Source organism: Vigna unguiculata, chromosome 3, assembly GCF_004118075.2.
Source record: "Vigna unguiculata cultivar IT97K-499-35 chromosome 3, ASM411807v1, whole genome shotgun sequence".
Classification (NCBI taxonomy): domain Eukaryota; kingdom Viridiplantae; phylum Streptophyta; class Magnoliopsida; order Fabales; family Fabaceae; genus Vigna; species Vigna unguiculata.
The window spans coordinates 59,384,891-59,456,979 of NC_040281.1; the positions used below are offsets into that span (position 1 = coordinate 59,384,891).

General features: G+C 29.6%; 6 protein-coding genes and 1 non-coding gene across 8 annotated transcripts; 4 read left to right on the plus strand and 3 right to left on the minus strand.

Annotated features, from left to right (window-relative positions):
- The first annotated feature begins 5,393 nt into the window (after positions 1–5,393).
- Positions 5,394–10,776, plus strand: LOC114179026 (RNA-binding KH domain-containing protein PEPPER-like). The gene is made up of 6 exons (XM_028065215.1): positions 5,394–5,877; positions 6,509–6,758; positions 7,269–7,417; positions 7,560–7,820; positions 9,354–9,545; positions 10,405–10,776. The coding sequence occupies exons 1-6, from the start codon at positions 5,590–5,592 to the stop codon at positions 10,582–10,584; spliced, it is 1,320 nt and encodes a 439-aa protein (XP_027921016.1). The 5' UTR covers positions 5,394–5,589; the 3' UTR covers positions 10,585–10,776.
- Positions 10,777–11,634: 858 nt separating this feature from the next.
- LOC114177312 (macrophage migration inhibitory factor homolog) lies at positions 11,635–13,136 on the plus strand. The gene is made up of 3 exons (XM_028062599.1): positions 11,635–11,805; positions 12,099–12,299; positions 12,958–13,136. Exons 1-3 carry the CDS (start codon positions 11,695–11,697, stop codon positions 12,991–12,993), a joined length of 348 nt encoding a protein of 115 aa, XP_027918400.1. The 5' UTR covers positions 11,635–11,694; the 3' UTR covers positions 12,994–13,136.
- A 1,175-nt stretch (positions 13,137–14,311) lies between these two features.
- Positions 14,312–18,823, minus strand: LOC114178459 (proline-rich protein PRCC). Its single transcript, XM_028064379.1, has 2 exons — positions 17,738–18,823; positions 14,312–14,671 (listed from the first exon to the last, which is right to left on the minus strand). Exons 1-2 carry the CDS (start codon positions 18,701–18,703, stop codon positions 14,513–14,515), a joined length of 1,125 nt encoding a protein of 374 aa, XP_027920180.1. The 5' UTR covers positions 18,704–18,823; the 3' UTR covers positions 14,312–14,512.
- Positions 18,824–24,374: 5,551 nt separating this feature from the next.
- LOC114179087 (transcription factor bHLH35-like) lies at positions 24,375–30,547 on the minus strand. The gene is made up of 5 exons (XM_028065302.1): positions 30,264–30,547; positions 29,934–30,099; positions 29,556–29,783; positions 29,301–29,471; positions 24,375–24,938 (listed from the first exon to the last, which is right to left on the minus strand). Exons 1-5 carry the CDS (start codon positions 30,329–30,331, stop codon positions 24,849–24,851), a joined length of 723 nt encoding a protein of 240 aa, XP_027921103.1. The 5' UTR covers positions 30,332–30,547; the 3' UTR covers positions 24,375–24,848.
- Positions 30,548–45,824: 15,277 nt separating this feature from the next.
- LOC114177306 (mannosyl-oligosaccharide 1,2-alpha-mannosidase MNS1-like) lies at positions 45,825–50,950 on the plus strand. 2 transcript variants are annotated; one of them, XM_028062588.1, is made up of 14 exons: positions 45,825–46,047; positions 46,352–46,399; positions 46,509–46,703; positions 47,090–47,202; positions 47,402–47,467; positions 47,606–47,777; positions 48,200–48,289; positions 48,471–48,595; positions 48,875–48,940; positions 49,255–49,363; positions 49,444–49,542; positions 49,891–49,971; positions 50,045–50,215; positions 50,351–50,950. In XM_028062588.1, exons 1-14 carry the CDS (start codon positions 45,883–45,885, stop codon positions 50,588–50,590), a joined length of 1,740 nt encoding a protein of 579 aa, XP_027918389.1. In that variant the 5' UTR covers positions 45,825–45,882; the 3' UTR covers positions 50,591–50,950. The 2 variants fall into 2 exon arrangements, with proteins under 2 accessions (XP_027918389.1, XP_027918390.1); XM_028062589.1 differs by lacking the exon at positions 47,090–47,202 and having other exon boundaries at positions 46,509–46,675.
- A 2,034-nt stretch (positions 50,951–52,984) lies between these two features.
- TRNAA-UGC lies at positions 52,985–53,057 on the minus strand. Its single transcript has one exon. It is a non-coding gene; the product is annotated as a tRNA-Ala (tRNA).
- Positions 53,058–60,540: 7,483 nt separating this feature from the next.
- LOC114178450 (protein SMAX1-LIKE 4-like) lies at positions 60,541–64,731 on the plus strand. The gene is made up of 3 exons (XM_028064367.1): positions 60,541–62,132; positions 62,735–62,942; positions 63,122–64,731. Exons 1-3 carry the CDS (start codon positions 60,835–60,837, stop codon positions 64,616–64,618), a joined length of 3,003 nt encoding a protein of 1,000 aa, XP_027920168.1. The 5' UTR covers positions 60,541–60,834; the 3' UTR covers positions 64,619–64,731.
- The last annotated feature ends 7,358 nt before the right edge of the window (positions 64,732–72,089 follow it).

Below are 72,089 nucleotides of genomic sequence, written 5' to 3' on the forward strand. Positions count from 1 at the left end.
TTAGACTGGAAAATAAACATAATTAGAGTTTCATTAAAAAAAAAACCAGAGAGTGAATAATTCCAAAGAACGTTATTTTGAATCAGTAGTCATGTGACGGAGTGAGAGTTGATATTTGGCAGCATGTTATCGTAGGAAGGGAGTGACTTGGAGATCGGAGAGCCATTGAAATTGGATAAGCTATGAAGTGTAAGATAATATAAGGTACAGATTTCATCAAAAACATGTGATTCTACATATGTTTTAGCAACACCAATTAATTCCATGTTATCAAAATATTATCTTCAACTTACATAATCCTTTCAACGAGTGGATTGTAGGTAGCCACAGCTTAGCATAATCTGATTTTGCGGACTTTGAACTTTTAAGCTAATGGAAACTACCATTGCCCATTTAATAACAATGATAATTGATGTAACAGTGACTCCACCGAGTAATACATATTGAAATGACACTATCTTCATACTGTGTACAAATAATTGATACCATAGATTCAAGGGAACACGTAACTGCTAAATAATCCTTAAAAATACAAACACACCAAACTTTATTAATTGTTTTTTTGTTCATCCTTGGTTGAAATGAAAAACCAAGTTGCTGACACATGAAATAACAACATTTTTTGATTTTGAGGAGTGATGTTATTTTTGACAGAAAGTACTGATATATTAATTACTGGATGGTTATGTATGCATGGTTTGGAAATTGCAAGGTCCTTGGAAGAAAGGTGTTGTTTTGAAAGTTTAGAGAATTAGGGTTTAGAAGGTTTAAGGGGGCCATGTATGGTGTCACTGTCTTGTACAGAGAGCTAGTTGATCAACAAAACAAAGAAGATGCTAAGAAAAAAGACGCATGTTGGGGACCATATATTCCATTCTTCACAACCATGGACACAACCTTCATTGCTCTTTTAATTCATACATCTAAATGCTTCTAGAGTTGTTGTTTCCTATATACTCTTGGAGAGGGACAAATAGCAACTTTGTTTAAAACATTCAAAACCCAGTAATATTTTTAATATCACTAAGTAAGGTTTAAGTTAGAACTTGTTTTGATTCACGTTATTACAAATATATACTTCTAATCTTCGTTATTGTAAGCAATTATATTTTAGTGTCTATTTTCACATTTTGTAGACATCTTAATATCATTGATAAAAATAAGAGTTTCGTACAAGCTCGAAAGAGTTTATATTTATTAGAAATATTGAATTATAATATATAAATAGATATAAAATTTATTTTATTACATTCATTTGTTAATGTTGAGTTGGAATTATAGTTTACTTTTTTTTAATATAGTATTGTGTAAGTTATTCCAATAATTTATCGTGTTGTTTGAGATATTAAGCTTTCAGACATGTATTTTTGTCATTTTATTAAAGAAAATATTCTTTTACGAACGAAAAACTATAAAATTTTCATTCACTCCAAACTATTTTTTTTCATTCATTCAACACAGGTTCAAATGAAGAAATGAAAGTTTAACTATTTTTTTTTCTTTCTATATCATTTATTTTTTTTTACAAAGTTTGGTAATATTATTAGCATTATTTGAAACCTGATTATTTAAAATAACAACTATTGATATACAATAGTTTGTGTTTCTTTTTGTAGAACACGAGTGTTATACAATAGATAATTCTATTAGAAAGATAAAATTAACATAAAAAAAGTAAAAGAAATTGTTTAAATATTTGACGCAATATACACTTAGACCTTAAAAATCAGGATCTTTAACTAATTTAGAATAATTTGCAAACATTATATAAGATTAAAAGTCTATAATTTCATTGTCTTAAGATTTTGAAATAAAAGTATTATTAAATGTGTTATATGTGTAAAACCAATATATGACTGTAATCATTCAATGATTATAACCCATATGATAAATATATAAACCCAACAGTGGTACCAGACCTGATGGTTCGGAGTGACTCAACGCATAACCATAATAAAAAAAAATCACCATATATGGGTGAAAGGAGTCACCCAAGTGAATCAGGAACCATCCCATATAAGATTAAGGCTCATAACCCCATTACCTATGACTAGGGATGTCAAAAATATCCATACCCATGGATATCTGCGGATAAAACCCGCAATGGGTAGAAAACGGATGTTAAAAATGGATACCCGTTACCCGCGAGTACGAGTATTTTTGATACCCGCATATTAATAGGGTGGGTACGGTATCATAGTATCCGTACCCGTGGATACCCGTACCCGCTAAACTTTAATTCACAAAAATACCCTTATATATATATGTATATATATATATATATGTATATATATATATATATATATATATATATATACATATATATATATATATATATATATATATTAGTAAAAAACATTCTAATCTGATATTTTCTAAGCTACACATCTTATCTTCTTTTGTCTTCTTTCTTTCAGTTTCAAGTATTAGTACGTTGTCTTCTTCTAAGTACACCTCTTGACATTCTTCTCTTTTCCTTCTTTGAAATTGGGCATATACATCAAACCCTATATAGATAGTGACGTCTATGGTAAGCTTGTTGTCAAATGATGGAATTAAAATAAGAATACTTGGCACATGACAGTTGGGGTTTATTATTTGATTATTTTTCAGGAATCAATCGAAGAAAGTGAGATTGTTGATAAAAACACTAATTAAAGAATTTCCATTGTGTTGAATGTCATTTTATATTTTTTTTTATAATTATTTGAACTTATATGGACTTGAGTTTGTTTGAACTTTATTTAAAATTTATGATAATGATTTATTTTATTTTATTTAAATTTATGATTAAATATTTATTTTTTAAATATCCGCAGGTACCCGTGGATACTTGCGGATATGAAAAAAATAGACGGGTATCCGCATAATGGATATCCGACGGATATGGGTACAGGTATGGGACAAATATTTATCCAACAGGTAGGGTACAGGTACGAGACAAATATTTATCCAGCAGGTAGGGTACGGGGGAGCTACTACCCGTATCCTACCCACACCGTTGACATCTATACTTATAACCCATATGACAAACATATAAGCCCAACACTTAGTGACCCATGATAATTTGTTTAATTTAAATTTATTATATCAAATGTCATGAAAATAAAAATTTCATTGACACCCTTAACCAGAAAATAAGGGAGAATATTTTTTTACGCTTAACACCTAATTTGGTCCTCTAATTTTATTTGAATTTTTAAAAAGACTTCTATTTTTTAATTTATTTAATATAGTCCTCTAATTTCTTAAAAATGTTCAATTTAGTCATTTTCGTTAAATTAAGGTTAACGTCGTGTTCATACAGTACCACGTGTCATGTTATTGTCACATGACGATGTTTGTTTTCAATTTAGTTCCCTTATTTATAATCGTGATCCAACTTGTTTTTTTTTAATGAAGCAATTTAATCATTCTCCAATTTGAGACCAAATTAGTAATTAAACTTAATTACAACTTATATAAATGTGTTAAAATATTTTTTAAACATTTATATATCAAATTTTCCACCTAAATATTCATTTTCTTTTTTACATTTTACATAAAAAATCCCAATTTAAACTTATAATTTTTTTTAAAAATATTAAAAATGTAAATGTAAAATGATACTTGTAATTTTTAAATGTTCAACGTGACAAATATTTTTAATCTTATAAGTGTCACTTTATATTTACATTTTTAATATTTAAAAAATATTATAAGTTTAAATAGGGATTATTTTTATGTAAAAATGTTAAAATAAAATAATTTGAATATTTAGATGGAGTGATTTGATATATAATTTTTTTTAAAAAAATTTAACATATATAAATATATATATAAGTTGTAATTAAGTTTAATTACTAAGTTGTTCTCAAAATTGAGAAGAAGGACCAAAATGTTTCATTTTAAGAAAAAGAGGACCAAGTTGGATAAAATTATAAATAAGGGGACACAATTGAAAACAAACACTATACAGAGAGACCGTGTTAATGTCAATTTAACATAAATGACTAAATTGAACATTTTTAAAAATTTGGAAGACTTAATTGAACAAGTGAAAAAATTAGAGATCTTTTTAAAAATCCGAATAAAATTAGAGGACTAAATTAAGTATTAGGCCTTTTATTTAATACGAAACTTTAATCGTATATAATAACTTTTATTTTTTCTATTTACATTACATCCCATCATTGTTGTTCGAGAATTTAAATTTTGGAAAATTATTCATTACACACTTCAGAAATAATTTTCTTAAAATTCCGTTTGTTACAAAAAAAAAAAATTCTAATCCATGGTTATTCTTTTTTAACTTCAATCTTTCACTTCTCATATCACGTCGATCTTTTACCTCCCATAATAATACATTGAGTGAGGATTTTATATTTAATAATATAGGATAAAATGGGATATTAAAACTTCTGAGGGTGTAGAAAGAAAAAAGGAGGTGCATAAAGTAGAAGCTATTCCAGTAGTCCTTTTTCTCCAATTGGGCCTTGAGATTGATTTTGGATTGGGCTAAAACTATCTACGCATTCTTGAATTTAGGAGATAATTAAATCTATTGGAAATATAACTCAAAGAATAAAGGGGTTTCTTCCCTGCATCTCCAAACATTTCTTATGTATTTAAATAAAAAAATTAAACCATATGTTGACATCCGGAGGAGATAAAATTAGGGGTGAAGTTAGAGATATAATAAAATGTAGTGACTTTTAATTCAGGAATAAAGTAGAAATTTAAAAAAAATTTAGAGGTGCAAAAGAAGTCTTTGAAGGTGCAGAAAAAAAGCATGCAACAACAAAAGTTCAACCCACATTACCCATGACTCTTCACAATTAAACGATTAATTTGATTATGGATTTTTTTAATCGCAAACACTTTTTTTTTTCTGTTTAGTTTGTTTTTTTCACACAATTTTCTCAACTGATTTTAATTTTATCGGATTGATTTAGTTTATTTTATTTTAAAGACATAAATGGTTTATGTTAAGCACATTTTGCTTGTAGCTCTATGCAAGTGTTTGGATCAGGGAAATTAAAAGACTAATTGATCTCTATAAGAATTTAAAATACTTCATTGTAAAATGGATGATTTGGATTCAAAATTTAAATAGTAACTGAAATTTTCATTTTCACGATGTATTTTTAATAATGACAATTGAATGGATGTATTATGTCATAGGCATCATGCTTATGTAATAATATCATAACATTTACATGAAGTCATCACTATCAGAGTTAACCACAAAAGTACAAAATCTAAAATGAAACAAAAACTAAAGTAGTAAAAAAAAAAAACATCATAGGCTAAAAATTCGATTAAGCACACAGCACACGTTGTTATATTTTGATCCTGTGTTTACTCTTGGGCTGGCTCAGGCCTATGTCCTATGTCGATAGCAACTTTACAAAGAAAGAAATCACGTGAGGAATGACAGGAGCACGTGAGGAATGGCGGTTTATAGAGGGAATAGCGAAGAATTAACTTGAGGTGGTAGGTAGTTAGCAAGTAGTAGTGTTCACAAATTGAGAGCTTCCGTAAACACAAGAATAAACCTGAACACATCGAACCAACCCCATAAACCCTAACTTCCATCTTTCTTCTTCAATGGCCACTCTCGACCCAATCCAAAACGGCACAACCAATCCCTTGCTATCTGAAAATCCTGACCCCGCCGAACCTCCCTCCACCGCCGCCGACGATCCCACTCCTGAGGTTGCGGCTGAGAAGCGGTGGCCGGGATGGCCCGGCCTCTGCGTGTTCCGCCTCATCGTGCCGGTCCTCAAAGTCGGAAGCATCATTGGCCGCAAGGGGGAGCTCATCAAGAAGACCTGCGAGGAAACGAAAGCTCGCATACGAGTCCTCGACGGCGCGGTTGGCACTCCCGATCGAATCGTGAGTGTTTCCTATTTCATTTCTAGGGATTCTTCATTTATATTATTTGCTAGGTTTTCTTGGGTTCCGTCATTTCTCATTTATATTTGAGTACTGCTTGTACAGTACTAGTATGGATTTTTATTTTCACTGCCTGGAAGTTACTACAAGTTGGATTCTCTGTGCTGGTGTGTTTCTTTCAGCTCGTTGCGTTATTTCCCTTAGTTTCCAATTTACATTTTTATTCTAGTTTCATTAATTTTGTGATGTTTTTTCAATCCAGGTATAATTACTAGGAGTGTTTTATAGTATTTGTGGGGTGGTTTCTCTGTTGAATTTGTAATTGCTAACGGGAGACATATGATAGTATTAGTATCAATGGTTGTAACTTCACCTGTAGTGTTAGAGTTTGAATCTCTTACAACCCACGGTTAGTAATCCCCCGGAAAATATGTCTGGGTTTCGGGTATGTCCGTATGTACTATTGTCATGTTGCTTAGGTTCCAATGTTTTTTTATTTGAAGTATAAATGAAGCAACCGTGTCTGTTCAGTTCGGGATAAATTTTCAAATGCAAATTATAACAATGTTGAGTTTTTTATTTGTGTATCTAGTTCTGTATTGTCGTTATATGGTTTGAATTTTGTCTTTAGGTACTCATATCAGGGAAGGAAGAGCCAGAGACACCACTTTCTCCTGCAATGGATGCTGTCATAAGGATTTTTAAACGTATCTCCGGGTTGTCTGAAATTGATGGCGAGAATAAAGCCGCAGGGCTTGCGTTTTGTTCTGTTCGTTTATTGGTGGCCTCAACACAGGCTATCAATTTGATTGGAAAGCAGGGTTCATTAATTAAATCTATACAAGAAAATACCAGTGCATCTGTTAGAGTACTATCTGGAGGTGTGCCTGCTGTCCCTGTTATCCGATAATGTATTTTCTCCCCGACTTGATAGCATCCTTTTAGTTCTCCCCAACTTGATAGCATCCTTTTATTTGTCTTATCCTTCCTTATATTGACTGATGTAGTAGAAAGTGTGCTGAATCATATATTTAATTACTGACATGACATTTGGTTTACCTAGCTTCTATGGATGATTCTTGAAATGAGGTGGTTTTATCTTTTAGTGTTTTACCATTTAGATAGTGGCTAGAATCTAAATGAACTAAATATGTATTCATAACCTTTATTCAAACTTCACTCTGGTCTGAGGCCACTGAAATTCAAGAATCCGTTTGTCCTTGCTTAATTTAAAGGCTGTCTCACTTTAGTGGAGCCTTTTCCAGTTGCCATTGTTGTCAATTTTAACATTTGTGCTCCTAACGAGAAAGATCTTTTTATTGGTTTTCTTTCAATGTATTTTTTTGTTCAACGCTGGAAGTGATTTTGAAACCAAATAATTTTCCTGATAGATGAGGTTCCCTTTTATGCTGCTGCGGATGAGAGGATTGTTGAGTTGCAGGGAGAAGCCATGAAGGTCCTTAAGGCTCTGGAAGCAGTAGTTGGGCACCTGAGGAAGTTTTTGGTTGACCCCAGTGTTCTTCCCTTATTTGAGAAAAGTGTAAGTTTTATATTTTCAATTTTTTAAATTATTCTGAAACTATCAATACCAGTGTATATCATTTGCTTTTACTGCTATTTTATTTAGTTCCCATGATGAATGTCTTGTATTTAAACTAAGATGTGTGTTTATTTTGTTCAAGTACAATGCAACAATCTCCCAAGAGCGGCAAGTAGATTCAACTTGGGTTGACAAACAATCACTGCATAGTGCTTCACAGCCTAGCATTGCAAATGACATTCCGCTTTCATCAAAAAGGGATTCTCTGTTTGCTGACCGTGAAAGCCATTTGGATTCGTTGCTCCCTCCCTCCACAATGTCAGTATATGGTCAAGATTCTTCCCTTTCTAGTCTTCGTTCTTCAGCACTCGGTCGTACCAGTGCTCCTCCTATTGTTACCACGGTTAGTAATTTCAAGCATCCACAAATATCAATGTTCTATTTGATAGGGAAGTTTCCTTTGAAACCTGTCAATACCATTGTTGTTGTTTTTCTTTTTTCCATCTGTCTAAAATAAATAAGGCTAAATGACTTAGTCCCTGTATTTATTTGATTTATTTCAGTCTCATTTACTAGAAGGTTCAATTGAGTTCCATAATTTAAAAAATTGCCATTCCATAGACCGTCTGTTGAATTAATGGTGGTTTTTTAATCTTGTAATTTATGACAGTTTTTCTTACAATTAATGGTGGTTTTTTAAATGCAAAACATTATTATTATATTAAAAATAAAACATCAAATACATCAAATATAGCTTAAAAGTAAAACTTAAAAAACAGATTTTTTTTGTTTGAAACCCTTCTATTCTATCTGCAACTTTCAATTCATGGTTTGCAAATCGCAACACAATGATGATGGGAGGTTATTAAAGTGATACAATAGAATTAAAGGAGATACAATTTGAATTCATTCATGAGAGAGTTGTTAGAAATTTCTTTTACAAAAAGATACTTATATACATGGCTTATTCTAACTAACTATCTAGCACTCCAAGGTTCAATATGACAAACTTATAACAGAACTTCAGCTGTCAATTGACATCTATGTAACCATCCTAACAAACAACAGAAAGGCAGTTGACAGCTGTGTAATCATCTTTATAAACAGAGAGGCAGCTGTCAGTTGACATCCGTGTGACCCTAAGCTTATATAGAGTAATATACTCAAACAGGGGGCAGGCAAAATGACCACATATCTTTTCCCCTACCCCGCATTTACAACCAAACCCCGAAACCCACTCAATGCTCTCTTCCCCTTCATTCTTGTTCTGTGCTGATTTCTATCAAACTGTGAGATGATGAGTTTCATGTGTGGGGTCGTTGAGATGGAAGAGGAAGAAGTATCAGTGAAATAATATTGTTTTTCGTAATTATATTTGTTTTTTCAAATGGTTAAATAATAGCAAATATAATGACAGTTTTAACCACCCATATTCATATGAATACTACTAATAATCACAAAACTAACATTGTTGATCCCAATCAAACGAAAGGGCCACAAATTGCTGCCTTTTGTTGATTTAAGAGACTTAATAACCTTTTTATTAAATAGAGACTAAATTGAATCAAATAAACAGAGGAACCATATAGGTAATTTAGCCAAAAAATAAGGTACATTTTGATTACTAGTTTTATATATCAGAGCTTTTATACATTTTGATTCGTGTTATCCAAATTTTAAATCAAGGTACATTAATTTCTAATTTGTTATACGTTACTTTTGTACCTATTATTTTCATGATGATCTGGCTAAGGGACAAGCTTTTAAAGTGACTCCTACTGTATGATTTTTGTCACCTTACTGTGAACCAATGGCCTTTCTTTTCCACTTCTACATATTTGCTTATATACATCATTCATCTTTGTATTTTTTATTTTATTTTAGTGTTCGACGGTGATGGTAACTGCCATCTTCATTTACTGTTTCCACTTATTAGGTAATACAAACAATGCAAATACCACTGTCCTATGCAGAAGACATTATTGGTATACAAGGAACTAATATTGATTACATTCGCCGCACCAGTGGAGCTATATTGACCGTGCAGGAGAGCCGGGTGCCTGATGAAATCATTGTGGAAATAAAAGGCACCTCATCTCAGGTTCAGACAGCACAACAGTTGATTCAGGTATTATGGAAGTCGTGCTTTTGTGGTCCTTTTACTGTTGTATGACATATATGCAATGGGTTTATGTGTTTTTGATAGGGTACAATTTCTTTAAGTGTAGATGTATATAGAGGATTGCTCTTAACATATTCATTGTATAGTCGCTTTTTGTCGGCATTAAATCTTCACTAGTTAGAATGCTTGGTTGATATCCGTTCCTCATGTTGTCTGAAACATTTATTCTACTTACAATTAGATCACTTGATTGATAATCGAAGAACAGTAAAAAGAAACTATGAGAAATGAGACAAAATGATTAATCTATTTTTATTAAGAGGGGAAGTAGGACATGAAAAAAATGAAGATGGTTTGCTTAGTTTGGTATTCTTGTTCATTAAATGTTGGTAGGGGTGGAAGGAGGAAAAATAAGTGTCAGTTTTCTATTTTATAAATACATCTACAAACTAATATAGGACATTAAGTGGGTAGAATCTGAACCTATCAAATAGTCGCAAGTCAAAACATATGACCATTGCATGATTTTCTTTAAGGTACATATGATTGCGATTGGATGTGTATCAGTTAGGCTTTCCCTTACTAGACATGAACAAATCAATCCGTTTTTAGGTGATGGGATTGTACATAAGATGTGACAACTTCAACTTTATTCTTGATTTTTTATAAATTCATATCTATGTATTACTTTAGGACTGTTTTAGTAATTGTGGAATAAAGAGTTGGCATGATTACAACCATAATTCATTTCTGGTCTTCTGCTGCATGTTTCATTCATTCAATTTTCAGACTGATTTGTGATTTTTTTGGAATGGGTGTAGACTAGTTTGTGTGGTTATACTAATAGAAATGTGCTGTGTTACAGGAAGTTATAAGTAATCACAAAGAACCTGTGGGTAGTAATTACAGCAGGTTAGATACAGGTCTGAGGTCTTCTTACCCTCAGCTGGGCAGTTCCTCTTATTCGTCATCTTCCTTGTCGTCTCAACCCTACAGCGGTTATGGATCTTCTGGTCTTGGAGGCTATAGTACTTTCAGACTTTGACCCAAACTCTTGTAATCGGGCCTGATTAATGTGGCCGAGAGTTGAGCAGTGCTATAGAAAATGTAATGAAATATTAACCATTTTCAGGAGGAAGATGTTTAGTTTTGTAGTGTAAATGTGCATTGAATTAAAGTATAATTATGGGATCTATATTTTATTTTATCCTTTGAATGCTAACTATTCTTACCTCCACCTATCATTGGTTTAGTTGTAGACGTGTTTAACCGGCTATGGATTCTACTATAGCTGTTACTGTCCAACCGGATCCTCTCCTGAATTTTCCACTCTATCATTGGACAAATCTAATGGTTCCGATCAAGTTCCCAGTGGAACCTTGTTTTTGAAATTATAAAGTATTTTTTACAGTCACTATAAACACTTGAAAATAAAAAATATTTAGTTAAAAATTCAATATTTTCGATTTTATATATTAAAACTTTAAGTTTCATACAGTATCAAAAAGTTTTTACTAATGCGCTTGTTTATTAAATATTCTCAGTTTAATGAAATAAAACACTATAGATGTAAGAAATTTCAAATTTTTAAATTTGTTTTAGTAATAAAATGCCTCAACATTTTTTTTATTTGTGTACCCAACTTAAAATTATATTAGGTGAGATCAATGTTATATTATAGACACTATTGAGTATTAATTGGAATCATGACTCATTCTTAAGCATTTAATGCTGGTTATTATATTTGAAAGTTGAAATAATAATATTCAATTCTAAAGGAACCAAACATATATTTTTATAATAAGTAAAATTATAAAACACAACACCACATATTACTAGGATATAGAAAACAAAAGTATATTAGGAAAAAAAAAAAAAGAACGAGAGATTTTTTAATTAAACATATATTAATGAATAACTATATATTTAACCTAGTTCAAATTAGTTGATGATTGATTTACATATCTATTAAACTGATATATATATATATATATATATATATATATATATATATATATATATATATATATATATATATATATATATATATATATATATATATATATATATATATATATATATATAATAGAGTCGAGTGAAGAAATGATGTTCAGATAAGTTATCCCAAAGCCAGTCACTGGTGCTCGTTGCAGCAATGCCCACTTTAAATCTCTTCACAAATGTGCCTGTTGACACCGTAGTTGCTTCTGACATTCTCAGAGATGCCACAAAAGCTGTTGCAAAGATCATCGGAAAACCGGAATCCGTTAAGTCCACTTCTATCCTCTATTCTCCCCTTTTACTCACTCTCTTTTCAACAATGTTCACCACTTGTTTGATAAAATTACTGTATAAAAATATCAAAAGTTTACCTAACTCATGCCATGAAGTTTGTTAAGATACTATTTACCTTGAAGACTGTTGTCTGATATGACTCTTTCCTGTTTAGTTTTTTCGGTAATTTGATGTTCCACAGTTGAATAATTGTTTTGCTACTTTATGCTTAGTGTCATTTGACATGGCTTTGTATCTTTTTTTGTATGTGGGATTGTATTTCAGTATGTGATGATTTTGTTGAATGGGGGAGTGCCCATTGAATTTGCTGGAACTGAAGAGCCAGCTGCTTATGGAGAATTGATCTCAATTGGGGGCCTTGGTCCTAGTGTAAATGGAAAATTGAGTTCTACCATTGCAGAAATTCTTCAAACTAAGCTTTATATTGACAGTTCACGATTTTATATCAAGTTTTATGATGTTCAGGTAAATTGCTGCTTTGTTCGATGTTGACATATGTGATTCTGAGAATACTGCTAACTGATAATGGTTACCACTGTTTGGTATTGTCTGGTCTTTTGAAATATTTGTATGTGGGGTGAAGTGATAAGTGATTTTGTCATCTATCTACTCTAATTCTTTGCCATATTGAACCTCTTTTGGTTCTTTAAACATAGGGGGTTGTTTTGTATCCATGCAATTCTATTATGATTCTTAGGATTTTGTTTGAGGAAGCAAAACATGGGATTGAATTAATGCTGTTTTTCAGGGAACGCGTTGCTAATAACACAAGTTGTTTAAGTACAAATTGATATCGGATGTTGTTTAGTCATATTTTGTCTGTAGTAAGAGTAAATATGTTTTTTATCAGTCATAGAAAATGTGTGCTACGACAAAAAAAAATATCTTTGCTAACTTTATCATGTCCTAATATGTTCTTCTATTTCTTTTATTGTCTTGTCTCGTAAAGAAGTTATTTCTATTTTATTTTTTTGTTGTTTTGAATTTGCTGAAGTACTTTTATGAACATTATCAAGGTGGGCGAGTCAAGCAATAGCTTCCCGTGGATACTATGAATGTCTACATAATCTCAACTTTTATGTTCATTACTTTCTCTCCTCATTATATTCCTTTTCTGATGCAGCGCTCATTCTTTGGGTTCAATGGCTCAACCTTTTGATGTAACTTTCTTTCTAGGCATAGATTTGTGGAGTTTCACGGGGAAAAAATCATCTTCATTTGGATTATTGTAATTCTGTATGCATGTTTGTATTCATGAATACAGTAGTTTATTGAATGGGAAAAAGCGTCTTCCTTTCTTCCCTTGTTGATGCTTTAAAGTTTCATGCCTTTAATTTATTTATCTTTATGTTGGGTCTGAATCTTAATGAGCTTCATAAACCATATACGGGTGATTCCGATTTTTAACGAAACGGATTCCATTGCCAATGTTGTGAGTGTAGCTTTGCGGCATTAAACATTCTTTGTTGGAAATGTTGACAACTTTAAGCATGTCAAGAAGAAAATTGCAGTGAATACACTTTTGGCCTTTTCTATTATACAAGTAAAATAGTATGTTGTTGTCTCACTAATAGAGTGGACTGGGATAATTTCACTGGATAGGCATAGAATTTCGCTAAATAAAAATTAAAAATACATTACCAGTATCTCTAAAATAAATTGCTAGTTAAACATAAATCATCATCATGCACTTTTTCTTCTATTTTATAGTTCTTTAATATTACGTGCAAACTTTTTCTTATCCCAATTAAGATTTATTATCTTTCTCAAGCAAAGATAGATTACAAATGTTGTTTTCCCTCCTTATTTCCCAAAAAAGGAAAAAATCGTCTTGCAAAGTAATTAAACATTTCACAGTCAATTCTAGAATGTTCAATGATAATTTGGTGGCATTTTAGAAACATTATAACTACGAATATTATTGTATGAATAAAAATCAAGTAAATCTTGACGATAAAATTTATCGACATTAATAAAATATACATATTTTTCAAAGATTATAACAAAATTTTCAAGTCTTGCATAACCAAAACCACGTTCTTGTAAAAGACTATTACAAACCTAAAATAAAACTCTTAAGATAATTGAAGATGTAATCACTTCTCTAGAAACCTAAAACAAAATTAGGGCAGTGCTTAATGAATTAGCGAACACAAATATGTATGATCAAATAAAGTCATCTGAAGTCATTATAACAAAGGCAGCTTTTGGTTTTAAGGTAGCATGTTGTCTAGTAGGACATTTGTATCAAGAAAGAAACAAAATCATCTAAAAAAATCTTAATTGAAAATCCTTTTTAGTGAGTACAAGTTTCAGAATATATTCCATGAAAGTTAATTAGAAAAAATCATATTCTATAGAGAAGTTGAAAAAAACTAGATCATATAGTATTTATGTTACTCTTATCAGGACATTTGATCTTACAGTCAACTTGTGACTAATTAAACGTATACGGTTTGTTTTATGCTAACCAAGGATAAAGAACAAATGACAGATAACACTTTTAAAAATGGTCTCTACAGGAAGTTAAAGAAAGAAATGTGATTTTTCCTTTGACATAAGAAAGTGTGCCGTATAAAATCTACTGTTTATAAGGGATAGAAATACACAATTTGCATCGAAAAACGGAGCAAATGTACACATGGACTGCTTAGTGTTGTGAGTACCATCGTCCCAAATCACCATCCATATTTTGCTTGCGTTTCAGCTTTGGTAAGCATGCCTTTTGCACGCCGCTCAGCTAGCTTCATTTCATTTTGTTTCATTTCGAAGTACAATGAACCAATTTGATGCTTCCTCTTGTGCAACTTTGAAGGCTTCCCTTTTGTCGAAGCAGGCTACAAGAATAAATTTGGTAAGCACAAAGTAACTGATGGAAACATGGGTAAATTATACGAGTTGCATAATGTAGACCAACAGCCCAGTGACCAAGATTTCCTAATTCTTGAACTATTTGAATCTGTACTGACACATGGGTAAAATCCTAAATTCTATCTACGCAAAAATAAACATTATTCTTTTTATTTGTTACCATTACTGGCAGCTCAGTATTTCTATGTCCTAGCAGTAGTAAAAATGGTGCAAATGGAATGAAAAAAAAAAAAAAAACCTCTTGGTTTGCTTTCACAAATCTTGCATAAAGAAAAATATACGATAACAAGTAGAGCACTTCATAACATTTAAAATATAATAATAATAATAATAATAATAATAATAATAAAAATAACACAGAAAATGTCTAGTTTTTTTTCATTTTTTATCAATAATAAGAGAGGTAGAAAAACCCACGTTGCTAAGCAGTACATCAAGATGCAAAGAGTTATAACTATAATGTGATGAATGGTTATACTAACACAGGATCTAAATGAAGTATGGCTCAACTTAAAATGTAATCAATACTTTTAATTTTACAGGATAATTTCTAGTTTAGTTAGTTACAGCAGAAGATGAAGCTCCAATAATTCAGAATAGAAACAATGCAATCTGTCATAATTCCTTTAACTAAATATAAGACAAAGACACAAAAGCACAGCCCTATGTGAAAGATATCGTTATAAAGCAAGCATTCAAAATTAAAAAACTCATTCTGATGTAAAAAAATTATAATGTACAGATGTGTGCACAAACAGTCAAAATTCACATCATTTCACCAAACAACAATCGTACAGTTCTATATTTGCATGACCCTTTTATATGGAATATGGTCAGCTTTCCTCCAGCTTCCCTTTGTTTCCATAAAAGGAAGATAAGATATATTTCATACACATATAAGTAATATGGCTCAGTGACCTGCGAGAAAAGCAGCTAATATATAACATAATATGATCTAGGTCAAGCTTATGTAGAGTTTGTACACACCAACATACCCTTATTAGTAGTTTTAGTTCTAATTGAACTACAAACTAAATTCATCTTATACATTTAAATTACAATGCCAACCCAGTCTACATGTATGACCCTGCAATTTCCTAGTAAGATGTGCACCATCGTCAATAGGGATAGAAAATTATGGTGGACGGTCAAAAGTCCACCAAATACAAGTGCTGTCATGGCTGTGGGGCCACTATAGTTGGCCTCGCTTTACAAATTGCTGATGGCTGAGGGGTCAAAAAACACCACATTATTGCCTTATGTTGGTGCTATAACAGTTATTTGACATTAGATGGCAATAATATTAAAGTCCCGTTTTAACTTCACAAATAGAGTGGCATCTAACAATACATCACTATTAAGTACCGGGAATTTTAATGATTTGACATTATGCAACAATGATCAGAATTACCATCTAACTAATCTCTTTACTTTATAGAATACAAGCCACGGAACATATTGCCCATTTATAGTTCAAGATTCAGTTTCTTGATATATGCATACTAACTAAAACAAATGAGGATAATGTCTCGTTGACTCACTTCAACAAGGACAAACATTATACAATCTCACTCGATCAAGGGCTTGACAACATTCTAATTATGTAGACGGAATAAATCTTATTTAAGTTACCCTACTTCCTCCAAGTTATTGTTAATAGGATGAATGGTTAACTTTAAAACCACCTAACACAAAAGATGCTTGACAATATAAAAACATATAGATCCTCAGGTAAGCAACTGCAATGAGAAGTGATTTCAAAAATAAGAACCGCACACCATTATCACTTGGGAACTGCATATGAACAGCATTCACACATGCAGTATTCTCAAGGTGAGTGAATATTCTTGTAATGTGAATTAATATTAAAGACTCAGCCATATTCATGACTGATGAGATATCATCATTAATGTATGCACTTGCTTTGCATTTATTGTTGTCCAGATTGACAATAAAACTTGAGCAGGGACATTTAAAAGTAGTGTTCACAATTTAACCAATATAACAAAGTTATTTATGCACGTCATATCTGTTCCCATAAAGTTCTTGGGAGAATAATGACCACGAGGGTTCAATTAAAAAAACTGCCATGGCTATCTATAAAAATCTTCCAATAACCTATATTCACTGAGGACCTGCACTAGAAGGAATTAACTGGTCATCAATCTTTCTCAATAATTAATCTCCCAAGGTTAATGAGTTAATCTATGAAAACCCCCTTCTACCCAATATTTGTTTGGGAACTAGAGCGAGGAATTAACAGGTCGTTAATCATAGGATGTGTTAGAAGATACAGAGAGGGCCTCTTGCATGCAATTACTAGAGAACTGTCATTCCATGTCCCCTAAGCTATCGGAATAGGTAAACAGCCATATTCTAAGAACTGTACCCAATAACCTTATCACTAATTTTCAACATAACAAAATCCAAGAGTACACTCATCTGTCAATTTAACTGGGGACTTTGAAAAAAACTTCCTCGACAGAGATTGACAATCGAATATATCCAATTTCCCAATGCTTTAGAATAATATCTCTCTTGAGATATTATAAACAACTTCTTAGATGTCAGAGTATTTTGTTTCTTCCAGCCAAATGCAATATAACTATTGTTTCACATACCAAAATTTCTGAGGTCTATTATTCTTTGCTGTTTATTTTGAACCCTATTAGTCATGAATTTTCTCTGCTGCTCACGAAATGTGGGACACTGGATTTTAAAGCCTTCTACTACCCCGATAACAGCCTCAAGAACCCATATAAGCATCGGTACTTTACACTACACGTGATCTAGCAGGCTATTGAATCTCCTACTATCTAGATATATTTTCACGTCAAGCAGGCTAAATTACCTCACAAACCACTCGAAACATTTTCTTGCAACAACTTTCAACCCCCCAGCCAGCAGTCACAGATGCACTATATACTAAAAAGGCACTAAATAACTAGCCAAAAAAAAATGAATACCTAGTCTTACAGCCAACTAAAACAACTGCTCAACATGTAAAAACACAAGTTCAGAAATGAGAATACCTGATAAGTTGGTCCGAAAGCAATCCCAGTTAGCTTCACCTGATCCTCTCTCGGCCGATTCTTAATCAACTCATCTTGCTTCACCTCTATAATTTCCGTGGGAACCTCGTGCCTCCCTCTCCTCCCAGGAATCTTCACCACACTGTCACCAACCCCAGAAGCTTCCGTCACCGGTGCTGCTGAAGCTTCGCCCCAATTATTCCCATACTGCCCATAATCCCCATAGGCCTCACCATAATTCCCATACTGTTCAGTTCCATAAGCAGCAGCCCCAGCCTCAGGCTCGGGACCCGAACCATAATTGCTGTAATAACCAGCATACTGGTCAGTGGCATATTGGTAATTCTCATAATTTTCGTAATCCCCTACACTTTGATCCACGCTAACACTACTCGAACCGCCAGAATTCGACGCCGTTTCCAGTGCCGGTGATTCAGTTTCGATGATGGATCTCCGACCTGAACCGGAACTCGCTTGAACACCGAGAGTGGCAGAGTTCCTTGGCGCCGGAATACTGGCGAGGAAGGATTTCGCCGAGGAGGTTTGCGTGGAGGACGCTGACTTTTTCTTTCTTCTCTCCCGTTCTTCATCTTCGTCGTCGTCGTCGTCGTCGAGGAGTTGGGTAGGGTTTGGGAGAGGGATAATCGGGGGCCTGAATTGCACGACGCGTTTGGGTTGTGGTTCTGGGATTTGGGGTTTAGGTTTAGGGTTGGCGGTTTCGCTGGAAGTGGCGAGGGAAGGTTTTTTGGGCGGAGGAAGAGATTGAAAGGGAGACGAAGACGACGATTTGGGTTGAGGAAGAGATTGAAAAAGAGAAGACGACGATTTTGGTTGCGGAAGAGACTGAAAGAGCGACGATTTAGGTTGAGGAAGAGAGGAAAACGACGTCGTCGTTTTGGGTGGGGTTGGTTGTTGCTGTTCTTCTTCTTCATCTGAAGAAGCGTAGTTTGCTAGTAGGGAATCCATTACAACAACGACAAGGAAAACAAGATTATTACAATTGCTAATTGAGAGCACAACAACACCACCTTATTACCTATTTTCCTCAAACCCTAACCAAACCAAACCTCTATATTCAGTGCAATATTACATAAATCTCTTCAGCTTTGCTTCAATTTTTTAAATTTAATTTTCAGAATATAAATTTTAAATATTCACCCAAAACAACTATTAGTTGAGAGAGAACGTTTATTAGTTGTTATGTCATTGTGCTTGTGACAATGTTTATTTAGAGTGGTTTCTCAATCAATTTTTCAACTTCAAAAAATCATTTATTTGAGAAATTTTATGTGGTAGGACAATTATTATTTTTAATTTAAATCAAGAAAAATATTTCATATAAAAATTGTTCTTTCAGAGTAAAAATATAAAGTCCAAAAAAATTAATTAAATTAAGAAAACTTCATATAACATTTTTAAGAGTTTTTTTTAATGTTTTAATTATTAAAATATAACTGAGAATGCATTTTTTTTTTAAATGAGGTGACAATAGAGAGATATAAAAAATACTGTGGAGAATGGTAGAAATTAATTTAACAAACTTTTATACTGTGTTCATTAAATGACTTGTGTCTTATATTCATTACTTTTTGTTCAAAACATTCGTCAAAATATAGAAACAGTTAATATGTAAAATTCAATTAAAAAATTAATTCTTATCTTCTTCTCTTCAAGTTAAGAAAAAAACAAAGTAATATATTACGTTTATACGAATATTGGAGATTTATGCTCGTCAATAGTGTTTGTCATTCTTTCAGCAATAAGTAATCTGTACTAATACCATGGTTAAATATACTAAATTCATGTTTAAAGTAATTATTTTTTAAAGTTCTTTTGATAAATTAATGAAAAATAATTTGTTTAAAAGTAGAGTGAATCGAATATCAGTAATTTGTTTAGTACAAGAAGAACAGCAGAAGAGAAATAGTGTTTGGGCCATAGAATGAAACATGGATAAAAAAACAATAACATGTTTTGTTGCTTCTTTATGCACCTCTCTGTTTTTCTTCTTGCATTCCCTATTGCTTTCAAAATATTCAATCCAAAAAATATAAACGTATATATATTTCAGAATCAATGTTTCGAAAAATACTTTTGAATTCAGAAAAATCTTTGGAAACGCTGATTCCGAAAATTCCAAAAAATATTTTCCGAAAACAAATTTCCAGAATGCTCGTTTTGAAATTTATTTTAATGATCCGAAGAAAATTCCTAAAGTTTTTTTTTATTTTAATAACCCAAGCAACTTCTTCGTCATTATTCTTCGTATTTCTCTTCTTTTTCGATCCTTCACTTCCGATCACTTTTAATGAGGGGTAAAAAGGTCATATTAAGTTTTGTGGAGTTGCAGGAGGAAAACCATGAGGCGCAGGAAGTAGCAGCCTAAGAAAAAATGGGAAAAGCCTATACCATTGAATTGATTGTGAGTAAAAATATATAAATAAATGTGGGTCTTGGGTTCTCAGAACTCTTAAAATTGTGTTTCTTTATTTTCATTGTCAAACTAAACAATCAAAGTGACAAAATTTAGTTTAACAGTTTATCAAATGGGTACTCAAATTAATTATTTTCCGCTCTTCAAGTTTCTTGCTTTATTTTTATAGAAAAAGAAAACTAAGCAAAGACTCTAGAACATTTACCAATGCTATTAAATAATTGAAAAACTTGGAAAGAAATGTTGTAATGAAAAGCATTAATTACAACACATTATAACTTAAATGTTAAATTAAAACATCTTTGAGAGCAACGATTACAATTTAAATTTAAACGATTTTTGAGAGAGAAAAAAACTCTTTACTGCCATTTAAATAATTGTAATTCAATTTGATTTGTTTTGAGGTAATTATTAAGTTTAAATTAATTTAATCAGATACTACATGGATTAAATTGTTTTTTCTTTTGTCTTCTTCTTGCCTTTAACATATATTAATTTTTCTCTTAACACACCGATAAACTATAAATTATTGTAGATATATGAATTACGGTCGAGGAGAGGATAAAAGGACTTGACATCAAAAAAGTTTTACAAAATAAGACACTTGTTAGAATTAGACAAAATGTAAATAAAATGTAACATAATCGTTTTATCACATAAAAAAAATAACGTTTTCGTTAAAAGATATCATTCCTTCTCATTTGAAAAGCAATTTTATTCAAATCAAAATATCAAAAAGTGGGAATTTGAGAGTTCTAAGAGCATTTTATTGTAGTTTTTCATATTCATCAAGATTTAATGGAGATTGAGGTGTTCTAAAGGATTTTTGTGTTGTTCACCTTTGTGTAAACGGTTGTGGTGATTGTGTGAAATATCACTTATTCTTTATAATTCTTAAAGAAGTTCTTCAATTGTGTGGTTAAGTCTAGAGTGTAGGTTATTAAGGTGTATTTGTAATCTAACTATTGATATTTGTAGTGAAAATTCTAGCTAAGGTTGCTAGAAACTAGACGTAGATTTGTTAGAATCGAATCCCAAAAACACTCTGTTAATTGATTAAAAAGATTGTAAAAATTGTTTTCAAAAGTGAAAAAGAGTTCAAAATTTTAAAAACCAATTCATCTCCTCCCTCCTTTCTTGGTTTGTAAATATTGTAATGCGTCTTTTAAAACAAATGTAACCAATAAAATATTCCATCAAAACATAATAATAGGTATACTTTTTGAATCTTAACTTTTCTAGTTGTGACTATTAAGATTCTTTATTTAAATTATGAGCATTATTTATCATATATCATAATGGTTAGGTTCATGCACTTATCTGAATGCTTAATAAATAACCTTATACTTATACAAAGTTCTATTCATGCACCTATGTTATATTATGGAGTATTTGTCTTCTCATTTAATATTAAAGGTATATAATGCTTTTTACAATTTAAATTTATGCAGGCCATGCAAATTGATTTATCCTACCCTATTGTTGACCAACGCGGGCTGCAAGTTATGCGACTTGAATCAATCCGTACACCATCTTGTTGTCATCCCTAATTTTAGAGAAATTAAAGCTTCTAACAAAATAAGGGAACAATTGATTTATTTTTTAAAATTTTAAACTCCTTAGCCCAAATTTCTTCTTCTTCATCATTGCATCTTTCTTTCTATATTTTGTGTTTGTCTTTAGATATTATAGCAAACATTTGTTTAAGTCCACATTTCAATTTTGAAAGTTTGATCGGGATTTAATTGGGATGTGAACTTATGAAATTTTTAAATAATATTACAATATAGAATATTAAGAGTCATATAATATAAGTGTTGAATTTTTTAAAAAATTGTGAAAAATATGAGAAATATAAAATATATGACATATATAAGAAATATGTTAGAAGAGAAGGAAACTTCTTATTATTTCATATTCTATCTGTCTATATATTTATTTATCTATCTATCTATCTATCTATCTATCTATCTATATATATATATATATATATATATATATATATATATATATATATATATATGATATAATATAAAGTCAAATAGTTTTTCTGAAAATAAAGTTATAAAATTATTGATTCGAGAATGTTTTCTTTTCAGATGCGGATTTAACAGAATGCAGACTTTAAATAAGTGGAGACTTAAACGAATATTTACTGTATTCACAGTTTTACCTAAAAACTTTGATTATGATTGAAAAATGTTATCGTTATGTTGACCTTCATGAGATAAAATATTGTGCAGAATGAATTATGCTTTTGAAACTTAAAACAATTAGGATTTGCGATCAACTTTACGATTAATATTAAAATTCAAATTCAAATTATTTGATTAAGTATCACAATACAAAATATAGTAGTATATAGTAAAATTTAATCTATTTTGTTAGTATATGTGTTTGTTTTAAAAATTTATTAATTTCTTCTATAATAATATTTTTGTGAATATTTTTAGACAATCAAAATCATATATTTTCTATACATTTCATAAATTTCTTAAGAAAAACAACGGTCAAACTTGTCATTAACAAAGTACACTTGCTGAGGACATAGCAATGTAATATTATGTAACTTTTGTTTATTAAATAAATTAAGGAGAGGGAATGCCACCCCAATACATGTTGAATGCGGCGATCCTCCATCCAATAAATGTATTGAGACTAAACCTTATTACTTAATCTACAAAGTGGATTATTAATAAAATAATTATCATTAGTAGCAGTCAGTGTATAAGTTCAGTAAATAATAATTTATTTACCTATTTATAAAAACATTTCAATTAATTCACCTTTTTAAAAATTCAATTGAATTTGTTGAAAACAATAAATCAGTGTTGTTTTTCAAAATTAATCTCATTATATTTAAATTAACTTAGCCAAGTGAGATATTTTTATTCTCAAATAAACGAGATAAATTTATACACTTTATTTTCAATATATATTTTTTGAATAATATTTTAGAAAATATTATTGAAATTGCGTTGGAAGCCACTTTTAGTGGAAAATATGAAAATTGAATTCCATTGAAGCCAATGTACGTAAAGCCTTACAACGTCAGACAGTGGCGGAGCCACGTAGGAGCAGCGGGGCCACGGTCCCCCAACTTTTTTTTAAGTTTTATGTATTTAAAACTTTTAAAATTATTTATTTTTAAATATTTTAAATTATGTGTATCATTTTTAATTAGACAGTAATATACCGAAAATTAACAAAAAATAAATTAGGTATTTTTTTATTTTTTTATAAAGTACATCATTTAATTTGAATAAAAAATATAATATAAAATTAAATATAATAAAAAATTGTTAATATAATTTTTTTATATTGTTTTTTGTGTTTTTTAATATATTGTTTTTTGTGTTTTTTTGTGTTTTTTTGTTATTGAAAAAAAAAGTTAAATAGAAACTCATCATTTTTGTCCTCATATTTTTCATATATTCTCTTATTTTCAAAGGAAAAAAAATTTCTCTTGTCTCACTTGGTAGTGCAATACTTATTTAATATTTAGCCCTATTTTTTTATCTCATTACCCTTTTGTATATTCATTTTTTATGAAAAGAGAAGAGCAAATAATGTATTATGTTATTTTTAAAGAGGATGTTTCAAGTGTAACTTGATTATCATAGCTATTTTTAGTAATTATGTCTCTCAATTTTTTATTAAATTATAATAAATTATTTTTTTAGTCTTAAACTTGTTTTATAAACATGTATATTGATAAAAAAAAAATAAAGAATAAATTTATTTTTTAAAATTGATAAAAAAGAAGTGAAGATGAGAACAAAAGCTTGTGATGACTTTTGAATTGATATGTGCATATTAGTAAAATGAAAAATCAATATTTTGTAGATAATATGGTTATTTACATTGGAAAAAAATAGCTAAAAAATGTAGTTATGATTCAATTATTTGATAAGTTCAAGAATATGAAAAAACGAATGATAATATTATTTAAATATATATATTTTCTATTATAATTATAGCTATATTAAATTATGTATTACTTTTTTCTGAATTAGTGACAAAAATCTTAAATATATAAAATTGAGTATATTATTTTGGCTCCCCCGGAAATTTTGGCCAAGATCCGCCACTGACGTCAGAAGCTATCAGCAAACAGAAAAAAAAAACTCATAACTAAAAAAAAAGACACCCCACACAACATTTTAAGCTTTGATCGATTACGTTCCGTTAAAATATTTTTTAGTTTCAATTTTTGTCAACATTTATCAAACAGATTCCAATTTTGTTTTTGTACTTAAATAGGTTCTATTTTTATCAAAATGATTCAATTAGGTCCTAATTGAGTAATACTATTTAAATTGGTAACGTTGCACAATACAATTGGCATTTCTGTGTTAGGTGTTGCATTACTAAACCTACATGACACTATTTTAAGTTTAATCATATTTTTTTTAAAATAAATTATGATTAAACATTTAATTAAACTTAAAATAGTGTTAGTAGATTTCTTAATGCAACACGTAGTACAAAAATTTCAATTGTATAGTAAAACGTTATCAATTTGAATGGCATTATCCAATTAAGATATAATTGAATTTAATTGACAAAAATTAAAATTTATTTAAACACAAAAATAAAATTGGGACCTATTTAATAAAAGTCGACAAAAATAGAAAAAAAAAACGGTATTTTAACCATTCCGTTTCTTCATGAGAATCAGATACTCATTGGGCTTTGAGGACCATTCAGAGCTGAAATTGCTGTCTCAATTTTTATCTGCAAAACATCTTTCTCTTCTTCATCAGCCTGCAAAACATATGAAAATATTATTTTAATTGATATACTTCATAAGCTTTAATCAATATGGTGAAGATAAAGGTCTACGAACATTGTCATTTTTCAATTAATTGTAGGCTTTTTCATTGGATTCGACCAATTCCCTTCCTAATCACTCTGATTAGGACTTCAATTATTGAATTAAGTACACATTATTGATTTCCAAAGCCTGCGTTCAAAACCAATTTTCTTTTGCTTTGGTGGAAAGTTAAGTTGACGTGACCGCTGGTCGCAATGATCACCAACTTCTTTCTGTCGCTATAGCAATTTATTTAATTAAAAAACTAATTTCACGTATCATTCATTGATTACTCCTTCTTACTTTTACGATAAAGTTTAAAATAAAACTATTCGTAAATTTAATATATATTTTTCTTGGATTTAAATCTTCATTTCATTATCTTACATTAACCACATTAGAATAAAAAAATCAGAGTAAGGTTTTTGCTTGTGAACTCATCTTCTCGTTTTTTATGCTCTTTAACTTTTAAAGTATTTTCAAATCCAATTAAAATAAAACTTAAAATATTTAGGGCATCGCATTCGATCTTCAGTCAAATTAAAACGATAAAGTTAAGTTCAGAGGATCCATTTTCCGGCGGGGAAATTTCATAAACGAAATGATGATCACTGCGAATCCCTGTAACTCTATATGTCATCGCAATCATTTTTTGTTGAAAAAATGGGAAGAAGAAAAGAAAGATCATCAAATGTTTTAGCATCTGAAATTTGACGATAACTGATGGATGGAGATTGGAGACCCTAATCGCTAATTAGTGTAGGAACATTAATTTTGTGTAAACGTGCGGAAAATTGTACTGCGTGATGACTTGCGAGGAAGACGCTCATTTTCTTTTCTATTCAGAATGCAAAGCACGTTTTCAACTCTTGGTCTTTTTTCTTATTATGGGAACTGCATCTACCAACCAAATATTATTCTAAAGTTGGAATTTGTCTCCTTCAACTCGTACTATTATAAAAACAGGAAACAAAAACAGTTCTGTTTTTGCCATATACCTAGAAATTTCCAAGAAACTGAATCTGGGTGGTGGGGAAGCGAAGAACTTGCTGACTATGTTCTCATTCTCTTACTAGGTTGAAGGAGAAATAGATTATTTGCATTTGGGGAAAGATGCAAAGAATTACTGGTCCAGACCAGATACAATGTAACAAAACAGACAGCAATGTTTCATTATAATCAATCCCACGAATCATTCTGGAATGCGTTGTTCCAAATTTTCAGAGTAATGGGGCCACCTTGATTCTTTTTATATATAGTTCTTGCTTCTCCTATACGTCAGTCTTTATATCTACATTATTATTTTGATAATGATATTTTGATCTATATATATTTTTTTTAATCTATTATTTTAATTACTCTTTAATTGTTTGTTTTGATTTTTTTTAATGATTGATATGTTGATCTAAAAGTAATTAAGGTGGTATGTTAAAAATAAATAAATAAAAAGTGAGTAAAAATAATTATTAAAATTTTGTTGAAAGATATACAATTTTAATTTTATTTTAATTGGGTCAAGTACATTCTAATAAAAAATAACTTCAACTAAATTATATATATATATATATATATATATATATATTTTGCAGGACTCAGATTTCATTACGTAAAAGTGAAAGTTAAAACTAGGTTAAACATCACTTCCTCAACACAGAACCCTAAACCAGGAAAAAACGGAAAGGATGAATTGATTTTGAAAAGCATGCACAGTGCAGTAACTTTTTTTTCTTTTTTTCTTTTGTCTTTTTAATTTCACCAAAAGTAATGGATGATGAGAGAAAAGAAGAAGAAGAAGTGTATATTAAACACTGTTAAGAAAAAACATCTTCTCCAACAAAGGAAAACCCTATAATGTTATTCCCAGATAATCTACCAAATCCCAAGAGCCAAACTTAGTTTTGCTATCACCAACTGCCAATAAGTTTATAGAAGTACAGAAACAAAAACATTATATAATTTGTTTGTGGACACTTTTTACAATATTATGTTATTTTAATGAATTAAAGTTTATTAATTTTAATTTTACATATTTATCTAAGATAGAACATATCTTATTTTGTTTATCTTTTATGGTTTGAAGAAAATTAATACTGGAGAAATAATATAAATTACAGATTTGTATAAAAAGACAAGAAGTGTGAGTGTAAAATAAGTTAGTAGTTTGTGTAACTATTTTTAACGTATTAATAACTTTTCTCAATTTTTTTTTCTTTATTGTATGTATAAATATTTTAAAGGTAAATATTTTACAATTAAAGAATATAATATATAACCATACTTATCTCTATAAAAGAAACCCGACACTTATCTCCATTCGGGGATAAAATCCTGCGCCGCTAATTAATTTATCATTTACTAATTGTCACTTCTGTTTTGACTGCTTGTTGTCACTTCTGTTTTGACTTAATTTTAATAAAACGCTAATCTTGTGCTATATATTTTTTTTAATCAATGTAGTTCTAATGCAGTGAGGTATTTTAAATTATTAAATAATCCGTAAATATGTACAATTCCTTACATTTTATCCTAATAATGTCAGTGTAGACAAGAAAGAATTAGTTAAGGAAGAGACAAATGACAAAGACATATTAGAAGTGTTGTTAAATGAAAATTACTTAACATAAAATTAGTACACTGAATAAATGTAAAGGAAGAAAAGTTCCTCCTCCAACAGTTTTTCTGATAACAACCCTTAGCTTAGTTTTTTTCTGAAGTTGTAAATTGCCCAGGTAGTCTTCAAAGAGTTTTGAAGACTAAATTAATTAGTTCTTCAAAGACTTTATTTTACCATTACTTTAACATTTTTTTTTATTAAAATCACTAAAGACTCAAAGATTAATTTAATCCATCATCAAATTAATTCATCATTTTTTTATGTTATTACTACAGCTCTCTACAGAAATAAAAATGGTGACATTTCAAATTTTTAATTAATTATAACTTAATGATAGATTTAATATTTAAAGGAATTATTTACAAAATAGTCTTTAAAATGTTAAATTGTGATAATTCAAAGTTTCAACAGGTTAATTTGATTTTTTTTTTTTGGAAAGATTAAAGAAAAAATATATGTACCTCTAAAAAATTAAGCTGAACCTTTTAAATAAGGCTCAAACTTAAATATTAAAAACAGTAAATTCTTTACATTACTTTCTGTTCTATAATTCTATTATTCATCAATCTTTCAATGGCCTTTGCTAAGATATCAAATATCCAGCTTATCCTTCACCTTGAGAAGACAATCATATTGGTGGGTATTAATTACTACGTGAATATTAATATAATTTGTCTTATCGTTTTATTATTTTGTTATTTATCTTCTTTTTTTTACAAGTTTAGAATTACAAAATATTTTATTTTCTTTCATCCCACACACCTCAAATTGGGACAAAATCACGTTAAACATATTTTGCCAAACATCAAAAACCTCCCATTAAAGTTGGCACAACAACTATGAAAATGTGAGAGAAGAAGAAATTTACTTATGAAAAATAATTTTTTAACAACTAAATTTGACAACTTTCTTTTATAATTAGAAGATATTTTCTAAGTACCTTTTCATTTTTTTCATTCCTTATATTCCAAAAGAAAAATGATATTTTAATAATTAAATTTTGATAACTTTATCTTATAATCTAAAGTGGTACTCAAGGTGGTTTTCTATTTTTTCATTTCTTTATATTTCAAAAGGAAAATGAATTTTTAATAGTTAAATTTTGATAATTTTCTCTTACAATTTAAGATCACATTTTTTAAATAACTTTTCATTTTTCTATATTTCAAAATCACTTAAAAAATACTACATCAAATTGTAAGAAAAAAGTTATCATAATTTAGTTGTCGAGATATATGTACCATTCTAAACAAATTATTAAAATATCATGTACTTTACTTATTCATGCTCCTTCATAGCTTTTGCATCACTGTAAGCACAGATTCTTACATTACAGTTATCATCATTCACCTAAAACACCCTGTAGGTTTTCCAATTTACTAAAGTGGTTCATTTCCCAATAAGCAGTACATTATGCATGCTATAATTGAGACGTTAAACAGGTTAATATCCGAGAAGAATTCAGTGGTAGAGCTAAGAGTAGCATATTGGGTTAAAACAAGAGAGGCGAATAATATATATAAGCAGAAAGATTAGCAGACTAAAATCTTAAGGTTTTAGGGTTAAGCTTTAGGTTGGAATTGGTTTAAAATCTTTAAACTTATCGTTTAGGACTGAAACTCAAATTTTCTGGATAAATCTATCTGAGGAACCCAAAGTAATGAGAGATTTTGGCAAAGGGGAAAAATGGGAGACTAACCTCAATGAAGACAGTCTTCAAAAGTGTTCCTGAAAAAGAAGTGATATTGGCTGTAATCACCTTGAGATTTAAAGATTCGAAGACCTCACACAGTTTTACCATTGTGTCTATCCTTTTACTGCATGTCAAGCTCACCACAAACGTCTTATCTCCCATGTATGCAACCCTCAGCTGCCATTCACCATCAAGAACTTAAAATGATGCCTCAATGAGTGAGTATGAGATGCAGAAAAAGAGTGATGGAGTTGGTTATACCTCAATTAGTTGAATTGGGGAATTTCTTGAAGTGGCAGAATCAAATAGCTGTTCCGTTCTCTTCTTCTTAGACCTGAGGAGAATAGGCAAGTCGTGCTCAAATTCATAGGTTGGGTTCTTGAGCTTCCCAGATTCCAGATCCAAAATCTCTGCTTCGATTCTCTTCTCTTGCTCATGCAAGTGCTGGATGTATTCAATAGCATCCTTAATGATAGAAGCCTTGTCCATCTGCAAAAAATCGCCATCAACAACTAAATGAATACGTAATGAATACTAGCTACTAGGTAGATATGGTAATTACTTTTTCTGAAAGCGAAATGAACAACAAAAATATCTGGTTTTATGGGTGGGTTTTGTCCACACTGTTACCATATATACCTTACTGATGTTGGGGACCACTGCTCTGAGCGCAAAGAGCCTTTCGTTCAGCTTCTTCCTCCTATTCCTCTCCGAAACAATGTTCTTTGATGCCACCGATGAAGCACCACCGTCCGGAGAGCTCGAATCATAGTACCCGGACATCGCCGCCTCATCCATCGCCCAGCTGCATGTGCCAATCACCAAATTCTCTTAATTAGTTATTCAATCTCGTTTTGTTTATATATATACCACTTAATTCACTAAGAAAAGACGTGCAAAAACATGATGAAGGGTTGATTAATGAAGTGGTTTATGGAGAGTAAGGTAAATGTTGTGAGTTGTGATTACCTATCGAGGTCTTGGTTTTGGAAGAAGGTGTCCCAGAAATGGTTGTAATCCCCACCCATATTGTCCATGGTCGGAAAGTTTGAGGTTGTAAGGGACAGAAGGAGGAAGGTTTTGATCCTTTTCTTTGTTTTTCCTTTTTTATGGTGTGTTTGATGGGAGCAGGGTGGAATAGAACATGCATATATATAGGGAGAGGAGTGGAAGCGATGGAGATGAAAATGTTTTTTGTTTCCTTGTTTGCTGCTTCCCAGAAACAGCGACCGAGACCGTCAAACAATGTGTGGTCTCTGACGCCGCGTTATTCACATTAATAATTAATTCCTTTATTCAACTAGACTTTTAAACCCACAAAATATTTATTATATTAGGATGACTCTTCACATATCTTACGTCATCGCACTCTATCATATCCTCGTGCGTTTACATTTAGGACAATTATATTTTTATGGTTAAATTTTGAATTTCTTTTTTACAAATTTGAGGACATGACTTTTTTTTAAGTAGTTTTAAATATAAAAAAAAAATTATTTAAAAAATATCATCTTAGATTATAAGAAAAAATTATCCAAATATGTTTGTTTATTGATATTTTAATTGCCATCGAACATAGTCAAATTTTTTTATTTATATTTTAAGAAGAATGCTATAAGTGTCCAGAATTAGCTAAGGTGTAATTAATATTATTTGATTTTATACTAGAATAATTAATTTTATTAAAAAAATAATATAATTTTTATAAAGATAAAAATAGTTTTTAAAATTTTTAAGTAATATCTCTTAGACATAAAATAGGTATTTTGAAAATTTTAAAGTTTTTATTAAAAATGTTGGTGGAGATGCAAATTTAAATTCACCTTTTCACTTAAAAATTTAGGTAATTAAATTTTTTATATTATTAATTTTATGTTTTTATAATTAATAATTTCAAATTAAAATATTGTTTATTTCTTCAATATAGGAAATTTTGTTAATTTTGTAGGTATGTTGCAAAACATTATCTAGAGGAAATTTAATGAAGTTTCAGATTTATATTTTAATTGTTTTTTTTATTTGTAAATATTTTAAATGTTAACACTATTTTTTGTTGTTTTTTTTAAATTTAAATTATTTTACGTTTAATTATATTTTAATTTTTAATAATATTAAAATATAGTTATTTTATTATTTAATTATTTTATAACTTTTTTTTATTAGTGTGGAAGATTAAATATTAAATGCACTTGTACAACATTTATAAACATTTTTGTCCTCTAATTAAAGTAGAATTATATTAATGATGATTAGATAAAATGCTAACTAGTGTTCTAAAGACACTCGATAAAGTATAATTAATGGTTTTTGATTTTATCATTTTTATATTAAAAACTAAAATAATTAAATTTATTAATTAAAATAATATAAATTTATATAACAGATTTTATAAAGATAACGGTGTCTTTTAAAATTTCTAAATAATATCTTTGGCACAAAATATACACTTCATAATTTCTAAGGCCTCTATTAAAATGCAAAAAAAAAAAAAAAATCACTCTAACACTTGAATTGAAAGATTTCTCGGTGGAAGCTTGAAATGTTTAAAAAGTTCATTCTTTAACTTTTGCAAAAAAAAAACTTTTCAAAATTTATAATCTTGTTCAAATTCTTCTATGATGAAAATATTACTCTTTTATGTAAACAAATTTCCTTTTTTCTTCATAATATCTTTTGTCACTCCTTCAAATTAATTTTCTTTCTTATGTATAATTATATTTTATTTTTAACAATATTAAAATATAGTTATTTTATTATTTAATTATTTTTTAACTTTTTATAGGTATGCATCAAATAAATTATATCACTTAGGAGTATTTTTATCCTTTAAATAAAATAAAATTACATTTATGATAATTAGATAAAAATTAATTTAACATTACAATTAAGTAGGCACCATTGTAAAATTCAAAGCATATTAATAAATCTTAATCGGTGTCCTTAAAACATTGGATAACAAGACCCTTAGATCAAAATTCACTTAATATTATAATTAAGGTTCAATTATTATTTTAATCCTCATCTTCATAGCAAAATATCAATTTGGTTCCTCAATTTTTTTTATCTCAATTTGGTCCCTATTTTGAAAATTTTGATGCAATCAAGTTTTTTCCGTTAGTGGTTTAGTAACGGTGTTAAATGAAATGTCATATGTCATTGTATTGATTATTTCTTTAAAAAAATCGTTGTATTGATTTTTTATATTTTTTAATTGATTTTTTTTATCAATTGGATTGATATGATTTTATAATTTTAAAAGAAATTGTAAAATTTTATGTTTGTGAATAATATATATGATTTGATTTAGTTTAATTTAAAATAAAAGAAAAAACTAAATTAGACCGATGTGTAAAGTTTAGTTTGCATATTATTGAAAAATTAATAAATATATTAAGATAAACTAATATATTTAATAAATCATATACTTTTATAATCTAACACAAACAAGTACGAAAAAAAATAATAACATTAATTTAAAAAACATAAGTTAAGAAATTAGTACATCTTTAATCCTAAATTCTAAATTTCAAAAAAAGTTCACCGGGTAGACACCGAGAAAAAAGAACTCGTAAATCAAGTGAATAAACAATTTTACAAACCAAAAGGTTTAAGCTGAAATATTCAACTATCATTAATATTTCTATTAATAGAGTAAATACACGTGTTATAGTATCTGCATATGTGTACGTTTTGTAAATATTTATAAATTTTTAAATTTTTAAAAGTAATAATTAAATGAGTAAAATTGAAAAAAGAGAGTATGTAAATATAAATAAAATAAATTTAGTTATAAGTAAACAATATTGTGTTAATATTATAAAAAATTTTAAATAAATCTTATTTTTATAAAATAAAAATTTATAAATAAATTTTTTTACAGATAAAATAAATGTTAGTTACTGAAATAAAAAATATTATAAATAATATTGTATAACGAAATATTTTATTATAAAAAATATTTAAATTTGGAAATGTAGTTAAATGATCAAACTTAAAAATATATTTTTTATTATAAATAATTATTTAAATTTAAAAGTAGTTATTAAAAAGTTAATTAAAAAAAAACATTATTATTATTATTATTACTAGTGTAACATAGGCGCTATCGCGCCTATGTATGCATTTAAATATGTTTGATATTATATTAGTAGGTGATAATATTATAATGTTATTAAGTTAATATATATATTAAAATTATATTTATTAAAAATAAAGTGAAATATCATAATAAATAAAAGAATAATCATTGATAAATAAAGAAGAAGAGAAGAAGTAGAGACATCTAATTTTATAAAAAGTTTGTAAAAATAACATTCAATTTTTAAAAATTTAATAAATTATTATATTTAAAGGGTAAAATTGATATTTTGAAAAATAGACCTAAAAAGAGAAATCTCCTCTATATATTATTATAGATACTGCTAATAATGATAATATATCGAATACATATTACAGTTGGGTTTGATTTAATTGGTTTTTAAGAATTCAAATGCCAAATCGAATTGTACAGCTTAAACATAATCCAAAAATTTTTAGACTCTTTCAATTATCGATTATATATATAAATAGATTGACTTTTTTATTTCTCCTTATTTGATTTTAAACACTTTTAGGTTGTCCTTATGAAAATGGGTGTCGTGTTTGTATGAAGTAATTTGGGAGCGATATCACTGACGAATTTGCGAGATGCAGCACGTTCTTATATCAATTATTGGAAATGAAGAGAACGAAGTTGAAGATAAAGACATGGTGGTTTTTCGTGTTTCAAAAAATGAACAATAAAGAAGAAAAATGGTTATGGAAATGAAAAGATGCAGAAGGAAAGGGGAAGGGGTAGGGAACCGATTTTGTAAATCCAGTGAGAGAAAATTTTAAAATTCTTTAGTTTTACTTTTATTTTTTATTAATAACAATAATAAATAAATAAATAATAATAATAATATATTAATTTTACTATCTGGCTAAATAATATTCTTTTATTTTAATTTATTAAAAAATTATTCTATTATATTAATCAAATTACTCATAAATCGTAACGAATTTCATTCAAAACCACTCATTTATATCCTTAAATCTCTTCAAAAAGACACACAAATTCATTCACTCAAATATATTCATATTTATCCAAAGTCATCCTCACAACACAATCTCTCTCAAATTCATCTCTTTAAGCGTGTGTTCGTTTCAGTGTATTTATTGTTGTTATGCAAATGAGGAGATGGATTAGGAGGGATAAACGTTGTTCGTTTAGCATGATATTCAGGCGAGGTTTGGGAAGGATTTGAAGGATACCATGATATTGTAATTCCGCTTAATAAGCTGAGATTTGAAGGAGAGTTCTATTAAAAGACCCAATTACCCTCATCAGATGAAATTATTCACGTGTTTTGAAATTATTGTTCGTGCCCTGGTACGGATTTGGTGCAGCTTGGATGAGCTTGGAATCGATCCACAAGCAGCAGATCTGATCCCAACTGTGGAACCAATCCAGGAAAGCTTGGAATCGATCCAAGAAGCGGCGGATCCGATCCTTCAATGCGTGGATCCGATCTCCTTTTGAGTTTTTTGCTTGTTAGTTACAGTGCTCCATTAGTTACAGTGTTCTATGAAGAAAGGAAGTTAATGCTAGAAACTATAGAAGCGTGACAGTAATTTATTTTAGCTCACTATTTTAGCTCACAATGGTTTTTCTTTATAAAATGATATTCACAATTGTTTAGATAAAATTTATTTCAATACTATGAGTATAAATAATTTATCTTATTAATTTTTATAAATTATTTATTTAAAGTGTATCATTAAATAAAAAATTTATTAAACTCATACAAACACAAATTTATACTACTTATTACATAAGGGTAAAATGGTAAACTCTCTTTTAAATATATTAAAACATTTTTTTTAATCTATCATATCAATCAAATCACTCACTAACTCTCACAAACTTTACTATTAAATTCACTCATAATCACCTTCAAATCTCTTAAAAAAAACAACACACCATTCACTCTCAAATTCACTCAAACCCATCATTTCTCTCTCCCTCAAATCCATCTTTGAAAGTGAACAAAGCCTAAAAGAACATAACCTTACCTTCCTTAAGTTGACACTCAACTCAACATATCCCCTTGATAAATCGTTTCAAACATATACTTCAACATGTCTATGACATTAAATACTTATTATATTATTTTAAAATTTTATTGGACTAAAGATAATATTAATTTAAAATATATAAATAAATATAAATTTTATCTTACAAGTTGATTTTGTGAAAGTTAAAATAAATTTAAAATTTATATCTTTACATGTATATTAATTATTGATAGTACATCATAACGAAATTTGTTATTTATTAAGTACAAATCTAATCTAAAAAAAAAAAAATTAGATCGATTCATATAAAGTAAAATTGAGACTTTTAAAAACATTAAAATTATACTAAAAACATTTTCAAATATAATAACAAATATCACAATTCAAAAAATATCTTTATCACGAAGATTGGTGTCATGATCTATTTGAATAACTCGTAGTTTGTTACCCTTTTAATTCCACAAACTTTTATATGGATATTTCTAAAAAAATAAGAAAAATAAATAAATAATTTTCTATATACTGTACATGAGATAATTTCTGGAATCTCTCTTATGTGATTTATCTAGATTTTTTATCTTTAGTTATTTAGAAAATAATTTTAATTGATCAAAAAATATGATTTTAGTTTATTTTTTTTATTGTTTTAGAGTGCCTTATCTCATCTTAATGGACATATAAACTTATATAAACAATACTTTTGTAAAACAGTGACAAATGTTTATCATTCAGTGTGACGAAAGAGCACAAGCAAAATTTATTTTTGTTTGTAATTTTTTATTTTTCCTTTAACCAGTAACAAAAGTTGAATTTGCTTTACTTGTTAAAATTTATAATTGTGTATTTTGTCAAAGAGGAAAGTCAATGATATTGATATTGTAATTTATCTGATTTTAATTATTTTTATTCTCACAAATACAATAGAATAATAGTTTTTTTTTTCAGAAATAGGAAATAAATTTTTTATCGATAATATAATATTTACATTAAAAAAATTACTGAAAATTTTAGTTTTAATTTTATTATTAATAATTTAAAAAATATATATATATATAAAAAAAATTATTTTATAGTTATCATATAATAAATAATGTACTAATTTATTTAATATGTAAAAAGTTTAAATAAATTATTTTTATTCTCTTTCCAAGATATTGATCAAGATGTTTGTTTTACATAAACTAAATATTTTAGTTTATCATATTTAGGGATGTCAAAAAAATTCGTACGTGCGAATATCTGCGGATAAAATTCATAACGGGTAGGTAACAAACATTAAAAATAGATATCTGCTACTCGCGGGTACCAGTATTTTTGATACTCGCATTTTAACAGATACAGGTATCATACTGCTAAATTTTAATTCACAAAAATATCCTTATATATATATATATATATATATATATATATATATATATATATATATAAGGATATTAGTAAAAAACATTCTGACCTAATTTTTTCTAAGTTGCACATCTTGTATAATCTTCTGTCTTCATTTTTCCAACTTCAAGTATTGGTACATTGTCTTTTTTCAGGTGCACCCATTGACATTTTTCTCTTCCCTTTCTTTGAAGTTAGACATATACATCAAACCCTATATAGATAGTAACATTTATGGTATGGTTGTTGTCAAATGATGGAGTTAACAAAATAAAAATACTTGGCATGTGGCAGTTGAGGTTTATTAACTTTTAAGAATTGAATTTGATTAACTTCTAAGAATTGAAAAATATGGTTTCGGATGAGTTTTCTTATTTAATTGTTTTTGTGGTTTATTATTTTAATGTTTTATGAGTTTCGTATGAATTGAAAATTACTATCGTATGAATTCTATCATTTTAATAGCATTTTTGTTTATTATTTTATTATTTCATGAGTTTCGTATGCATCAAAAACCATTAATGTATGAGTTTTAATATTTTAATAGTAGGAGACACAATTTTGGTTTGACAAGATTAATTATAGGTATAATTTATGCATACTCACTTTATAAATTGTTTTTACAACCTTTATAGAATTTTTTTATATTATAAACATTTAAAAGTCACATGGTTTTGTGCATTTGTAATATTCTAAATTAACGATGTCTACGAATTTATATAAATTATGTAAATATGTATTGGTTTGTTGTTTAGCATGTCGAGGGAAAAAATTTATACTCCCAATGAAGGTGAACAACAAGTGAAAAATGCTTCTAATGTTGGTGAATCAAATGTATGGGAATCAAATAATGTTTATGTGAATAAGGGGATGAAGTTAGTAATTTCTTTAATATTTTATTCAAAAATAAACTACAATATAATTTGTTAGTGATTTTTTCGTTATTTATTTTTTAGGAATCAATCGAAGAAAATGAGCTTGTTGATCCACACACTACTTAAAGAATTTGTATTGTCTTGAGTTTACTTAAACTTTATTCATTTATTTAAAATTTATTACAATGATGTATTTTATTTTATTTTATTTGAATTTATAATTAAATATTTATTTTTTAAATTATTTTATAAATTCTCACGGGTACTCGTGGATATGAAAAAAAAAAGGTGGATATTCCGCAGATACCCATGAATATAAAAAAGTAGGCGGATACTCGCATAATAATAAATACCTAATAAATATGAATACATATATAAGACGAATATTTATCTCACAAATAAAGTACGAACGAACTAATATGCTTATTCTAGTTACCCGTTGACATTCTAATCTAATCGTACTTGAATCAACTATTTACATTACCTGTAGTCTACTTACAGATTGACATTCTAATCTAATCGTACTTGAATCAACTATTTAAATGCATTATTTAGATATATTAAATTGTTATGAATATATTTGTTTTATTATATTTTAGTACGACCATATATCTCGAAGTTTCTATATATTATATTTAGTCATACACAGTAATACAATAGATATTTTGCATGACAAGTTTTGCTTAATGAATTACGGTGGTTAGGCGTACAGATCAAGCTCTTCAACGTATTGCGGCGCTAACCATGGTCAAACCGTTTATACACGATGCTACTCATCTGCACACATGCTATTTCTCCATGGTCAAATCATTTATGAGCCAAGGTACTATGCACAACCATTGTCAAACTGTTTATATTTTTAGTTTAACTCAAATTCAATTCAATTTTAGCTTAATAGTTTTTTTTAATATATATATATATATATATATATACTAGTAAGGGTGACAATGTGGCCCAGTCTGGCCCGCATAAGGTCCACACAATGCGGGCTGACCCGTCTCGTCCCGTACATTTTATGCGGGCTGAAAACACTGATCTGTCTCACATATTTTTTGGCCTGCGGGTCTGCCGGCTGACCCTATTTTTTATTTTTATTTTTTTTTAATTTTTATGATAAAACTTTCAATGTTTAAAATTTGGAAAATTTTAAGAAGTTCACAAAATTAAGTAAAGACTTTAGGGAATTAAATGATAAATTGATAATTCAACATTTTCATTATATTCATACTATGACATACACAATATATTCTTTAGATTTTAGCACATTAAAAATTACATAATACTTGTCTTTTCCAGATATATAAGAATTTAAAACGTTAATGCAAAAGTCCATAAAAGAAGTAATTAATATACACATGTGGAAAGTTTTTATTTTTTTATTTTATACGGGCTTGCGGACTGGCCCGCGCAAACCACGGGTCTATGCAGGCTCACTACCCTGACCCGCCACGCGTTTTTTTCGTGGGTCAGGCCCTAATTGCCACCCTTTTATATATATATATATATATATATATATATATATATATATATATATATATATATAATTTAGTGTTTATTTGATCTAAAACAAATTATTGAATTAGTGTTAATTCTATTTAAAGTTGAGAATGCATTAGTGACTTTATTTTTTTAAAGTTTTTTTCCTTTTACTTCTTATTACTCTCTTTTCCTCTCCTTCTTCATTTCTCTACTGTTTTTCGGAGAACAAAAGCTTTTTCAAACCCCCACGTGTGAAAACATTCTTTCAAGAATATTTCAACATGTTATTTTCTAAAAGGTTCTTTAACAAAATGATCAATTAAATTATTTAAAATAAAATAAAAAACTAAAATAAACTAAAAATACAAAAAAGAAAACTAAAGAATTATTTACTAAATTCCATAAATATTGTATAAAATATATATTAAACCTTTATATTTATATTTGAAAATCTCTGTTTTACCTTCCTTTTCAATGTGCATTAGAGATAAATATATCAAAGAAATTATTTATTTTAAAACAATCATAATATGTTTGATTTTTTTTAAATGCTTGAAAGGAGTTTCTTATCATAACATTCATAATATTTTTATGTTACGATGATATTCAAAAATAACGTCATCATGACATTATCAATGTGTCACACAACTAATGTTTGACATTATCTGACATTAAAAGCAAAAAGTTATATATTAGTACTAGATGATTATTGACTATAATTAGTGATAAAAATAGGTGTTATCTAATATTTGTCTAACAAATACCGGATTAACAAAAATAATCACAAGTAATATTTTGATTGTTCTGTCTCAATCACGAAGTCCTAATGTTGAAATTCTTTATGTCTAAATACAAATTGAAATTTGATTCCCATGAAGTGTATGGTATGAGTCTATGAGTGTCACGTTTGGTGGCATTGACTTTATTGACAAATAATTGACAACGGTTGCCTTTATTTCCACCGGCCACCATTGCTTGAATCACTCTCAAGAAAACCCTAAGCTGACTAGTTTAGTAATACTATAACATTATTTGAAAAGTAATCATAACAAATTTCATTTAAATAGTAAATACATTGTCATGAATTCACTTTTTTTTCCTTTATCTTTAAAATACATTGATATTAATATATTTTAAATATAAAAAATGAATATGCATTTCTATATCTTAAGCAATGACGACACAAAAAACAATCCAAATTGGACTTTTACATGAGATGATTGTAGCTATGCTAAATACTTCTTAAGTTCACACTCCAAAGCTTGTGAAGTGTTGTTTTGTCAATTTTATGATCCGAACACAACACTGATTTTTCTTTATAAAACAAAAGATAACTAACTCCAGGACAAATGTTGAACAATGTGTTAAAATTCATTCTGCATACATATTGGGCTGATTTAGTAAAACAAACACATTAATGATGATTGTTATCGTAATTGTATGAATAAAGTTGCAAAATCATGATAAGTCTAATCAAATAAAATGTGTATCTTACGATTCTTGAATCACACCGAGTCAAATAAATTACAAAAGAAAGTGGGAAATGGGAGTGAGTTCAAATGTGTAGGAGGAAAAATAAAAATATATTTTTATAGTTTCATCAATGTCAAATGTGCAATCGAGAAATCGAGGAAGAATTGAATCAAGCATAATTGAGATAACTTCAAATTTAATTTGGATTTTTATGTGCTGCAGACTTTTTTATTAATTTATTTTTATTTAATATACAAAGTTTTTTTTTCCACCCTATACATTATAATAGAAACACAACGTGACTTGTAAATGTAAACACATTATATCAATACAAGACATCTTAACAACAATAAATTGTACTTGATTCATAATTAATTATTACAATAATTCATCCTATTATAGATATCCATTTAATGACATCTAACTCTTCTTCATCTAATTTGTTCATTTTATTTATATATATAGATGAGAAGGAGGGAAATAGTTGGTTGAATAGGTGTAACTTTGAAGGAAACATGGAGCCACCAAAGACTATTTCCCTAATTAACTGTATCCTTCAATTTCCCATTTGCGAAGCAGTTTGGACTTCAGATGCAGAAATCATTAAACGCAGGATTTGATGGAATAATTGTGAGACTATGATTTAATTAACGTGACTCAGATTGAATGACGAATGAAATGAGTCCACGACGCAAATGGTGGTGCATGCGCATACTAGATTAACGACTGCAACACGCTTTACTCACACTCACATTTAACGTTGACTTACACCTCTAGAAACTACGTCGAATCCACCCTTTAAACATTTGCCTTATCAATTTACCCAATAATAACAATACCAAACTCAAACAAACACGGAATTAACCTTTAGTGGTGGTTAGACAAATACCCGATCCAAATCAATAACTTTTGTATTTTAAAATTTTAGATCGAAAATGAAAATTAATCTTTAACCATGATAGTTAAGATTTGGTATGAAAAGAAAATGCATTAGTTTTAATTATTTTGAAAGGTGTAGTTGAGTTGAGTGTTAGAGTGAAGTTAAAGTAGCATTAGAAGGACGCGTAAAATGACACGACGCTTAATGTTTGACCAACACTACTTTGCCTAATTTCTACATTATCCTTAATTTCTGCTTTCTGTTTCTTGCATACCTCTCTCATCGACACATTTCATATTTCAATTCTTTCCCAACGTCTTTCTTTACCAATTCTCTTCACCGTTGAATTTTCAAAATTTCTATATCATAAATTATATATTAATACAAAATCATTCCATACATTTTTATATACATTGGAAACTCATTATCTTATTATTTATCTTTACTTTTAATATATAAATTAATATTATATAAAATATAAATCGTAGTTGTCATTATCAGAACACTTTATGAAGGAATAAATTATAATTGCATAAATATTAAAATAGAGTACTAAATAGTAATTGTACAATTATAAAATAATTATAGAAAAAAGTAGATAATTGTATATTATTGAATTTTATGATAATTATAAATTTGTGTGTTTTAGTTAAATAAAAGTGAGATTTCTGTTTCATAACATATAACACACTATGTTTAAATAAAAGAACATGTATAATCGAAATTAGGATGAGAATGAAAATATCTTGAGAATCAGTCTAAAATTTTCGAAAAATAAAATAAAAATTTATATAATGAAATAATCATTACTCAAATAAAACAGAAACTATTAAAGATTAAGGAGGATAAAATTTTCAGGTTATAAATAAAAAAATTAATAATTTAAAACTGAAATAAAAATATAATATATATATATATATATATATATATATATATATATATATATATATATATATATATATATATATATATATCATCTTCTTCTTGTACCTCGTTAAAAAAATTAAATATTAATTATACACAAATTTATACGTCCAACCAAATTATTCTTCTATCAAAATCATAAGAAATCTAGATATATCCATATATACAAATTTATTTGACATTCATAATCAAATTTATTCTTCTCAAACACAGTTAAAAGAAAGAAGGACAATTATATTTTGATATCCATTTTTTCTCTTCTACTTTACAAATTTTTTATAATAATAAAATATCGTATTGAATGAATAAAAATAAATATAAAATAATAGTTTTTAAAATAATTTAATGGGGGTATAAAAATAAAGAGTATCAACATAAAATAGTCCTTAAAAGAACCCTTAAATATTATTATTATAGTTCAACCACAAGGATCATTATTTATCAACCACCCACATTCTACAATTAGTACAATATTGAAATCCATAGTAACTGGGCCATCTCAATGGACTTCTTAAGTAAATGGGCTTTTCGGCTCGTGCAGGGTGACCTAAAAACTATATAAAGAAAGAAAGTGGATATAGGAAAACGTAGTCTAGAAACTTAAAATGAAAGTTTTACAGAGATTTAATTATGCTTATCATAAGTACGATATTTAATTAAATCATGTTTATTCTTATACAGTGAATTAGGATAAACAAATTGATAAATGAAACTTTTATCTTCCTTACTTTCTCAATTAAACATTTTCCACACGCCTTTTTCTTCTTTAAATAAACATTTTGTACTCATTTTCTTAACTAGCCAAAAATATCTTAATTTGAAAACAACCTTATATTAAATTTTTTATAACCATATAAGGTTACAAGTCCAGTGTCAGACTAACAACATGTTTTGAAATATAATCTGTTATGAATTATATTTGTAAAAGCGTTATATACATAAAAATATTTATCCACAAATAATTTAATTATGTAAATAAATATTAATTTAGTCTAATGTAGATTGTGTTATTTTAAGACACAATAAATCATATTATCTCTAAAATGATACCAACATTATCACGTTCAAATTTAAATCCTTGTAATTTTATTTTTAGTATTAATTTATTTTTGAAAATTGCAACAATTTAGTTTAATTTAATTAATTAATTTTTTATATAGGAATATATTTTTCTGGAATTATTAAAAAATAATCACGAAGACATTTTTATATGTAAAAATATTCCGATTACCAGTAAAAAAAGTTTTATACAATATGAATATTTACTATTCAAAAAGAAAAAAATAGGAATAAAAATTAAAACATGTTCATTATATTGAGACTAAAATCCTTAATTATAGTTTGTTTCAAAAACATGAGAAAAAAAAATACTGTATTAAATATTTAATATATTTAATGTTACAGAGGCAATGTGATGTGGCAGTGGAAGTGCGACATGTCATCACTGAACATAACAATTTTTAATATAGTTCCTGTATTTATTATTTTTATCCAAATTTAGTCCCAATTTATTTAAAATTAAAACAATTTCACCCTTATTCAAATTGAGACAAAATTTAACCTTTATCTAAATGTCACAATGATATTTTTAACAAGATTAAATTTTTATTTTACATTAAACTTTATTTAAATATTGTTTTAAATATTTATATATTAATAATTTATAGGCAAATGTTAGAGTATGTTTAAACATAACAACTTTATAAATTGAATTGTATAATTTTAAATAATATATTTATTTTAAATTTTTATAAAATTGTTTTAAAATTTTATATTTAAATTTATAAAGTTGTTATTTTTAAAATGAACTCTAACATTTATATATAAATTATAGATATATACATATTTAAAACAAAATTTAAAATAAAGTTCAATGCAAAATATATATTTAAATAAACTTAATTTTTTAAAAAAGATCAATCATAATAAAAATACCATTGTAAAATTTATATAAAGATTAAATTTGGTATATGGATGAAATTGATTCAGTTTAAAAAAAATTAGGACCAAATTGAAATAAAATAACAAATACAAATACTACATTGAGACTTTTCACACACGTGACATTATCACATCACATTGCCTCTGCCACATGACACAATGTTAGTTTGACACGTGACAATTTTTTTAAATTATAAAAAAAAAATTAAAAAAAAAACCTGGTGCTGACACATGACACATAGTTAACGATGTTAATGTACTATTAACGAAAATGACTTAATTGTAATGAATTTTCCAAAGTAAGACCTGATTGAGACAAAAAAGAAAAAGGAGGACCGACTTGAGATTTTCCTACAAAAATAGAGATTAGTGAAATAATTTAACCTTATAAATATTTAAAAAGATTAAATTTTCACCGACCTAAGAACTTAACTAAATTAAACTCACTAATAATAGAAGACGATATACTAATTATTAAAATACAAACACTTAAGTAATGAATTTATTGTCTAAGTAAATAAAATAAAATAAAAAGGTAAATGTGGGGAAGTAATTCAAATATATCTTAGATATGGGCTAAGGGCTCTCTAGTTTAAGTGGTAGAGTATATGGCAAAGTCCCTGATAGAACATGTTGTGTGGTTTAATTTTGTATGATGCAACAAATTGCGGTACAACTTATTATTTAGTCACAACCTAAGTGAGTGGTGAATAATCATGATAATATTTGTATTGTGAATGAATATTTTCTTATTAAAAGTATCGATGCTTAACTGTAGTGTGTTAGTAGAATCTGATCCCATGAGTGGTATGTCTCATTTGAAGGTGTCATTCTCATTCTTAATAGTTTATAAGATTTATAATAATTAATTCAACTCATATTAGTTCAGCGAGAGTTTCTAATTCTTTGACATCTAAGAAAGAGACATATTGTGTTGTAGAATTGAAAATAACTTCTAAGTAAACTAATATACTTAATGACAAAGAAGATACTAATACAGAAGATAATGATGAGTTGGATTTATAAGAATAGATTAACTTTTTTTTTCTGTATGAATTTCACATTATATAATGATTTTCGTGAATAAAATTATGAGTTTTTTTTTTTTTTATCATGGTTTTGGTATGGTCTTATGATTTTTCTTCTTTTTCTTTTTTATTTTTTACTTTTATTAATAAAATATTTATGTAATAGTTATGAAATTATTTGAAAATATCTCAAATTATTTATAACAAAAGCATTTAAATATTGAAACTAAAAAATAATTAAGTGAAGGTTGAGAATGGTGAAGATAAAGAGAGATGTAAAAGAGAGGGGAGGGGTTACAGAGAAAAAAAAAAAAAAAAAAGGAAAAGTCCTCCGACATTTACTGCGTCCGATTTTTACGTTGAGGTTAGAACTTACGTTGTGGTTCTTTTCACCCATTACAAATAATATCTTTCCTATCATTCTTTCTCTCCCAATAATACACTATTAATACTTAATTTCTTTCTCCTACTCACTTTTTCTTCAGGGTTCATTCAACATTGTTCAAGAAATGGGTAAAAAGTCTTCTTATTCATCTTCCTCCATGTCTGCATGGAGGTATTTGCAACCTCGTTATTATATTAAGAGGCCTAAACGACTTGCAATGGTCCTTATCGTCTGCGTTTCACTCACATGGCTACTCTATGACCGCAAATCACTCAGCACTGGACAACAGGTTCTTTCATTGTCTTTTCTCATCTCCTCTTAAATTAACCAAGAATTTTCCATTTTCATTATAAATGTGAAACCGATATAAAATCTACAAGAGTTGTTTTCTTCTTTTATATAGCATTCAGTTGTTGTTTTGTAAAAGAAAAAAGTTTTGATGTTAAAAGGGACGGAAGGGTACCATGTTAATGTTTTCAATTTGAATAGTCTATTTGATCATTGTTAATGATGTGTTGGTTATGTAATCTTTTGTAAGTTTGGTTCTTTGAAATCATCTTTAAGTTGTTTTCTTTTTCTTTCTCTGGAGCTAGGATGACATTTTGAAATTGAAAGAAGAGGTTACACGCTTGCAGAATTCAGTAAGATGTGCAGATTTTTGTTATCTACAGGGTTATTTGTTATACTTTCAAAATTTTGTTTTTGTGCCTTCGTGGTAATTGACTTGGTTTGAGTTATTTGAAATTGCAGATAGAAGATATAAAAGGCCACATGAAAGACACGACAGAAAGTATTCAGAATGAGGATGAAGTCAACAAATTCGCTAAGGATATTTATGTCGAAGATGATCCTATAAGCATACAACGAAGAGATAAAATAAAAGATGCCATGCTTCATGCTTGGACATCTTATGAAACGTATGCATGGGGAAATGATGAGCTTAAGGTTTTTCATACTATTTTCTTAACTTTTTAGTTAATCCACTACTTTTTAGTTATATGCTTGTTGCTTGAGGAGGATGCAACCCTTTTGGATAAGCCATTGAACCTTGAAAAATAGATATATCTTTGAAGTAATATAAGAAATGACACTTCATTCAAATTTTGATCCATGAAGGGGATAAGTGAAGTTTTACGTTGCAGGACACAATAATATATGCAGATTCTTTCTTCAACTGAAATTTACCTATTATACACATTAGGAGAAGCAATAACAAAGTGTGTCTGCATGTTCCTTTCTAAATCCATTTATGTTTAATGCTATAATAGCACAGAGTTTGGAAAAGTCAAATTAAAACTATGCAACTAATTAGTTTGCTATTCCTTGCACAGCCACAATCAATGAATGGTGTTGACAATTTTGGCGGTCTAGGGGCAACTATAGTAGATTCACTTGACACATTATTTATAATGGGTCTTGATGATCAATTTAATAGAGCTAGAGAGTGAGTTGTATTTTATTTTTAGTACATTTGATTTTGCAATCCTCTATGTCTGCTTGAAAATGTTTGTTCTTTTTCTTTTCTACTTTTGCTAAAAATTGAATTGGACAAAAAGAAAAACAGAGAGGACAATACTGATTACATCGTTTTTGTAGTAAACAATTGAACATATTCAAAGCATCTAATGAGATAAATATTGCAGGTGGGTTGCTGAATCATTGTCTTTCGACAAGAGCATTGAAGTTAGTGTGTTCGAGACAACCATAAGGTTGAATTAGAAGGTTCAATCTTAGTTTTGTTGAAATGCTAATTTCCTCCCCCACCTAACAGTTGTTGTAGCTTTGTAGATTACAACAGTTTTTCTTTCTAATTCATTTTCTGTCATTTATCTATCATTTTGGTTTAGAGTGTTGGGTGGCCTCCTTAGTGCTTATGATCTCTCTGGTGACAAAGTTTTCCTAGAGAAGGCCAGAGAAATTGCAGATAGGTTGTTGCCTGCTTGGAATACACCTTCAGGAATCCCCTATAATAGAATTAACTTGGCATTTGGCAACACAAATAACCCTTCATGGTCGCGGGTATGTTTTGTCATCACTATGTTACTTCATTAATTTGTCTAGAGTATATGTCATAACGCAGAATCTCAGCTTTCTATCAAAATCATTTCTAATCACTGATACTATTCTGTTACTAGAGATTTATAACCTGATGACTTGAGTTTTGTTTTTGTAAATTGTTGTTTGACTTGAATATTTGGATCATGTTCACCTCCAACATCACTGATTGATAAGAGGTCCTTTGATTGCTTGATGATCATATCAATGTCTTTTGTTTTGGTGTTGAAAATTTACTGTCTCCTCTGTGGAACTCATACTACATTTGTTAATACAACATACCATATGGTGTGTTGTCTTGCAAATCTTAATTGCATCTCATTGTTACATATTGTGATTTATTGTTGATTGTTTTATGTTCTTGATTGGTCGTTCTTTATTACTAGGGAAACAGTATTCTTGCGGATTCTGGTTCCGAACAACTCGAATTCATTGCTCTCTCTGAAAGGACAAAAGACCCCAAGTACCAAGAAAAGGTGACATTTTTCTACTTTTATGTGTTTTTCTTAACTGCTTTTTTGGCAAGAAAAACTGTCAACTTTATATGTCTTTTCCTTCATATTTACTAAACATTTTTATCAGTGGAATTCAAACCCACAACATTACTAAAAGTTACTAAGCATATTGATTTGAAGAATGTCACAATAATAATTTCAGGTAGAAAAGGTCATCAAGGGGCTTCATGCAACTTTTCCGGATGATGGGTTACTTGCTATATACCTTAATCCACTTACTGGAACTCAAACAGGTGGATCAGTTACATTTGGTGCAATGGGTGACAGGTATGAGACTTAAAAAATTTGCTAACATCATTATTGCATTATGATCTTGTAATTGTTGGAAACTTAAGTCTTGAAATAAAATTCAATTCCAATTTTATGAAAGTTTCTGCTAAACTCTTGATATAGATAATATGATAAAAGTGACTTTGTTCATGTGCTATGTTTTTTGGGAACGTGGAACAAACATGCTTAACCTTCACTAAGTTATAGACTGCTTGGCATTTTTCAATTACTTTATTGTTCACATGCTTTATAAGGTTATCCATTTATATGTTGCAGCTTTTATGAGTACCTACTCAAGGCCTGGATACAAGGAAATAAAACTGAAGCTGTAGCATTTTACAGGTAATAAGCTTTAAATGTTGTTTTTTCTTTGGAAAATTAAATGATTTTTTTACCTCTGTAAAATACAATGTACCTAGCTATCACATCTTACAAAGCATACCTAACTCTAGTCCACCATGTACATATTTTGTTGCCATAAACTTTTGGAAGAAGCTGAAGTATTATGGAATACCTTTCATCCATAATACTTGTTCTACAAAAACACACATTTAGCAAACTCTTTTCAACACTACTTTAATATGAAAGTTCAAACTTTTGAGTTAAGAGGCACATATAGAACCATATTTTAAATGTGTGAGCTAATGGTGGATCAGGGAAATGTGGGAGAAATCAATGATAGGTCTTCAAAGCATGATTAAAAAGTCAACACCTTCGTCTTTTGCATACATATCCGAGAGGCTTGGAAATGCAGTCTTTGATAAGGTGTTATTTGAAAAAGAAATTTATTTTAGTCTTAGCTGAGTATGACATTAAAAGAATATTTGATTTCGTCTCCTTTTCAGATGGACGAGTTAGCTTGTTTTGTTCCGGGAATGTTGGCTTTGGGATCTTCAAGCTCTGGCCCCGATGAAGCTGCAAAATATTTGGGCCTTGCAGAGGAGGTGATCCTGCTTTTTTCTTACTAGAAATATAATACCAGAGTACTTATTCTCTTAAAAACTTTAGCTATTAAATTGATGTGCTGAAACCAACATCACTCTTGCCTCTTCGCTTGGAATTGGAAACATTATTCAGAACATAATGAAGAACCAGGTTGTATTTGTATTTTCTCTTTCAAACCAAATCACAGACATCCAAGGTTTCAGTTTTGACGGAATATTAAACCATTTTTCCGAAAGGAATAAGCTTTATTGTGACGATAATTACTAATTTATGCTTAAAATATATGGGTTTGAGCTACCATTTTTCTTTCAAACTGACATTCGATTCTGATCCATCATGTTGCGCAGCTTGTATGGACTTGTTACAATTTTTACCAATCAACACCAACTAAATTGGCAGGAGAGAACTATTACTTTCGCGATGGAGAGGTTTGAATCTTAAATTCTGACATTGTTTGTCAAATTCCTAAGATGTTGTGCTCTAAGGTTATGAAAACTGTAGGATATGAGTGTTGGTACCTCGTGGAATATCCAAAGGCCTGAAACAATCGAGTCATTATTCTACCTCTGGCGTTTCACTGGAAACAAAACATACCAGGAATGGGGTTGGAATATTTTCCAAGCATTTGAAAACAATACTCGGTTGGAAACAGGATATGTTGGACTCAAAGATGTAAGAAATTCATAACTCTACATGATTAACTCTCACCCATGGAAAAGTTGTGCATGCATCGTTAACTGTTCTCACTTTGTTGTTATTCAGTTTAACATATGTAGTTTTCATAATAATGTGTGACTGAATGCTTAGGTGACTACTGGGAAGAAAGATAACATGATGCAGAGCTACTTCCTCTCAGAGACACTCAAGTATCTTTATCTGTTGTTTTCGCCTTCATCAGTGATTTCCCTGGATGAATGGGTGTTCAACACGGAGGCTCATCCTTTAAGAATTGTGACTAGAGTTTCTAATGAAGAGAGTGGTGACCCAGAAGAGGTATTTCCACGTCATTTGCATGGTAGAAAAGAAGGTCGAATTGAATATAAGTAGCTAAGAGTTGTTGCTTTGAGATTATTGTAAACATATCCTCAAGCATAGTTCCCAACGTACTCTCAAGTTAGATCCATCTTTACATGAGAATGTTTCATCAGCCAGATTAACGATAGCACAAGGGACTACTTCTCTTTCATTGTCTGTCTATGGTGGACGATATTTGGAAGCTTTGTTTATGGTGTAATTAGTAGGATAAATGTGGGTGTAAATTCTTAGGTAGAAACAGAGATCACTCTACTTTATATTTGACCTCTTTTTTGCATAGTTGTAAATGCTTGTGTATTAGTTGCAACTATGAGATGTAAGACATCCATGTTTGAAAACTCAGATTTCTTTGCTCTTCTAATTCAAAATTTACTGATATTAATGTTTTAGAGAGGAAATTTAGTTGAGTAACACTGAATATAAGAAAAGGATAAGTTCTAAATTTTTTAATGCATTGCCAACAAAATCTGTTCCTCGATACTTGTTCATGAGATTCTATCAAGTCTTCTGATAGATATTAAAGGCATCTTGGTTGGGTTACTATTTAAATATCTATTATATAGTGATACAAATTTTTATATTATTAACTTAGTCTAACAAGGTTAGGTGAGTGTTGCTGATATAACAAGATGAATACAGAGAGAAAAAGAATCTATTCAAATGCACCTCAACAAGAATTACAATATTTAACATTAAAGAAATCTCATCTCGAATGCATGAGTTGTTGTATATTTGGTACAAAACTAGGCACTTAAAATCCAACTGATAATACTACCAATCACAGTAACCATCATTGTTGAAACTTCCATCCAAAGTAATAACATAAAAGGTATTAATGCATGTTTAGTTTCGAGATGAATCAAGTTAAATGTGAATGCATGGTTTATATATTTAAATAACTTATAGTTTTTATATTTAAAATGCAAATTGGTAATATCAGCAACATGATGGATCACACATTTAATGTCAAAAGATTAAATTAACAATATTGGCTTAATCAAAGAAGAAAAATCCCATTTGGCAGGATCTTTAATTATGCTTCACTGCTCAATTGTTCTTTTTCAGAATCATGTTCTAGGTCCATTAACAAAAGATGAAAACTGCTAAACCCTTATGACATATATAAATTCAGAAGCATAGAATGACAATGTTGATAAATTTTACATTGGTGACAGATAAATATGGGCTAAGGACAACTAAAAAGAGCACTGGTAGCCTTCTAGATTCTAAGGTGCCAGACAAGGCACCAAGTATTAGAATCAGACATAAAACAATGATATTTTCTTTTTCAGTGTTTTCAGATAAACATATATAAACTGAATGATTTTATATTTGATGAAGAATCTGATCCATGTTTAGGAAACTGAGAGAGTGGTGGCGAAGTGGCCCCAGTATGAAATTGTGTAAATGGTAAATGAGAGGGAAAAAAATAAAAGGTAAATGTAATGTTATGGTGAAGAGCACGCTTAACTGGTATAAAGGTAAGAAAAAGGAGGGTAATGTGCAGTGAGTACATAATATGAATAGAATATTATGTTGAAGAAGAGGAAAGCAGTTAGTGAGAGGTCTATTCATTAAGCAGCATTCTGTGAACCCAAATGCATTATTTCTGAAGAAACAAGTGATGTTTTTGAAAGGTCTATTTTCAGGCCAGCAGGGACAAACATGCAGAGTTTGTTTGTTCTGAGTCATCCCTGACCTATTTTGTTACCTTATATAGATATAGATGCAATAGCTAGGTTTTGTTTTGTTGTCTTGTGTTTTTTGCTCATATATGTTATTCAAGTGCTACCCGATTCCTGCCAATTTCTCCATCAATCAATGTTATGGGCAACTGAGCCCAGAGAAAACTTTTTATGCATTATCAATTTACGACCATCTTTGTGCTATCATTTTTTTTTGTCTAACTGTCTCACCAAAAGGTTGCAGGAAGGATCACCCTAAAGAGAATAAAACCTCTACGCGTTTTGAACTATAATGTTCCTCAAAAATTATCGTCTGTTGTCAGAAATCTGAGAACTTAATTTGTTGGTTCGGTGTTTAATACTGGTTTAGTTCTGAATAACGAATTGTGAATTAGACCGTGTCTTAGTCATGAATAAAAAATGTTTTGTAAGGAACTGTGGCAAGAAAGAAGCAATTGGATCGAAATTATTAGTTGTGTGTAGGTATGTACAGATTCAGATAGAACAACCAGAAAAGCCAATACATAGTTTTGACTTGGGACCAGTTGATTGTGATGTATTCAAGCCATGTGACTGTCTCCCCTTTGGATTTAGGTTCATCAAAATTGAAGAAGAAAACAAAATAAAGTTCAAATTAAGAAGCAGAAGCTAACAACATCTGGTAGTGTGCGATAGAAACAAGGAATAAAGTGTGTGCGGAAAAAACCGTAAAATGTCATTTTGGAGATGCAGGGGATCGAACCCTGTGCCTCTCGCATGCAAAGCGAGCGCTCTACCATTTGAGCTACATCCCCTTGGCAAACTTATTTGATTTTGCAGATATAATCACTGAGAGGTGCCAAATTGGGTCATCCAAGTTCTTAAAGAAGTAAAGTTTCTAAATTTTTAAGTAATTAGAAAACTGAGAGAGCGGTGAAAAGAGAAAGACACGCAAATTAGAAAAGAGAAATATATTATCGAAAGCAATTAACAAATTGTTAATGGTTTAACTAATAAAATCACATGAATAGGTGAAAAATCATATGCTTAAAGATTTTTTGTGTCAAAAATCTTTTTGATAAAGGTTAAGGTAACATATGTTGTTGTGATAAAAATGATGATACATATATGTTATTATTGTTACTTGTGGAAAATTGAATTAATGTAAGAACTCATTCTTGAAAGAGGGATTCTCAAATTTTCAAAATGTGAATTTGAGTTCCAAACCTAGTAGAAATGAATAATTAAGATGATCAATATATATTAACTTACTGGTTAAAAAGAAAAAAAAAAATACAGACTTATTATCTTGATATTTTATATCAAAGCGGAGTCTTCCATCTCATGGATATTTTTCTCTAATTGAATCACCAACTTGCTAAACTCAACAAATCAAATTTGCCTCCCAAAAAAAAAAAAAAATAGAGATATTTGAAAATAATTTAAACGAGTTATATTTATTTATGTGTTTAATGTACTAGATAATGCACGTTTTAGAGTATAGTTTTATTTGAATTTCTATATTAGAAAGAGTAACTTTTAGATATTTTCAATATTTTAATGTTTTTCATGAATATGTCAAAATTTATATCGGTATATTTCACAGAAGAAGAACAAATTTGTGGATTTTTTTATATTATCATGACAATGAAAAAATTAATAAATTGACTATTTTCTTATTAATCTATGATAGCATGCATGCCATAATATTTTTTATTTTTATATTTGATATTTTAGGAAAATACTACCATTGTTTCTCAGCTCTGTTGTTGTCTCAATACAAGAGCCTCAATAATTTATCATAGTTGAAATATTTTTATATAGTTGTTTTAGAGTAAACTAGAGGTTATTTATCTAGATTAACAATTGGCACGAACTAATGTGTCATTCTACCAAAAATTCTCATATAACATCTGATTTTTTTTTGGTAAATTTGTTAAAATAATTTGCAAAAAAATACCTTTTTCTACTATTTTTTTAAGAATCGTTATTGACAAGTAATTCCTTTGTAAAATTCGTAAGTATTTCTTACAAAATTTATTGTGAAAAGTGTTTTATACAAAATATTTTACAAAAAAATTAACTGTAATTTTCGACAAATTTTCTTTTCATAACAAAATTTATAACTATTTTTTTAAAAAAATTCAAAACAAAATTTATAAGAAATATAAGTTTTTTTAGTAATATCATTCTTTTAATATGAATATTATTTTTTACTTAACGAATGTCTTTAATAATTATGAAATAAAAAAAGTGTAAGGTTAAAATCAACATAAAAAATTAGTCTAATAAGAAGATATGTATATTGAATTTGTACAAGAGATAGCTAGAATTGATGTATGAGAAAGCAAGGGTTACTTAACTCAGAATTATACATTAGGTGCCATATAATGCCTATTTTTTTTGTTATATTATATTGATATGTAGAGGTTGAGACAATATGGAAAGACATGTTGGATGATTCTCACCATCAAATGTTTCTATTCTTAATTCTAGACACAGCCGCTTTAATTTATTGATTTGTTTATGTATTCTTTAGCAAAAGGATATAAGAAAGAGAAAGAAAGAAAGAAAGAGATGGATGAGATTTTTATGGGGATTAGTGAACAAAGAGAGTGGCAGCAATGATGGTTTAGGTTCTCATCGTTTTGCATGCAATATAGAAAGATGAGCAGAGAAAGAAAGGAACATACTTTCATCACTTTCCCTTTCACTTTCTTTGCTTTACTTCCCTTATTTGCTTTAATCACTCTCTTAGATTTCAGTAACAAAAGCTTCCTCCTCCTTTATCCTTTCTCCTTTACTTCTCTACTTTCACTTTCCATATCAACTTTTTTTTTTCATACACAAAATCCAAAACCAAAGAAAAGAATCTATTATATACCATCAAACAAATTCTACGTATAAAATGCTCTCAACCTAATCTCACTTTAATGCTTCGAATCGATTGCATAAGTACATAACAGTTCTTGTTTGAGTTGCATTGAGCTTAAGGTGAATTACAAATGAAGGGTGTAGGTAGGCCTTTTTGAATGTCAGGTTAATCATTGTGTCGTGTGACATCACAAACCATAGTGCCACAAAAAACAAAAGCGAACTTGTAAGTTTAAGAATTGTATATTCCGCTGAGAAAAACATAGTATATGTTAGTGAAAAAAACACAACCTTATGAAATACAATTGTAGCCAGGAGACAAGTTTGTGTGTCACGATCACGGAGATGTACAATTTTTTTATTTATCAAATACTGTGTATGTTTTAGGGAATAAAGGTTCAGGAAGGGAAAAGAGAGTTACACATATTTTTCTCTCTTGCTTTTGAAGCACACAGAGATTTAGAAAACACACATATGTTAAATCTGAAATCTAAAAAAAAATAGGTATCGGTAATACATATATTTTTAAGTTTAAATAGCTTTCAAAGTATAAATAAATAAAAAAAAGTATTACTACTTTAAAATATAATACAAATGTATTACTTGTTTAAAAATGCAAGATTTTAAAATTAAAAGAAAAAATTAGGTTTATAGAGGAGGTTTCACTAAAGAGAACAAACACCAATGAAACCTGAACTCAACCACATAAAGCAGTGAGTTTATGAGTCTTTATTCTTGTATAATGTGCTCTACTTTCTCATTTCTAGCCAATGTGGGACTTAGAGTCACACTTGAATTGCTAACAATCTCCACTTGTTAGGTTTTTAAGGAGGGGTTCATCGGGAAGATACAACACCAATGAACATGAGCCCAACCCACATATAAGGGATTGACACCACTCTTAACCCAAAAAACCTTAAGACGATGAGTTTATGAGTCTTTATTCTTATATAGTACTTTACTTTCTCATTTCTAACCAATGTAAAACTTATATTCACACTTGGATTCCTAACAAAAACAACTTACAAAAGAAAATTATGTGTAGATTAATTTCATATAATGCAACAAAAAAAATTGTAAATAGAAAGTTTAATATTAATAACTAACAATCTGGGATATATATATATATATATATATATATATATATATATATATATATATATATATATATATAAACAACATTTTATGCAAAAAAAAAAATTAATTATTTGCCCTTATCTACCCAATAATAAGTTACAATTACTACATCTAAAATAATTTGTTAGTAAGCTAAATGAAATTAATTTGAAGGCTTATGAATCGGAAAAAGTGGTTGTATATATATGTTTACAAAGCAAGCAGTTAAAATTACATGATTTTTTCAAAATACATTACCTCCATCCATATCTCAAGATATATATCATGCATGCATGAGAGTAAGAGGAAGAGTATAAAAGAGAGAATATAATATATTATATGGTGGGGATAATGGGAGGGGAAAATGTATAAAGTTGCACGCTATGGCTTCTTTTTCACCTCCTAAAAAAATGTCTACATTCTAACTTTTTTGAGTCAGGAATGGGTGGAATGTGGTTACTTATAGAGATCAGAGAATTGCATCTCAGAATCAAAGCCTCTATGCTACTACTTTGTGGGTTCCACTGTCCTTCTCTTTATGCCTCCCACCTACACACATTCCCTTTCCTTTTTCTTTCTTCCTTTAACTTATATACATTTTTTTTTATTTCTTAGATTCAAATGCTGTTCTTTTCTTCCTCAGCCACATTAAACTTACTCTAGTATTTATTTTTCTTCAGCATATATATCAAAACTTACCTATCTCTGTTCGACATGGAAGGTTCTAAATCCTAGTTTGAACACTAGCTGTTGCAAGATGGTAAATTAACTACTGAAATACTTTTCTATATTTTTATCTGATATATTTCTTTGATTTTCGCAAATGTATCCAGAAAAAAGGACTGAATGAATAGATTAATGGACATGGTGACTAATGTTAATGTTTTGAGTAACCAACCTATCATCACTAGAAAAATTGGCAGTCGTGGTTTAATGAAAGTACATGAACTTGTCTTTTCTGTCAAACAAAGCTAGAGGAGAGGAGCTACTATAGCTGTGAAATAAGTGCTACGTAACCCTAGGAGTAGGAGCTGTCAACCACAATCCATCACACAGTTCTTGTTTTTAATTTTAGAAAATAATAATAATGACCCTTTTCACAATAAAAGCTGTGCAAATCATATGTGTGGAATTGCTTCATGTTTGTTGTTTAATGTGGCTAATCATGTAACTTAGGGTAAAACGCTGGGTTTTTCTTTAATGCTTTGTTGAAAATCTGTTAGTGAAGATGCAAACCAAATGATTGGATTGGTTTTTGTATATGAATGAGGATGATTAAGGTTCACATTGGCAATTAATCCATAAAGGGGATCCTTTTCTTGCAACTGGAGAAATGGTATTGTCTTCCTCACTTTTCAAACTTTAAAATATAATGTTCCAATGATTTGAGCTCCTCCTTTCAATCAAAACCATCCCTTTTTGTTTTTGTTAAAAGGGTTTGCCATTGATGCCACCAAAATCATCACTGAGCCTCACCAGCTCATAATTACCTACTTACTGCTGTCTTTCTCTTTAATCCCAACAAAACACATACACTGCTATATATCTCTTGGTTGATTAATATAAACTTTGAGAAAGTAAATAACATATGCAACTTCATAGCATGATATTTACTAGTATTTTAAAATATGAGACAAACAAATGGGACTAGTCAAAATCAAATATTATGCAGGCTTCATCAATCTCACGTAAAAGAAAGTCTTTTTTACTCTCATGGAATATATGTCTTATATATAGTGATGAAGCCTCCAATCTCGTGATGATAAATGTAAGAGTGACAGGTATCAGTATCAGTATCAGTATCACTCAGCTACATATATTCGATAAATCAGACTTTTACAAAGTAATAACTTAGTTGATATACATATATCTGTGTCTTTGACTGCAAAATAGATGCTCAATGTTAACCTCAAAAGTTTGAACGCTCTAGGGCAACTGTTTACTTATATATACACTATTGTACTGTGCTCAAAACGAAAAGTATTTACGAGGTGATTAATTTGCATAATTTTATATAAATTGCATTGCAACCGTTCAATAAAATACATTTACCTACTGTGTTTGGTGCTCAATTTTAAATTTAAGTACATCATTGGTACTCCCAAGCTTTTCAATTTTTTTTATGTACTTTCCATTCCACTCACTTCCAACAGAAACACTTCTTATATAGTTATGTATATAAAGGCCATATTAACGGATTTTCCATCCTTCTTTTTGGTGTAATGGAGAATAAGGAAGTCACACAATTAGAATATTATGCTTCTATTCCATTTTATTTTTTTTTCTCCTTTTTTGTTTCCTTTTTCTTGAACCTACCTTAAACTCTTGAACAGATAGTAGTCTCGGAATTCGCGCGATGCAATACTTCCAAGATGAAGCTCTCCCTCTAGGTCCTAGTCCTTTTCAAGATTTGTTATCTTCTTTCATTTTCTTTTGGGAATTATTAACATAAAAGTAAAGGCTACAATGATTCATTTTTCTTATCATATGAATCATGCTTCGAATCTTGCAAGGGTCAAATTAAGGTGACTACGTGAGGACCCATATGCTTCCTTCATGTACAGTTTGGTCAAAGTTATGTCTAATCCTGCCCTCTCTCAGTTACTATTTTGCATGGGAAGACGTCACAACGAAACTAGTGTCAATGTAGTTTCAAAAGGTGACAATGCAACTCTAAGAAACTACATATTTATATGGATATGGATTATATATAAATAGTGTATATAAAGTGTCCCTTAGAGATACATATATATTCCTTTCATATATCTCAATAAGAATCTAGTCTAGCAGATAAAATAAAACCTGCAAAAGAAATAGCTGGATTAAGAAAGCAAGAGAGAAAAAACCAAACGTAAATGAATGGAATTAATGGTGAGGGGTAAAATATTAGACGAAAGTAGTAAAATGGTTGCACTACTAAAAGTTGAGAATTAAAGTGTTGCAGAAGGTGGTTTAAGGCTTCCAAGAAATCACAAAATGGAGACACGTATAGTGTGAGAATTGAATAAACGAGACGGGAACAAAAATGGGTGTTCAAGTTCTGTAACAGTATGGAGAATATATCAGTTTTCGTTGCTTTATATGGTAAAACAAAAGGTTGGTTTAAGTGGGTTGTTGGAATGGGAGAGATGAGATTAAGACAAAAGGTGATTGCAGTTTGCAGAGGAGAGAGAAGTGAGGCTGAAAAAGAACCAATAATTCTAACAGGGGATACCAGACAGAGGCTTGCTTTTTGGGTACTTGGGGAATAAATTACTGTCTCTCTACGAGGATTGGCGTCAAAAGAGACACCCTAACGTTGTAGCACTATAATTCAACAATTAATGTAAAATTTAACCTTTCTGGATCTTAAGTTTTAATCAATTCTTAGTTTTTAAACTCAACTTTGACCTTTTATGTCTCAGTTCAAATTGTAATGGCATGAATTTCAAATACTTGATATCATGTCAGAAAGCTCAACATTATCACCAAACCGTGAGTTTATTGAGACAAATAATGTAATTGAAGGAGGCTATATAGTAAACTAAACATAACCTTTCAATGTTTAAAGATTATAAAAAAAAATGTAATTTACCGCTTTGCTTTATAAAAGAAAATCTTTCAAGCCACTGGCTTCTTTTCCCTTTAGTAACTTTTTTGAATTTCTGCTGCCCTTGTCTGTCTATTCAAAAGATGATGTGGAAAAGGGTGGGAAGCTCTATGAGTCCGAGTAAAAATTTTGAATTGCGGGTCCACATCACTGCACTCTCTAATTTCCTGTGCTACTTTATTTTCTTACAATAATGTAGAGCAGAAAATAACACTACAATTTATCTTTTAGCCCTTTGTATTATGATAACAATGATTAACCATGATAAAAAGAAAATGCATGCATGCACATTGTTCTTGCAGGTAGCAGATAGATGAGTAGCCTAAGATCACTAAAGCCTCAGGCTTTCATACTTTTATAAATGCATTGTTTTCACCAAGTTAATTAACTTAGTACATACATAAATAAGTTAACATTGCTTAATATCCTTCCTTCATTCAAAATTCTACGAATATACTACAAATAAATGTCGCAAATGATATGAACACCCACAATACAGTATTATAAGATTCACAGAAAGGAAAAATATAGATTCAAATGACATCTACAGAGAGAACTGTTAACTGGAGGGGATGAGAGAGAGTAAAGGCAATGAAGTAGAATTGGTGAAATAATAAATAAAGACAAGAAAAGCTGCTTCTTTAAACTAAAAACAAAAGAGAGAATTAAAGAAAAAGAAAAGAATAAAAATGATGAGTGACAAGAAGTATAAAGAAGGCGGTGAGGCATATAGTTCAGGTATTTCTAAAGCCTAACGACTCTCACTAGAGCTTATTTTTCTCTCTGTGTTTTTGTCTCAGCTTACACTTGTTCCATTCTTGAAACGAGTCCATTCACTTAGTTCCACGTTCCTTTCATCCAAAGAGAGATCAAAGGGCAGCGTCGAAAGTGATTTGAGCATAGAAAGAAAGAGTGTATAGGGTGGTGAGAAAGAGAAGGATAAGAAGAAGAAGAGAAGAAAAGGTTCATCAGCAACAAAGGGGGTGGTGAGGGGGGTGGTGTTTGGCCAAGTGATGCGCTCAGGAGTTTGTGCATTACAGCAGACCCTCACAGCTGAGGCTGCTTCAGTGTTGAAGCACTCTCTGGGGTTGGCTCGGAGGAGGGGCCATGCACAGGTCACTCCTCTGCATGTGGCTGCCACTTTGCTCAGCCTCAGAGGCAGTTCCCTGAGAAGGGCTTGTCTCAAGTCTCAGCCTCACCAAACTTCTCATCCTCTTCAATGCAGGGCTCTTGAGCTCTGCTTCAATGTGGCTCTCAACAGGCTCCCAACAGCACCGGCTCCTTTGATCCACACTCAGCCCTCTCTCTCCAATGCTCTCATTGCTGCATTGAAGAGAGCTCAGGCTCACCAGAGAAGGGGCTGCATAGAGCAACAGCAACAACAGCCTCTTCTTACCATCAAGGTTGAACTGGAACATCTCATAACATCAATCCTTGATGACCCTAGCGTTAGCAGGGTTATGAGAGAGGCTGGTTTCTCCAGCACTGCTGTTAAGAACAACATAGAGGATTCCTCACCCCATTCTGTTTTCCAGTGTTACAACAGCTCTGGTGGTGTGTTTTCTTCTCCTTGCTCACCCTCTTCCAGTGAGAACCACAGGGAAACAACCACCAACCCTGCCAACTTCAGGCAGACTCATCATTTCTTAACTTCTTATGCTTCTGAGTTCCACCCTTCACTTCTCTTTTCTCCGCTGAAGAGTGCACCGGCGTGTTCCTTCTCTGGTGCAGCTTCTTCAGGTAAGGATGATATCAAGGTTGTCCTGGATATTCTCCTGAGGAAGAAGAAAAAGAACACTGTGATTGTAGGTGACTCTGTGTCATTAACTGAAGGCCTTGTGGGAGAGCTTATGAGAAGGGTAGAAAGGTCAGAAGTGCCTGACGAGTTAAAGTCAACCCGTTTTATCAAATTCCAGATTTCACCTGCTTCTTTGAGTTGCATGAAGAGAGATGAAGTTGAAATGAAGGTGCTGGAACTAAAAAGGAAGGTGAATTCCGTTGCATCAGGAGAAGGGGGTGGCATTTTTTACATTGGAGACCTGAAGTGGACCGTGGAGGAGGCAAGTCTCAGTGACAAAGAGGAAGGGTCCCCAGAAGGTTACAATCCAGTTGATCATTTAGTTTCAGAAATTGGAAGGTTATTCTGTGACTGTGGAACCTCAAATAATGCTAAGGTGTGGCTCATGGCCACTTCTAGTTACCAAACATACATGAGATGTCAAATGAGGCAACCCCCTCTTGAGAAGCAGTGGGCTCTTCAGGCTGTTCCTGTTCCATCAGGTGGACTTGACTTGAGTCTTCATGCTCCCAGGTAATCATTTGCTTAATAATTAGTTTAATGCCAGAAACACTAGCCAATTACTGAAAATGTCTTGCTTATTTTATTTGATATAATGCAGAAAGAAGAAAAAAAAACCTCCATGTATGACAAGTAAAAATTAAATAAAAAAGGAAAAAAAAAAGAAGAGGAAAGGAAAACATAAGTACATAAAAGTTATTCAGGCATGATGGTTTGTTGAAAGCTTAATTTGTTTTACATTTTGTTGAGGAGTGCGTACGGTCACTGAGCCATGCCAGAAGCATTGTGAAAAGCATGGTTGGTTGGTTGGTGAGAGCAGAAGTGAAGCAGAGCCTTTCTGTTTCTGGTTCTGCCTCACTTTAGTTTGTCAGTATATAACCAACCTCTTACACATACGCATGCACATCATATTGAGCTGGCAAAACTGAAACTAGTAAAGGAAAAAAATAGTCACATAATTTTGCAAATATACCTTATTGCACCCACAGGGAATAATTGAGACCTATTGTGATGTTAAGTGAAAAGAATGAAAGCCACATACTCTAAACTCAACAGTGACTATTTTGTTTAACTTTGGATGTTAACTTTATGAATATTTTGATCTCAATTTTCAGTGTCCTTGACTCAAAGATGAGCATCACCCAAAATCAATCTCATGTGCCCGAAACAAAGCCCCTTGGTAACACGGAGCAGCAGGATAGGCTGAACTGTTGTGAAGAGTGTGCCTCCAATTATGAAAAAGAAGCCCAATTTCTTAAGCCAGATCAAAAGAAAATGATCCCATTCTGGCTTCAGTCTCATAGCACAGAAGACCATGATAAGGTAGAACATTACTGAGTTGAAAACTGAAAGCCAAGTTAATTTTCTGTTTATATTTTATAATCCAACAATTTAGCAACAACTTTATCTTTCTTCTCAACATGCATGCTCTTGGTCCTATTAGTTTAGATTTTAAAAATTGTAATGACTTATGACTTTATGTAACAATCGAACATTTTCAGGATGAATTAGTCAAGTTGAAAAGAAAGTGGAACAGACTGTGCCACTGTCTCCACCAAAGCAAACAGCTTCATAACCCATTGAACTGGAACAACAGTTATAATTCAGCAAGCTCCATATCTTTTGCGAACAATGCGACACATTGCTCCACCTCCAAACTTGTTCCTCGATTCCGGCGCCAACAATCATGCATTATTGAGTTCAATTTCGGCGACAAAAGGGAAGCAACAGAGGCAGTCTTAGATTCCCTGGAGGGCATGGAAGGTAAAGAAGTAAAGACTACTCTCGCTCTTGGCAATGGCGGTTCAGGTGAGACGGTGGGGGATATAACTGATGATAGAACACTGCAAAGAGCTCATATTTGTAAACTATTGCAGGAGAATGTGCCATGGCAGTCTGAGACTGTTCCTTCAATAGCAGAAGCCTTGATCCATTCCAAATCAGCAAAGCAAAATAACAGTATTACTTGGTTACTAGTGAAAGGCAATGACATCATTGGGAAAAAAAGGTTGGCACTTGCAGTTGCAGAATCAGTTTTTGGCTCAACTGATGTGCTCCTTCAATTTGACATGCTAAAGAGAGAGACTTCAGTGGCCCCATTTTCTGAAATGCTGGCAGGAGCGCTGAAAACCCACCAACAGCTTGCGGTGCTAATAGAAAATGTTGAATTTGCTGATGCCCAGTTCATGAAATTCCTCTCAGATGGGTTTGAAACAGGAAAGTTTGGAAATTTCACTGAAGAGAACTCAATCCAAGTGATTCTCATTTTGACAAGTGGTGGATCCACTAGCATTGAGGAGAAGAACGAGGATTCGGTTATCAAGCTGTCATGGGAGGTTAGTGAAACCAAGCCTAACTTAGAGACTCAATCTGTCGCAGCTAGGATTATAGAGCCTTATTTGGGCAACAAAAGAAGAGCTGAACTTGATTTGTTTTCTGACACCAAGAGTTTTCAAGGGAGCAAGAAGAAAGTGTGTTCGAGACAAACGAGCTTCAACACTCTTGATCTGAACATGAAAGCTGATGAAGAGGGTGATGGGGAGGGTAAAGAAGCGGAAAGTAATCCAATTTCAAGTGATTTGACTAAGGAAACTATAGCTGATCCACTTAGCCAAAACGGGTTTCTTGACTCCATTGAAAACCGGTTTGAGTTTAACACAAGTTCAGTTAAAGACAGAGAGATGGCAGAGTTGTTTTTGTGCAAGATAAAAGGGTCTTTTGAGGAGGTTCGTGGGAAACAATGTTGTTGGGAGAATTTAAGTGTAGATGAGAGGGTGATTGAGGATGTTTGTTTTGGGTGTGGTTATTTTACCAACAAGCTGTTTGAGAAATGGCTGAAAAAGGTTTTCCAAAGCAGTTTAAAAACAGTTAACTTTGGAGGGAAGGAGGGTATAGTTTTTAGACTTTGTTGGGGTGGTAAAGGAGATACAAAAGCAGATAGTGGGTTCATGAGTTCTTCTCTGCCCAAGAGTATCCAACTTAATTACTTCATAGAGTGATCAATTTTGGGTACTGAGGGCTTCTTGTAAAATTGTCTACATGGTGTAAAATGGAATAGTTTGTGTAACACCTAATTTTCGTAATAGCATGGGTTTGTTTTCATTCTCTTCAACAATTTGTTCATCACTTCTTACTTCCACCATTTATTCTAGGTAATGTTGGTATTCTGTTAACCTATGTTTCGTTTCAGGTTTCAGTTTAGAGTTCTATTATTCAATCATAGTGTTTAACTTGCATTTTTAGGTTTTACTCTAATCACCACGAGTTCCGTTTAGAAAGCTAATGGAAATTTTAGACTTAGATTTTCAATAATAGATAACTTTAAACTGCGAGATGGAAATCTAAACAAGAAATGACAAAAAAAGTGTTATGTTATACCTTTTTTGTAAGTTGTTTCGTGTTTCACTATCCTTGTGATTTAATCGAAGCACATTCATCATTGCTCTGTAGGCTTCCATGCACAAACATAGAAAGGAAGTTATGCTCCCAACAGAAGAAAATCAAAACGACAAATAATAACAGCAATTGAGAAATATGTGTGTGCCTTCGCTACAAGACAATATTGAAGCTTTCTGGTTCCAATTTAAATATTCAAATGCATCATTACTTTGACCACCATGAGTGCGTCCCTTCTTTCTTCTTTGTAAAACCATTGGTTTGTTGTGTTATGTGAAGTTATGATACTCAAATTTTGTATTGCTTTATGTTAGAAAAACCTGATGTTTTAATTGTGTAAAGTTGTGCTATGATAGTCATATTCTCTCATTCTACCATTCTTCATAATAAAAGACCACCTCCAGGTACAAATGAGACATGATAATTTATGAAAGTGTAGTGTATTTATCAACTGATTTTATTAAAAGAATTAAATTAATTATAAATATGATCAAAATAAGTATATCAAATAAATTATTAACAAATTTTTTATAAATTAAAATAGACTTAAAAGTTATGTTTTAAGTTGTTATTGAATATTATAATAATGATGTTTTTAATATATATATATATATATATATATATATATATATATTACCTGTATTTAAGGAGTATAAACAAAATTTACACTATATTAATTTTATTATTTTTGTGAAAAAAAAAAGAACTTCGGATAATAAATTAACAAGTGAAGTGATAAAAATAAATATAAGAAATAAAAAAATAAAGATAAACAAAGATAAAAGTATAAAGAAATTCGACCTAGGTTTCATAGAATTACTCATATAAATAATTATTTTTATTTATTCTAATAAATCTCAATTATATCATCAACTTTTAGTTCCGAAAATAAATTAACTTAAATTTGTTTATATAATATCAATTTCTTATTAATTATAATCGACTCAACGTCGCAAATTAAGAGTTTAAATATATTTTTCAGTTTGAGATTTAAAAGCTCTTTTCAATGTGAATCAAATTTCAATTCAACAAATAAACTGATTAAACTCATTTTTAAACATCATGTAAAGAAAAGAACAATACAATTTAAATAAATTTTGATAAATTCAAAATTTACATAAGTTCGGCTTCCATTACTTTCAACGTTGACAAAAGCATAAATTAGTCACTCATGTTCTTATTTTCGATTGGTAAAAGTTGATCTCAAATAAATGTTTAGAAAAATGTTTTGTATTTGTTACTCTAAAAAAGTTATGTACTTAGTCAGCCAAAAGTTATGAAACATTTCTGCATGTATCGGTCTTTATTTATAAGAATTTTTATTGTATACGAACAAAAGTATTAACTTTATGAACAAAGGTAAAATAAAAAATGACTGCTTAAAATAATTAATTCAAAATAAGAAAAATCTAAAATATGTTCAATCGTCAATAGACAAAATTTATGCACTAATCTTTTATCTGATTAAAATAACTTGTCGGACAAATTAATTGTATTTACCAAAAAAACATATATTCAATGACATCCATAAAGTCTTCACTTATAATTTTGTTGGAAAAAACGCATCATTAGACATTATTTTTTTATCTTAAGAATCATTTATTAATAGAAAAAATAAAATAAAAACAAAAATACAATAATATAATATGAAAATCCTAAAAGTATAAAAGTAATACAGTAAAATTTTAAGAAAAGTCAAATATAAATTTAAACTAAGCATCATGGACTTAGTCTATTATATAGTTATTAATATTTACTCTCTTTAGTTTATCATAAATGATGTGGGATGTTTCAAAACATATATTTTCATGAGTTCCAAATTTTCACTTTATTTTAACAATTGTGAGAATAATTGAAGATTAAAATACAATGATGACTGCTTATTAAGTGTTGAGAATAATCTAAGTGTGAGTCAAAGTGTCACGTTGGATAGAATAGATCAAGTTAAACACTATATAAGAATAAAGACCCATAACACTGTTGTCTTAAGATTTTGGGGTAAAAGTGGTGTCAAATGCTTTGTATAATACAAATGTCATATATATAGAACCACAATCTCTCAATGATTATAACCATAACTCATATATAACCAACCCATATAAAAAAATATAACCCAACATTAAGTCAATATAAATGAAGAAAACTAAGATACTTTTTTTCACATTCTTTATTGTTGAATCAATAAAATAAAACACCTTCTATCCTAAAGTAAATAATGTTTTGAAAAATGTTGTGAAAAAGAATGTGCCAACATTCTTTTGAATCATTCTAATAAATATGGGGAGTCTAACGTCTTAACTTTTGTTTACATTTCCATGATGGGGTGCCACTTTCTTGGCAATCTAGCTTACACCATGTGCAAATAAACAAAGAAATTCTGATTTGGTTTATTATTATTATTATTATTTTTAGTTTCTCCAAAAAGGCATGTCCCCGATTAAGGTTTTCTTTCGAGGAACTCCAATTTGGTTCTTTTGATGTTATGTTAGAGCTGGCAAATGTCTTCAGTTGAAATAAAAGTTCATAATGATGTTGTTAATTGCAAAGCTTTTTAAAAGAATACAAGCTAAATACAGCAAAAGCTGTTACCACAATGAACCTCAAATCATTGCTTGAGGTTGTTTAGGTTAAACTGAGAGAGAGTCACGTTATGTGTAATTGTTTGAATTAACCTTTTTATTCACATTATAATTGTTTTATGGTATTTATGTAGAAAATGTAAGTATAAAGTTTGGAGTTCTAGATTAGATGGAGAGAAAGGAGATGAAATGTAAAAAAAAAAATCTATAAATACATTATTTTAATGTTTTGCATTCGAAGTTATATAAGATTTTTTTTTTTTTGAGTTAATTCATGATTCATCATATTTAAATTATTACTGTCTTTTCGTTCAAAAAAAATCTCACAATTTCAATATTTAATAAAATAAAACATATTAAGGTATCCCATTTACTAGTCCAGTTCATTCATAACTAATATTGTATACACTTTCTCAATCGCTTCACTAAAGTTACTGATTTGATTTTAAATTATAAAAGTTAAGAAAAAACAATACATCAACTTCTATAAAAGTTAAATTAACTTTTATGTACAAGTTAAAAAGAATTTAAAGAAACATATACATTTTCTTCTCAATTTAAATTAGGATTATAGATGATTGCTGAAGTTTTTTCCTTATAAAAAAATAATAATAAATTTCGGTTACAGCCCATTGTAGGTTTAATTCACTTTCAGCACAAGAACCATGCCTTTTACTTTCTTCATCCCATAATTTCTTCGCAGGAAAAGATAGCCAAGAACCATTAGCCTAACCCAAAACAAAATGGGTCTTTCTTCCTGAACCCCATAAAAGTTATAATTTCCAAACTATCTTTTATTAAAATTATAAAAATAGTTGTTTTTTATATTCTTTTTTTTTTTCTGAGCAGCTGGTGTGGTAAATGGAGTGTAGGAGGTGACATCAATCGTCCTGTGACAGAGGCCAAGTAGGTCGGGTCACAATCAAACCGTGACGTTTAAGCTGTTACATTCTTAAGTAAAAAGAGGTATACCTTAACTAATGGCTATAGTTTTTGGTCTAATGATAAGCGTTCGATTCTAACAATTGTTATCAAAACCAATGTCACGAGTTCAAATTAAGGAGAAACTAAGGTTTTTACTTTGAATGAGGAGTTTGAGGAGAATTTTCAAATTTAGGGAGGTACATAAAGAAATAAATGGAGGTGCAGACAGTCGCAGCCGAACAAAACCCTTTTAACTTCTGTGTCCAGCCGAAAATATAACGAGCTTAACAGTTTAGACTTACTCTTTTTTTCTTTACTCAACTTTCAACGGGGTCATAATAATTCTAAATTTATTTATTTTTTGAGTCTGTTAATTTGAAAAGTGTTTATTTCAATTTTTTTCTTGAATATTGTTAAGAAAAATTCTTGCAAAGTTTTGCTTTATAAATTCTTATATATAAAATATAAACTTAATGAATTTTTTTTATATAATTTGAAAGATTAAATCATTTTCTATTAGTTCACATATTCATAAGGTATTAGTTTCAATATTGGTAAGAAAATATTAAGTAAGTCTTATTCTTTTTTTTTTTTGTCTCAAATAGGTTTCTATTTTGAAAACTTTGTTGCAATTAGATCTTTTCCATTAGTAATATAGTAGGCATTCGCTTAAGTCCGCATTCATTTAAGTTCGCATATCATATAAATCTGCATTTGGAAAGGGAAAATTATCGAATCAATAATTTTGTGACTTTATTTTTAGAAAAAAATCACATAAAGTCATGTGACGATTATTTTCGATTCATTGAGTATGATTGTTGATTGACCATTTGTAAAATGCGACGAAGGGTAAAGAGCGCACCCTTAGCTTGATTTATTTAACTAATGATAAATAAGGGGAATATTTAAACTCACTCACATATTGATATCAAGGTTGATAACATTTTCTAATGAATTCAAGATAATTTGTGTTGGTCAACTTCAATTTCATCCAGACCAATTACTTACATTTTGTATTCTATTACATTTCGTTATACATAGAGAGAGTATATGAATAAAATAAAATAGCAAGTTCCTCCTATAACATATTGCATATATCTATCATATATATCATATATATCATATCTCTCATATTTCAAAATCTCTAAAAAATTTTAACACCCATGATATTCCACATTATAATTATATGACCTACCTGTAATATTTCCTATTGTAATGTGAATCCTAAAATTCCATAAGTCCACATCCCAATTTAGTCCGCATCAAACTTTCAATATCAAAATGCGAACTTAAGTGAATGTTTATTGTACACTGACAGAGTTAACTATGTGTCACGTGTCATTACATGATTTTTTTTTATAATTAAAAAATAAATTGTCACGTATCAAGCTGACATTGTGTCACGTGGTAGAAGCGGTTGATGTGGCAGTGAAAGTGCCACGATGTGAAATATCTCAATGTAGTTCCCTCTATTTATTATTTTGTCTCAATTTGGTCCTAATTTTTTTAAAACTAAATCAATTTCATCCCTATACCAAATTTAATTTTTATATAAATTTTACAATGTTATTTTTATTATAATTGATATTTTTAACCAAATTAAGTTTATTTAAATGTATATTTTGTATTGAAATTTATTTAAATTTTATTTTAAATATTTATATATCTATAATTTATAGATAAATGTTAAAGATGATTTGAAAATAAAAACTTTATAAATTCAAATATAAAATTTTAAAACAATTTTATAACAATTAAAATAAATATATTTATTTAAAATTTTACAATTCAATTTATAAAGTTGTTATTTTTAAACCAACTCTAACATTTATCTATAAATTATTGATATATAAATATTTGAAATAATATTTAAATAAAGTTCACTGTAAATAAAAATTTAATCTTGTTAGAGATATCATTGTGACATTTATATAAAGGTTAGATTTTGTCTCAATTTGAATAAAGATGAAATTGCATCAGTTTTAAAAAGTTATTACTAAATTGAGACAAAATAACAAATACAATGACTAAATTTAGAATTTTCACATTCAATAGTGACATGTGGCACTGCCACTGCCACATCTCATTGTCTCTGTCATGTGACACATTGTTAGTTTGACATGTGGCACTTTTTAAATTATAAAAAAAAAACTACGTGCTGACATGTGCCACATAGTTAACTTTGTTAGTGTACTACTAACGAAAAGGGCCTAATTGCAACGAATTTTCCAAAATAGGGACATGATTGAGACAAAAGAAAAAAAACACCTACTTAGATTTTCCCATAAAAATGGGGACCAATGAAATGATTTAACCAATTTAAAATGCAGGTTTAAGACAAATGTTAAAGTCATAATAATTCAGGATAACTAAGATCGTGGTCATTTATTGTTGACAGGTAATATGAGGTGTAAATATGCTCTTGTTTTTATTTTTGTTTGCAGTCATTTGAAAGTGATGGCGAAAGTAGATTTGAGGGATGACATTTCATTCCATCTTGCCTAAAACAAAGAAATATAAGGTGTGTTCTTTTGAGAAGAATGATTTGAGAGAGATAGAGAGAACATATTTAAGTGAATTTGAAGATGAACACTACAAAAAAATTACAATTTATCTACAGATTATTACATACGGATTTAAATTCATAAGTAAATCAGATATTACATACGGATTATTACTTCGAAGTTTATGTTATTTTTTTTAAGGGATTTGGAAGTGATAGAGGAGTGAATTTAAAAGTAAATTTTGTGAGAGTCGATAAAGGATTTGGCTGATGTGATTAATAAAAAATAAAATGTAATTGATGAAAAAGTTAAATTACCAAATTGTTCTCAATGTTAAAGTTATTTAAAATAAAAATTAGATAAGTTGTAATTAATTTTTTAATTTTTTATGATGAATAAAATTATTAATAATATATATTATTAAAAAATATTATAATATATTTTATTTGAAAAATAAATATTTTAATTTTCAATATTAAAGCCAAGATTTTGGAATCAGATACAAGAATATTAGAACCGGATAAAGGAACCAAGATAACTCATGATTTTAGAATCGTATACAAGAATATTGGAACCGAATAAATGAGATAAAGCTTTTGAAGTTGGAATCGGATCCAACTACAATGTATCTGGTTCCATTACTTCTTCAATAACACACTTGTCGTTCTACTTCGTCACTGTTACTATCTTTGTGAATGACCATTAACAATGGTGGAAAACTACAGAAGTGTTATGAAACATCAAACATCAAAGGAGAGTAGAGTGGTGGGGGACATCAAAGAAAAAGAACAATCATATGGTCTCACCATGAATATACAGACCTCGAGCATTAGGAGCAGTGTGGGTGTTGTATCTTGTAATATACTAAGTAGCAGGATACAAAATGGTTAAGTATCTTGTAAATCAGCGTTTTTCATTCCTTTGTATTCCTCGATAACGAATACAATAAATCCCTACAATCATCACTCTCCATCACCTTTTAACAGTAATTCATCTAAAAAACACGTCCTTAGACGTTTACAAAAATATATTTGTTTTACTATAACGTGCAACACTCTTTTTTATTA

Coding starts and splice junctions, on each gene's coding strand:
- LOC114179026 (XM_028065215.1), top strand. CDS start 5,590: ATGGCCACTCTCGACCCAATCCAAAACGGCACAACCAATCCCTTGCTA. Junction 7,821..9,353: donor CTCCTCCTATTGTTACCACG/GTTAGTAATTTC, acceptor TCCACTTATTAG/GTAATACAAACAATGCAAAT. Junction 9,546..10,404: donor CAGCACAACAGTTGATTCAG/GTATTATGGAAG, acceptor GCTGTGTTACAG/GAAGTTATAAGTAATCACAA.
- LOC114177312 (XM_028062599.1), top strand. CDS start 11,695: ATGCCCACTTTAAATCTCTTCACAAATGTGCCTGTTGACACCGTAGTT. Junction 11,806..12,098: donor TCATCGGAAAACCGGAATCC/GTTAAGTCCACT, acceptor ATTGTATTTCAG/TATGTGATGATTTTGTTGAA. Junction 12,300..12,957: donor TCAAGTTTTATGATGTTCAG/GTAAATTGCTGC, acceptor TTTCTGATGCAG/CGCTCATTCTTTGGGTTCAA.
- LOC114178459 (XM_028064379.1), bottom strand. CDS start 18,703: ATGGATTCCCTACTAGCAAACTACGCTTCTTCAGATGAAGAAGAAGAA. Junction 14,672..17,737: donor CTTTCGGACCAACTTATCAG/GTATTCTCATTT, acceptor TTATTCTTGTAG/CCTGCTTCGACAAAAGGGAA.
- LOC114179087 (XM_028065302.1), bottom strand. CDS start 30,331: ATGGACAATATGGGTGGGGATTACAACCATTTCTGGGACACCTTCTTC. Junction 29,784..29,933: donor TGGTCCCCAACATCAGTAAG/GTATATATGGTA, acceptor GATTTTTTGCAG/ATGGACAAGGCTTCTATCAT. Junction 29,472..29,555: donor CCCCAATTCAACTAATTGAG/GTATAACCAACT, acceptor GGTGAATGGCAG/CTGAGGGTTGCATACATGGG.
- LOC114178450 (XM_028064367.1), top strand. CDS start 60,835: ATGCGCTCAGGAGTTTGTGCATTACAGCAGACCCTCACAGCTGAGGCT. Junction 62,133..62,734: donor TTGAGTCTTCATGCTCCCAG/GTAATCATTTGC, acceptor CTCAATTTTCAG/TGTCCTTGACTCAAAGATGA. Junction 62,943..63,121: donor GCACAGAAGACCATGATAAG/GTAGAACATTAC, acceptor GAACATTTTCAG/GATGAATTAGTCAAGTTGAA.
- LOC114177306 (XM_028062588.1), top strand. CDS start 45,883: ATGGGTAAAAAGTCTTCTTATTCATCTTCCTCCATGTCTGCATGGAGG. Junction 46,048..46,351: donor CACTCAGCACTGGACAACAG/GTTCTTTCATTG, acceptor CTCTGGAGCTAG/GATGACATTTTGAAATTGAA. Junction 48,941..49,254: donor GAAGCTGTAGCATTTTACAG/GTAATAAGCTTT, acceptor ATGGTGGATCAG/GGAAATGTGGGAGAAATCAA.